The sequence below is a fragment of the Lactuca sativa genome, chromosome 8, assembly GCF_002870075.4.
Source record: "Lactuca sativa cultivar Salinas chromosome 8, Lsat_Salinas_v11, whole genome shotgun sequence".
NCBI classification, from domain to species: domain Eukaryota; kingdom Viridiplantae; phylum Streptophyta; class Magnoliopsida; order Asterales; family Asteraceae; genus Lactuca; species Lactuca sativa.
The window spans coordinates 121,040,537-121,112,625 of NC_056630.2; the positions used below are offsets into that span (position 1 = coordinate 121,040,537).

The 72,089-nt window shown below is 38.1% G+C and overlaps 1 non-coding gene across 1 annotated transcript; it reads right to left on the bottom strand.

The window, feature by feature from the left end:
- Positions 1 to 31,472: 31,472 nt before the first annotated feature.
- LOC128128248 (small nucleolar RNA R71) lies at positions 31,473 to 31,579 on the bottom strand. The gene has a single exon (XR_008226108.1). It is a non-coding gene; the product is annotated as a small nucleolar RNA R71 (small nucleolar RNA).
- Positions 31,580 to 72,089: the final 40,510 nt, after the last annotated feature.

Here is a 72,089-nt window from a genome sequence, read left to right on the forward strand (position 1 = left end):
GAGTTATAGCCTCGAGTGGCTTATATGTGTTATGTGTGGTATTTTGGGGAACTCACTAAGCTTTGTGCTTACAGTGTTGGTGTTATTTGTTTCAGGTACTAATGATGACCGTGGGAAGGCGCTGGCTTGATCAGTACACACACACGGGATTTTATGTTATCAGATCTTGGGAATTTTATGTAGCATGGATCGAGTAAAAAACATTAATGTTTTTATGAATGATAAATGATTTGTGTTTTTAGAAAATGCGAAAAATTGTTTTAAAATTTACGTTGTTACAATTGGTATCAGAGCCTTGGTTTGAGGGATTCGAGTACACCTTCGGGCGTATTTGAACTCAAACTGAGGATTTGAGAGGTATTTTCAAAAAGAGTAAAAGATTTTTGGAAAAACGCAGAGCAGAGTTGTGTGTACGATCGGTCCACGCCCGAACAGTGATTTCCCAAAATACCCTCATGTTATGTGATATTGATATTGATATGATGTATTCTCATGCTAGAGTAGGCTAGGTACTCCTATTAGGACTAGAGTGGCCTGATTTGTGATGCCTTAGCCTAGGATGAGGTGAGCTGCTATGAGATGCGTGAGAGTGAGTAGGTAGCAGCGAGGGGCTTATGAGAGATCTATTAGAGAGTGGATTATGCATGATAGAGTACTTGGAATTGGGATCCGAAGAGGAGGGCTTGGGGTGTATTCTGATACGGTGCAGATAGTAGTATTGGGCCCGTACTACTGAAAGCACCGGGGCGGAGTACAACCCAAGTACGAATCATTGGAATACCAGGGATCAAGGAGGAATGAGTTGTCGAGTGTGAGTATGCTCGAATGGATTCTAATTTATCGTATGTTGTATTTCAGAGGTAGATCATGGTGAGGACGCGTCTTATGCCTGAGAGCAGTGGGACCAGTGATGAGGAGATCCGCCGGATCATCCACGAGGAGGTGGCTGCAGCCATCAGGGCAGAGATACCAGAGATGTTCGGGTCTATTAATATCACACTGATTGAGAACTTCGATGAGTGTTATGCCGCTCTTTCCGAGGCTGCTGTTGCAGCGGCCACCGCAGCTATTGCTGCCGTGAGGCCGCAAGGTGGTGATGTGTTGCTGTTCCAGGAGTTCAGCAACACAAAACCGCCGGATTTTGATGGGACCCAGGACCCGGTGGCAGCTATGAGATGGATTTATGATATAGAGGGGTGTTTCTTCACTTGCTCATCTCCTGAGCATTTGAGAGTACGGTTCGCGCTGAACCAGCTTCGCTTGGGAGCGAAGGACTGGTGGAAGTTTGTGACGACGCACTTTGCACCTGCTGAGCTTGCGGCGGTGACATGGGAGAGGTTCACTGCCATGTTCTGAGATGAGTACGTTCCCCAGGTGGAGAGGGAGCGTTTGGCCCAGGAGTATCTGACCCTCAAGCAGGGTACTGAGTCTGTTACGGTGATTAGACACACCAATGAGCTAACTAAGGGAAGGTGTATGATTTTGATAAAGTTTTATCAAAACAATCTAGTATAAGAAATTTGAAATTTGGTAAGAAAGTCAGCTGATTTCTGAGTACATGTCAAAGCTAGTGGGAACATAAGTGTCATGCTAATAATCATCATGTTATTGGGAGCATGATAATTATGATAAGTATTGCAAGTTAGCAATGTTAATTATAGAAAACAAAAGTTTCAATAGGGAAAGAGTTGTTTTGCTATAATTAAGGGAGAGGAAATTATACTTCATCTCAAATCTAAAAGATTAGATGGAGGTTTTAATCGTATTTAGTCAAGGATATACATATATATATATATATATATATATATATATATATATATATATATGTATATATATATATATATATATATGAATTTCATGTTGGAATGGCTCAACATAAGAAAATTCTGTATATGGGTCCATTATTTGCGTTCTAAAATTCAATTATGATTACGACATCCCTTTTCATAATCTGAATTATGAGAACTTGACAAATAGAAATGGAAATGTTATAACAAAAGACTGGTTTAGTCTTTATGTGAGACATCATGAATCGTGTCCCATATGCTTCGGATATAGGATCGATTACATGTGCTATATTTATCCTTTCTAAATTTTTCCAAATGCCTGGGGCATTAAGAAGGGAAAAGGTCTAGAATTGGGTATGACTAAAAGGATTAATCAATTGTCAAGGACAATCTAAGGTTTACCAAAGATTGGGTGCTCAAGGACAGTTGGAAGTATAGTGATAATTCTGGAAGGACCATATTGACATAATCTGTAAGGAGGCAACTCTTGTTCAGAAGTGATAGTCAAAATGAATCTGGAAATGTTTCAAAGTTAGAATTTTCAATCTATGTAAGATTAAGGAAACTTAATGCAAGAAGGATGTTTCTAAGGAGTTGATCTCCTTTGGAATACTTTGTAATATCTGTTGTCAATTCCTTGTGACTTTGTGCATAGTCATTACAAGAGGATCAATGCATATAAGTTTAGAATCTAACAGTTTTCAGTAAATCGCATGAATTTGGAATTTTTTGCATTTGCACTAAGGATTTGGGACTGTGAAAAGAGGATCATTGGAGTTATGTTCAATTGATCTATTTCACAAAGTAAAGATCATAGACAAACATAGTATGCATACTTGGTGTATGACATGACTAGTGTTTAGAAAACATAGTGTACATGCCTAAGTTATTCAAACCATCCACAGTCGTTCATATGTTGGAAGTAGATATGAATCAAGACTGTCATGGGTTGGCTTGTAGAGGTCTAAGATGTTGGACAAAGGGCTAAAACACTTATGAGTGCTCATAAGTTCTGAGTATTGCATTCACCCCGCACTCATTGGAATCACTTCATGGATTTTATCACGAGTGATCATGAGACGATAATATCTTATATTCTTCAAACCTAGAGATATGAGTTGTTACTATGAGTTGATAGTACATTGATTGCACGAAAACGCATTGGTAACTCGATGTTATAAAACGTGCCTTTGTGTATGATTCAACAAGTTGTAGAACAAGCCATATGAGTTGAAGTTTATCCATTCCTTTTACCTTCGGGATAAAAGCGATATCTGTGGGCCCCTCGATGATTTGATGATGACAAATGGAAGTGCTCGGCCGGGCCAGGACTGATTTGATTTGTTCAATTAGTCAGTCGTCATAAATCGAAAATCGGGAAACAACAAATGGATAGAGAGAATGATTATAATCCATGTCTTAGTCCATATGATATCTAGAATGGAGGAATATATGATCCCTTATCTAATGGACAAGTCATTGACAAAGGTCAGAGTTCATCTACAAGGTCAGAGATCGACAGAAGCTTTTGAGAGCTACGATTGCCAGTTAGTTCTTGAAGTCATACGCAATAATAGTTTTAGACTTATCCAAGTGGGAGACTGTTGGATTAGTTGTTGGATTAGTGTCTAAGTACATAACTATTTTGGTATGTACTTGACCCGATGGTGCATGGTCCTTTTGGGTTGCCTTCACCAAAGCAACTTGATAGGATGAATTATGGAGAGAAAGGATTAAATATGATTTAGTAATATATTATGGGAATAATATATTAAAGGAGAAATCATATTGTTTAATTAATATTAGTCAAGAATTAATAAGAATTAAGTTGGTGACTAAAAGAGATTAATTAAACTTAAGGGACTGGAATTGTAATTATTAGATAATTACAATTGGGCTATGGATTGCCTTATATTATAAGGTTGGACGAATTCTATGGGGAAACCCATTGGAAATCGTCCAAGGCCTTTAAGGAAAGGAGTCCATGGGTTGATTAGGGCTTAAGCATCCAAATTAGGGTTTCCTTGTTAGATAACCCTAATAGCCTCACTATATACAGAACCCTTATGCTCCAAAAACGTGGAAAACTAATGGTCTAGGGTTTCCACACGTTTTTGTGAGCCTCCTTCTCTTCTATTCTTCATCCTCTTGCTCTTGGTGTTTGTGAACCATTAGAGGAGTGACATTTGTGACTCTAAGCTTTCTAAAGTCATTACATTAGAGGATTTGAGATTGTTATTGCTATATAACAATCAAGGTATGATCTAAACCCTAATTATATGTTGTATTGATTATAATATGCTAGATCTAGGGTTTATAGTCTTGGATAAATTGCATGTACAAAAGAGAAACCTAGATCCAAGCATTTAGGGTTTGTATGAGCACATAGGATGTTCTTATGACCAAAAACCATCAGTGGTATCAGAGCCTAGATTGGTTTCTATTGTATTGATGCATTATGTAGCTGAAAATCGTATTCTGGCTTACTGTTCGACCTGCCTCGGCGAGTCACTACTTGGACTCGGCGAGTCATTACTTGGACTCGACGAGTCAGCCCTACTCGGCGATTTCCAGAGTGTGACTCGGTGAGTCGGAGCGTCAGACAGAGGAAACTTCGGATTTTGTTGCTGTTTTGCTTAAGGATAATTACCATATTCATTTTAAACCTATAAAATACGAATTTTATTGTTTCTTAAAGAACATCCTTGCCAAAACACAAGATAATTACCAATTGATTAGATAATAACTTCCTTATATGATAAAGATTGGTTTATTTGTATTAATTGGGTAACTTATTTTGCAAGAAATTGAAATTAGGTAAAATATAAATAATGATGAAATTAATTGTTTAATTTATATTATTTGTTATTTGATCATTGTGTTATGAAAAGTTTCAAATTTTCCCCTTTAGGTTTTATAGTTTAAATTTATACTCAAAAGTTTAGTTTTGAAATTTAAATAGTTGAAACCCTAATGTTTTGAAAATGTTTCAAAACTTGCCCTCAAGTTTTGGAATTTAAATTTTGATTAAAAGTTTAATTTTGATGTATATTTAAATTCTAAACCTAAATGTTTTTGAAATGTTTCAAAACTTGCCCTCAAGTTTTGGAATTTAAAAGTTGATTAAAAGTTTAATCTAGGAATGTTAAATTCTAAAACCCTAGTATTGTTTTGAAAAGTTCAAATCACACCCTTATGGTTTTATTAATTAATTAAGGTGTATAATTAAAGGTGGTTTAATAAATCCATAAAAGTTTTGGTTTACATTTAATTGAATTAAAAGTATAATTGTTAAATTTGACCACCTAGTATTTTAAAAGTGTAAAATACACCCTATACTATATATAACATTAAAAGTCTAACATTATATATATGTATGAGTATAATGAAGTACAAAAGTAACTACATGTTTTACAAATTCCCAATCTTAGTTACTTAGGCAAAAGTGAATTGATGCAATTCCATGAAACTACACTTTGTGCCCTTGCGAAGACGTTAGTGGAGCGTGTGTGGTTAACCGGCACACTAAATGGTTCTAAGCAAAGGTAGCAAAGGGTGACTCAATGTTTATCATAGTTCGTGGAGCGTGTGTGGTTTACCGAACATCGAATAGGTGACTGTAACATGTGAGGGCACCATGTAAGTTTTCATGGTTATTCACACCCGCTTTGTGATCCTCGGTATCCCAGTCACAAACTAGAGGGGCATATCGAGATTTAAACATGTCATTGAAATGTTCAATGAATCTCAAAGGATCTAGGAGTTTTCATAGATTTAAAACTTAAATTTCTTTTTTGTTTTTCATGGTGGAAATTAGTGAATCGTCATTCACTTACCTTCAAATATTCTGCAACTAGATTACGACATCCCTTTTGTAGGTTGTAGCGTATTGTGTTGGGTCCTAGCCTTAGTATCTCATTTGGGTGATTTACTAAGGACTCAATCAGTCAACTAACTTGAATTTGTTTTCTCCCGTTTTGTAGATGTCAAAGTACGACAACTATGGTCTTCCTAAATCCCCTGGAACAAGCTTTCTATATGAAGATGATATTCCACGATTCGATCGAGGAACAAGAAATCATGCTTCACTTCCTCCACCTCCTCCAATTATTCTCCCTAACCCACAAGTTCGAAGGCCTGAAAAGTTCAAGCTAACTTAAGCCCTTTTGGCAAGTAAACATGAAGAGGGAAAGTCGGTGTGTACACACGTCCTAGGGATGAAGTCACACATTGATAGGTTAAGAATGTTGGGATCCGTTGTCTGTGAGGAGATGGCTGTTGATTGGGTTCTTTAGTCACTTCCTAACTCATATAGTGAGTTCGTAAGAGAGTACTATATGATGAATTGCGACGTGACCCTTATAGATCTTACCTATATGCTTATTGCTGCTGAATCAGCAATGGTTTGGCGCAATAGAAAAGCAAAGTTGATTGGTGAATCTGCCTTCAAGACCTCTATGGATATAGATAATGGCAACGAAAGACATGCTCTGATCGAAAAGTTTGATCATAAGAGAAAGGCAATGTCTGAAGTAGTTCCATGTCCTGTTCCTAAAGAGTCAATTTGCTTTTATTGCCAAGAGAAGGGGCATTGGAGACGAAGCTGCCCTATTTACCTAAGAGATCTAAGAGATGGGAGAGTCAAAACGTATGGCTCTGCTTTAGGTAAAATCCATTGACTAACTCTTTTAAGCTCCATTCTAGATTCTTAATACATAATGTGATAAGATTACAATTGATGTTTTGTAGGATCAAAGAAAAGAGAGGAAGCTTAAGGGAAGAAGTGAGCAGAATCTAACCATGAAGAAATGGATTTCGATCGCATTACTTGAAGATTAGATTTTTGAGCTACTACTTAGAGTTAAAATTAGATTGCTAAGAAATATGTATTAACATAATTTTTCAATGAATTACATTGTAAGGACAAATTTTCTCCGCAATAAAATAAATTTTGATTTTATATTATTTATTTATCCTTGTAATGGCGTATATGAAAAATTGATGTTTGAATGTTTCTATTATTAGCAATAATGGATTTGATTCTTAATTATGGAAATGTCAAAAATTTACCAAATAAGGAGAGTTTCTCATCGCCCAAGTTTCAATTGGACAGAAACTTGGAATCATGCAACTTGGTTGCACGATGAATGAGAAATTTCATATTTGGAAATTAGATTAATTCATTGACAAAGTGTCAAGTGAAGGACTAGGAGGTCGAGTACAAAAAGTTGTGTGTTGATCAAATTCCACCATAAGAGTAACAAAGATATTCGTCATGATTTACTAAAGGTTTAGTAAATATGATTATACTTATAAGGTTAAGTGTAATTCTGAATTGATTGAAAAGGTTTAAATCAATAGCAGAACGAATAAGAAGAATAAAGTAGGCAGAAAGATAAGAGTTTCTCCATTCTAAGAAGAAGGAAGAGTACCTTTTATGCTTTATCATAAGTCTTAATCATTAAGAACCATATCTCAATTGATCCTCTAAGTGAGTCTTAGTACAATTGTATGTCTAATAAGAGGAATCAAGAATTGAAGAAATGGTTAAATCAAGAAGTCAATCATACTTAGCTCCAAAAGAAGTCTTAGAGTTAAGATTGTGACATTGAGTGATAAGTATTAAGAAGGTTTATAACATTCATCAAATGAGGAAAGTTGTGATGTCTTGGATAAGACAATGACCAACTTGGACCTATTTATGAAGTGTTTTGATAAAAACTGCACTACCTCTTGAATATTTGTTTGTCAAGAAATGTTTATTGACAAGAGAATCTGTCGAGGAGTCAGTGGGAGTCTTAATAGTCCTGAATGGTTTCAAGAACAAATCAAAATAGACCTCATTGATCATCACAAGCTCACGAGTTGAGGTTTACAACCTATCGTGTTGACACTATATTGTTTCTGTGCTGTTCCAATTGAGTTAATTATGCATGTGAGCCCTATGAGTGTTGGATTAATGTCTAAGTCCATAACTATAATTGGTAAGACTTGACCCGACCCGACATGGTCCATTTGGGTTGCATACCATCATGCACTTGGATAGACTATAATGAGAGAAATAAGACACTTATGGTTATTAGTATATTATAAGTTCTAGTATATTAATAATAAGAATAATAAGATTATTTAATTAGTATTGATCAAGAATTAATCTAGGATTAATTAAGTGATCAAAAGAAGACTAATTAAATATATGGGTTGATTGTGTAAATCATCCATACTTGTATAGTGGGCTAATGCTCCATGGATAATCAAGTTGGGCTAAAACCCATAGGATGGTCCATGGATGCTCCATGGTGTATTTGTACCCATGGATCATGGAAATGAAAGGCCATGTCAATTAGGGTTTACATGGTGTAACCCTAACTATATAAGCATCTTATTCTTGACCAAAATCGGCCACTAGAGTGTGAAGTAAAAGGGCTAGCCGATTTCATGAGTTGTAGAATTCTCTCAAGTTATTCTAAGTGTTTTGGTGATTGTGATTCCATTTGAGGCTTCCACACTATTGGGGCTAGGCACTCAAGCTTCATGAAGACTTTCTACATCAAAGAGGTATGTATTCTATCTTGTTACATTCATTGTTTTTGTATGCTAGATTAGGATAATACCTTGGAAGTTCTTATTTGCATGTATAATAGAGAAAACATAGATCCAAGGTATTTAGGGTTGCATGTACACTTAGGAGTGTTAGAATGCTCAAAACCCAACAGTGGTATCAGAGCCAAGGCTTGTTTTCTATTATACTTGATGCAAATTGCTGAAAAATGCTGAAAAACTCGATTTTCTGGCTTTCTGGGCACTGGACTCGCCGAGTCCACTGATGAACTCGCCGAATCCATGAGTAAAATCATCCTACTCGCCGAGTAGGTTCATGCACTCGCCGAGTAGGAGCCCCAGACAACATATTTTCGAGTTTTTTGGCTAGAAATGGACTAAGAACATTACCCTAAGTTGTTTTTGAACTTATAAACTTGTTTTTTGATGTGATAATGTTCATGCTAATCCATTTTCAAAGATAATTGTCAATAGATTCATGTTTTGTATTAGTTTAAGGTTTAGACTAATTACATGAAAAGTTTGATTTGAATTATCTTGTTCTTATGAGCTGTTTAGATTAATAGAAAAGTTAATTGAAATAGTTGTTTTCAATCCATTTTAATCTAAGAGTTGAGTATAAAATGTGTTTGTGTAACTTGTCCTCAAGTTACATGAAGAGTCACATTAAAGACTCATAAAACTCATAAAAGTTGGCAATGGTTACAAAATAAAGAGTCTTGTGTCATTGAATAATTTTTTATGACTCCATAACTTGTCCTCAAGTTATGGAAGTTCAAGAGTCACTTCATTAAAGAATAAATATGTAACCATAATTAAATCCATAAGTTATAAAATAAAGAAAAGTTAGTTCTTTTATTAGTTTAAAGTCTTCCATAACTTGTCCTCAAGTTATGGAACTTGAAGAGTTTTTGGATTAAAACTACTTTAAACACATAAGTTATGGAATTAATTAGTTTTGAATAGTTTCAAAACTTGCCCTCAAGTTTTGGAATTTGAAAATTTTTCACTTATGAATACTTTAGTTCCAAGTTAGCCCTTAGAATTTTAAAGAATTAAAATTCAACCCTTATACTTTATAATATTATAAGTTAATAATATATATATATATATATATATATATATAAATATATATATATATATATATATATATATATATATATATAATATATATATATATATATATATATATATATATATATATATATATATATATATGTATAAGAGTAAAGTCAGTCTTACCGCTAGTAGGCCTCATTCACGAAGCCGGTCTATAAGGTGGGTATAAGGTTGTTGCCTATAAAATGGCAACTTAATGGGTGTCCACTCTCACCCACCGCTTGCTTGACTGGTGGAGGGTCGTTAGCCGAACGGGTTTGACAGGACTATAATTCTCCCTTCATTAAAAGTATTAATGATAAATACTAAGTAACTAAACTCTTAAAATTCCCAATCTTAGTTACTTAGGAAAAAGTGAATAAGGTGCTAATCCATGAAATTACACTTTGCACCTTGTTTAAGTCAGTTAGTGGAGCGTGTGTGGTTAACCAGCACACTAACTCGTATTTAACAAGGTAGGCAAAGGGTAACTTAATGTTTATCATAGTATCGATGGAGCGTGTGTGGTTAACCGGCACATCGATTAAGGGGTAAACCATTAATGGGTACCAAGTAATTTGCATGGTTACTTCACACCTTGTTTTGTGATCCTCGGCATCCCAGTCACAAAACCTGAAGGGCACACTCGAGATTGAAACATGCCTTTGAACAGTTCAATGAATCTCAAAGATCTAGGAGTTTCAAAACCAATTAAAACCTAATAATACATTTCGTTTATCTTGGTGGAAATTGGTGAATCGTCATTTACCTACCTTCAAATATTTTATAGCTTGGATTACGGCATACCTCTTCTAAGTTATAAAATAGTTTGTTGGGTCCTAGCCTTAATATTTCATATTGGGTGTCATATTAAGGACTTTAAATCAACTATCTTGAATATCTCCCAAAAGATGTCTGGTTTAGACACCTATGATCTTCCCAAATCTCTTGAAACAAGGTTTCCTAATGAAGATGATGTCCCATAGATATCATACTTCTTTCTCCTCCTCCAACTATTCTCCCTAACCCACATGTTCTTAAAAAGGTTTAAGGTCACTCAAGCCCTATTGGCAAGGCAAGGTCTAGGTGTGGTCACATCTTGGTGATGTAATCACATATTGACAAGCCGGGAGAGTTGGGTGTCGAAGTCTTGAGAAAGTTGGTGGTTCAACAACTTTCTAAGTCACATAGTGAGTTCTTTTGGAACACTTATGAAACAGACTATGACAAGACCCTTAATGATCTTATCTGTTTGCTAAGATCAACTTCCTAAAACTTTATGGACATTGACAATAGTGACACAGGAAATCCAGAAAAGCATTCTCTTCCCAATGGAAAGGGATCGGCCATAGTCAACTCGGTTGACCAAATGGTAAAGAGAAAAGCTAAGTCTATGATAGTCTTGTGTACCATTATCAAAGGGTCCATATGTTTATATTGCCAAAGGAAGGGGCATTGGTTGCAAAGCTGCCAAATTTACCTAAGGATGTTAAAGTCAATAAGTTTGACTCTACTTCAGGTAAAGTCCACTATCTAACTATGTTAAGTTTTTATTCTGAGATTCTTGATACATGATGTGACTGGGTCACATGGTGATGTTTTAAGAATCAAAGAAAAGTGAAGAAACTTAAAGAAAGAATATGCTGAATCTGATCGCATAGATGGATTTCTATCACATAGTTTGAAGATCGGATTCTTGAGCTACTTCTTAGGAGTTATGAGATATTGCCTAGGAATAGATAACAACAAGTTTTCATATGGATTGTAAGGATAAGTTTTTCTGCAAAGTTTTTAAAATAAAAGGAAGTTTTTGATTTTATTTATTTTAAAATATCCTTACAATGACATTTGAGAAAAAATTGTTGCTTATATGATTCCAATAATAGCAAGAGTGGAAATATGAAATTGATTCTTTTATTTGTGGTAATGTCTAAATTTACCAAATAAGGAAAGATTCTCATGACCCAAGTTTCAATTGGACCGAAACTTGGAGTTATGCAAGTTGTATAGCATGATGAATGAGAACTTTCAAGTATTGGAAAATTAAGACTAATTACTTGTTCACATGGATGTGTGAGTCAAGTAAAGGACTAAGGGATCAAGTACACATTCTTGTGCACTAATTAAGTCCACCACAAAAGATTGATAAGACTATTCGTCATGATTTACTTAAGTTCAGTAAATATGGTTATACTTACAAGCTTAAGTGTAACTCTGAGACATTGGAAAAGGTTCCGAGTTATAACGAAGAAGTTATGACCATTCTAAGTTTTCCAACAGAAAAACGGAAATACGAAGTTACGTAAAAACTCGAATCGGAGATCGAGCGACTTTTGGCCGGAATGACCTAAACGGGAATTGAAGGTCTCGTCAATGGTATTTCAGCGGTAAAAAGTCTGGCAAAAACCGACGTCAGATAAAGATGTTATGAATTTTTTAAAGAAATTCCTTAATCACGTCATTTTAATAAATAAATAATAAAAATTATTTCATAATTTGCCAACGGAATCTAAACGAAAGTTGTAGATCATAGTCTCACCTTCGCGTGGATATAAAGAACGTCGAAAACGGAGTTCGTATGAAGGAGATATGAATTTTTGAAGTTTATTTAATATAATTATAAATTTAAATGAAAACTCCCGGTATTATCCGAAGGGGAGTCATCGGATAGGGCCGGAGTACGCCCTGCGTACCCTCGTACGCCCCGCGTACTCAGATCGAAGGCCTCGGATCATCCACGTCGCCCTATGCGAAGCTACCAACCCGCCATCCGACCCGCTCCATCCGAAATACGTAAGCAGTGACGTTTCGTACGCGCCGCGTACCCTCATACGCCCAGCATACCGAGGCGGTTCAGCACCCCTATAAAAGGGATGCGAGGGCTTCCGAGAAATTTGCTAAATTCTTCTCTTTTCTCTTGCGTCTTGCCTCGTTTTCCGTGCCCGTTCAAACCCGAAGCTCTGGCCTTTTTACTCAAGTCCCGAGGGTCGATTTTACTCCCGAGAATCCCGAGAAAAATCCATTTCCCGAGACGAAACTCTGCCCGGTTTTCCATCTCGCTATCTTCAAACTTTCAGGTGAGTTCATACCCCTATAATCCACACTTTTAAATGTTTTATAAATATTTTTATATGCTTTTAAGGGGGGGAATACAAGTAAAACACACGATGATTATCGTATGTTATATAAAGTTTCGTTTTATACTTTTTATCAACGGAATCTTATGTGATTTATAATTATTATAAAGAAACTTTCGTATGCAAAATGTATCACGATAACATCATATCTTTTGAAATGAAAAGTGTTGTTATTTATATATAAATCAAACACACTGCATATACTGTATGTATATGTGTCCACCTATCATACTATAAACATACGATTATTTTGGCACGAAAAACATCAATATTTTGGGATACTTCCTGTTAATAAATCAATCTTATGTGATTTATAACTAGTATACAAATGGATTTACTACAAGTTTAACAGTTTCACTAAACATATTACTTCAAATGACTTTCTTAAACGTTTTTACATGATTAAAGCTCGTTATCAAACTGTCTTACATACTGTAAGCTTCCTTTCAAAATTGGTTACAAAGGTGTTTTCAAACAATGGTTTTCCGTGTACTTAAACTCTCTTATCAAACAAAATACTTTCAATCATTTTATAAACTGACATCAAGTCACAAATTCTTTATTAGACTTTTCAACGGTTTTACAAAACTTCTTTATGCTTTTATATTATAAATTGCATGCCTCTATATGTATAGTTATATAAGAAATGCTTAAAAGACTTAGGAAGGCTATCCACCCTATTTCCTTTTCGCGCCTTGAGATGTGGTCTGGTGGGATATTGGGCATTCGTCCGAAAGTCGTTTAAATATTAGTTATATATCATGTATACATATATGGTCATAAATGTTCCATCAGTTAATGTAGTTCCGATACTCGTAGATAGCAAGGGTGTATAAACCTACTTGGTCACTCATCAATTACATTCTAGTAAACTATTATAGGAATAGTTTAGAGTAAACAAAACATTTTCACTACTACAAGAAATTACACCAGAGTCAGTTCATTCATGAGTCCAGACTACATGTTATATGAAGGGATACTTTTACATGAATACTTATACATGAATACTTTTACATAGACACTATATGGCAGATTACTACTACATGTTATATAAAAGAATACTTATACATGAATACTTTTACATAGACACTATATGGCAGATTACTACTACATGTTATATGAAGGAATACTCTTACATGAATACTTATACATGAATACTTTTACATAGACATTATATGGCAATTTAATATTACATGTTATATGTCCAGATACGGTTATATTGTTCGCCTTTCTATCTTTACCTTGTGATTTAATCACATCATCGACGAGGTAGACTGGGACTTTATCTCCTAGTACCACATCATACTTTGAGGGACTAACCATTCCGACAACCCCTGCTAGCTACAGAGGTGAATGAACAATCTACGGATGTTCTAGGTTGATACCATCGTGGGTATACATAAGGGACTAACTATTCCTAAACTCGGCTGTTAGCAACAGAGGTAAATGAACAGTCTACGAATGTTCTAGGTTGATACCATTTCAGGTATACTTAAGAGACTACTAATAAGAGTTAAACAAGGAAAAACCATCACATTTTCAAGAGATGCGTACTTTCAAAACAGTCAGGTCTAGGTAAAAGACTACTTTCAAAACATTCGAGTCTTGGTAGAAGACTACTTTTATACTAGTAGGAAATATGGGATTTTCTAGAGCTTTTCATACTTATACTAAATGTTTCATCATTCATTTACCAGTCTTTCATATCAACTAATCAAAACAATGACATTAAATACTTATGAACTCACCAACTTAAATGCTGATCTACTCTTTCAAAATAACTTGTATTCTCAGGTTACAAATAGACAGGTGTCGATACAAGGTTTAGAGAAGATGGAGCACTCAAGACTCGTCTTTTATTTTGATAAGTTATCATCATGTCTTGTTCAATGAAAGAAAACACTTGTAACTAAAATTATACTATTAATGCAATGGATGATGTTGTTGCTTGTTTACTACTTTACATTTGTTGTGATGCATACATGACGTCCTCCGCCCCAGAACGTTTCCGCCGTTCTCGGTTTTGGGGTGTGACATTCACTAGCACACGACTTGAGGTTTATAACCTATCGTGTTGACATATTCTGTGCCCATTCCAGTTAAAGTTGGCTTTGCAAATGAGTTCTTAGAGTTCTCAATTTGTTGCACAACAACTTGGAAGCAATGGCAGGCCCTTAAGCTGCCAGGTGGCAAGAAATTAAGATTGAGTCCAATCCATATGAGTTTGGATTTGTCATTATCCTTGTCTTGTGATTATGGTTTTGACAAATTCATATGGGTAGGAATTCATACACCATAAAAATCTAATTGTCATAAGGTTTCTCTCCGATTCATGAAAATGATGGTGAGGAAACACTTTCACTAAGTAGATTTTATCTAGATAGCAATTGTGATATTTGCATTCTCAAAGTCGTTAGTGGAGCGTGTCTGGTTTACCGGCACACTAACCTAGACTTGTGAGAAGTGGCAAAAAGGTCTAACCATTATGATTACGGCATACCTCTTCATAATTGTTTAGACACAAAAGTGTGATATCTAAGGGAAGGTGTATGATTTTGATAAAGTTTTATCAAAACAATCTAGTATCAGAAATCTGAACTTTGGTAAGAAAGTCAATGAAGTATCGATTTCTAGAAGTCCGGGTGACTTCTGAGAACATGTCAAAGCTAGTGGGAGCATAAGTGTTATGCTAATAATCATCATGTTAGTGGGAGCATGATAATTATGATAAGTATTGCAAGCTAGCAATGTTAATTATAGAAAACAAAAGGTTTCAATTGGGAAAAGGTTGTTTTGCTATAATTAAGGGAGAGGAAATTATACTTCATCTCAAATCTATAAGCTTAGATCGTGAGGTTTTAATCATTTAGTTAAGGATATATATGAATTTCATGTTGGAATGGCTCAACATAAGGAAATTCTATATATGGGTCCATTATTTGCGTTCTAAAATTCGGTTATGATTACGGCATCCCTTTTCATAATCTGAATTATGAGAACTTGGCAAATTGAAATGGACATATTATAGCAAAAGACTGGTTTAGTCTTTATGTGAGACATCATGAATCGTGTCCCATATGCTTCGGATATAGGATCGATTACATGTGCTATATTCATCCGTTCTAAAATTTTCCAAATGCCTGGGGCATTAAGAAGGGAAAAGGTTTAGAACTGGATATGACTAAAAGGATTAAACAATTGTCGAGGACAATCTAAGGTTTACCAAAGATTGGTTACTCAAGGACAATTGGAAGTATAGTGATAATTCTGGAAGGACCATATTGACATAGTCTGTAAGGAGGCAACTCTTGTTCAGAAGTGATAATCAAAATGGAGTTTGGAAATTTTTCAAAGATAGAATTTTCAATCTGTTTAAGATTAGGAAACTTAATGCAAGAAGGATGTTTCCAAGGAGTTGATCTCCTTGGAATGCTCTGTAATGTTTGTTGTCAAGTCTTTATGATTTTGTGCATAATCATTACAAGAGGTTCAATGCATATAAGTTTAGAATCTAACAGATTTCAGTAAATGGCATGAGTTTGGAATTCTTGCATTTGCAGTAAGGATTTGGGACTGTGAAAAGAGAATCATTGATGTTTTGTTGAATTGATCTAGTTCACAAAGTAAAGATCATAGACAAACATAGTATGCATACTTGGTGTATGGCATGACTAGTGTTTAAGAAAACATAGTGTACATGCTTGGAGCATGGGACAACTATTGTTTTAAATTCAAGAATAAAGTTGATAGCTGAAACAGTATACAATGAATAATGTGTAATCATATGGTGATAAATAAAAGGTGTTTTTATTTATGTTTATAGGTTTTGATACCATATTGGATTCAATTATTATTTTGTTTCACTTTGCATGTTTTGACTTCCCGAATAAACTAGGTTATTCTTCCGGAATGACTAAGTGATTCAAACCATCCACATTCGGTCATATGTTGGAAGTAGATATGAATCAAGACTGTCATGGGTTGGCTTGTAGAGGTCTAAGGTGTTGGACAAAGGGCTACAACACTCATGAGTGCTCATAAGTTCTGAGTATTAGATTCAACCCGCGCTCATTGGAATCACTTCATGGATTTTATCACGAGTGATCATGAGACGATAATATCTTATATTCTTCAAACCTAGAGATATGAGTTGTTACTATAAGTTGATAGTACATTGATTGCACGAAAACGCATTTGGTAACTCGGTGCTATAAAACGTGCCTTTGTGTATGATTCAACAAGTAGTAGAACAAGCCATATGAGTCGAAGTTTATCCATTCCTTTTACCTTCGGGATAAAAGCAATATCTGTGGGCCCCTCGATGATTTGATGATGACAAATGGAAGTGCTCGGCCGGGCCAGGACTGATTTGATTTTTTCAATTAGTCAGTTGTCATAAATCGGAAATAGGGAAACAACAAATGGACAGAGAGAATGATTATAATCCATGTCTCAGTCCATATGATATCTAGAATGGAGGAATATATGATCCCTTATCTAATGGACAAATCATTGACAAAGGTCAGAGTTCATCTACAAGGTCAGAGTTCGACAGAAGCTTTTGAGAGCTACGATTGCCAGTTGGTTCCTGAAGTCATACGCAATAATAGTTTTAGACTTATCCAAGTGGGAGACTGTTGGATTAATGTCTAAGTGCATAACTATAATTGGTAAGACTTGACCCAAACCGGCATGGTCCATTTGGGTTGCATACCATCATGCACTTGGATAGACTATAATGAGAGAAATAAGACACTTATGGTTATTAATATATTATAAGTTCTAGTATATTAATAATAAGAATAATAAGATTATTTAATTAGTATTGATCAAGAATTAATCTAGGATTAATTAAGTGATCAAAAGAAGACTAATTAAATATATGGGTTGATTGTGTAAATCATCCATACTTGTATAGTGGGCTAATGCTCCATGGATAATCAAGTTGGGCTAAAACCCATAGGATGGTCCATGGATGCTCCATGGTGTATTTTTACCCATGGATCATGGAAATGAAAGGCCATGTCAATTAGGGATTACATGGTGTAACCCTAACTATATAAGCATCTTATTCTTGACCAAAATCGGCCACTAGAGTGTGAAGTAAAAGGGCTAGCCGATTTCATGAGTTGTAGAATTCTCTCAAGTTATTCTAAGTGTTTTGGTGATTGTGATTCCATATGAGGCTTCCACACTATTGGGGCTAGGCACTCAAGCTTCATGAAGACTTTCTACATCAAAGAGGTATGTATTCTATCTTGTTACATTCATTGTTTTTGTATGCTAGATTAGGATAATACCTTGGAAGTTCTTATTTGCATGTATAATAGAGAAAACATAGATCCAAGGTATTTAGGGTTGCATGTACACTTATGAGTGTTAGAATGCTCAAAACCCAACAATGAGTTCTAATTTGAATGCATAAAAGGCAAGGACCTTGATCAATGAAAAGTACATTGATAGGAAAAGGTGAGCTGCTTAACTACTTGGAAGACATGGTGGGCAGCTGTGCTACCATAAGGCAAGAAATCAAGATTAAGAAAGTTCGGTCCATATGAGTTTGAATTTGTCTTAAACTTTGGTTTTGACGTATTCACGTGGATAGGAACACATACACCATTAAAATCTAAGTGTCATAAGATTCCCTCCTTCATGAAAGTGACTGTGAGGAAATGCTATCACTAAGAAAGATTTTAAGAAAATAGTGATTGTGGAATTGAATTCTCGAATTCGATTATGGTTACGGTATCTCTTTCCATGATTCGAATTGTGAGATTTGGGCAATTAGTATGAATTGTTTAGACACACATATGAGCTATCTAAAGGAAAGGTGTATAAGCTTAGATAAAGGATTATCAAAGCATTAGCTATTAGAAACATAAACCTAAGAAATTCAACAAGTATTGTTTTTCTGGAAGTTAAGCTGGTTTCTGAATACATGTCAAAGCTAGTGGGAGCATAAGTGTTATGTTTATAATAATCATCATGATAGTGGGAGCATAAATGTTATGATAGAGTATGATTATTATGGAAAGTATTGCAAGTTAGCAATATTAATTATAGAAAACAAGGGTTATACTTTGCAGAGTCGTAATTGTTGGATAAGGTGTCTAAGTCCATAACTTATTTGGTATATACTTGACCCGACCCGGCATGGTCCATTTGGGTTGGATCTCATCCAAACTATTTATGGATAATTTTATGAGAGTTATACACATATGTTTATTAATATATTATAAGTTATAATATATTAATATCAAGTTATGTTATTTGATTAGTCTTAGTCTTAAATTAATTATGAATTAATTTAGAGATTAAAAAGAAGACTAATTAGATTATGGGCTATTGATTTTATATGGTGTGGGCGAATACTCATTTGTTAATGGGCTAGGCTTATATGGAAGTCCATGGATGATCCATGGAGCTTTTAACCCATGGATCCTTGGAAAAGGAAAGGTCATGGGTTATTAGGGTTTCACCCTAACCATGCACACTATATAAGCATGCTTATGGAGCATGAAATGGTGGCTAGTGTAACTAGTGAACTAATGTGTGTGTGCTTGTGTGTGGCCGAAAATACAAGTGTGTATTCTCTCTCAAAGTTTTCCAAGAGTTTGTGGTGATTTGTGATTCCATTTGAGGCATTCACACTATTGGTGCTTGGCCCTCAAACTCCTCAAGAACCAAACTCATCAACAAAGGTATGTAATCTCTTCTAACTCTTTTATCTTGAAATGTTCCCCATGCCATGTTAGCTAGGTTATGAACCTTGGAAAATTATTATTTTGCATGTATTTAGACAAACATAGATCCAAGGTTTATTAGGGTTGCATGCACACTTAGGAAGTGTTAGATTGCTCAAAACCCAACAGTGGTATCAGAGCCTAGGCTTGCTTGTTTGATACTTGATGCAAAATAGTTGAAAAAGTCGAAAAACTTGCTGTCTGCCTGATGAACTCGCTGAGTCCATGTGTATCTTCAACCTACTCGCCGAGTAGGTTCATGCACTCAACGAGTAGGATCGACAGAGTGCAGATTTTCGACTTTAGCTGCTGGAAATGGACTAGAAACATTACCCTAAACTGTTTTGGTGTTTTAAAACTTGTTTTAGTTGGTGTAATGGTTGTTCTAATCCATTTACAATAGCATATATCAAAATTCCATGATTTTTATGTGTTCATATAATTCTTGAAATTTTGATGATCATGTTCATGTTCTTATGAATTTAGAAGATGATAGGAATTATTTGTTGAATTTTTTAGAATTAATTCTTGATCATTTATGTGTTTTAATGGAGTCCATAATTTGTCCTCAAGTTATGGATATCCAAAGGTCACTTTCTTTAACACACACATTTAAACACATAAGTTACATGAAAATGAAGAGTCTTCATTTTTATGAACCTTTAATTCATAAGTTATGAATATCCAAAAGTTTATGAATTGTTCAAAACTTGCCCTCAAGTTTTGGAATTTGGAAAAGTTTCACACACTTTAATAAACTTTAATTCCAACACTTAGAATTTTAAAAGTTAAAATTCAACACTTATACTATTTATAACATTAATGTTTAATTATTATATATATGTATAAGAACAAGTCGTTTTACCATTAGTAGGCCTCATTCACGAAGCCGGTCTATAAGGTGGGTATAAGGTTGTTGCCTATAAAATGGCGACTTAATGGGTGTCCACTCTCACCCACCGCTTGCTTGATTGGTGGAGGGTCGTTAGCCGAACGGGTAGGACAATGACTTTAAATTCTCATTAAAAGTATAATGAATATTATAAAGTAACTAAATATTTTTTTTATTTAATTCCCAATCTTAGTTACTTTAGGAAAAATGTGAATTTGGTGCTAGCCCATGGAATTCACACTTTGTACCTTACCAAGTCGTTGGTGGAGCGTGTGTGGTTAACCGGTACACTAACTTGGACTAGTAAGGATCACGAAGGGTGACTTAATGTTTGTCATAGATCAATGGAGCGTGTGTGGTTAACCGGCACATTGATTGGGTGATAATATTAAGGGTACCAAGTGAATTGGTATGGTTATTCACACCTTGTTTTGTGATCCTCGGCATCCCAGTCACAAAATTTGAGAGGGCACACTCGAGATTGAAACATGCCATTAAAAAGTTCAATGAATATCAAAAGATCTAGGAATTTCAAATCCAATTAAAACCTAATAAATTATTTCGTTTTTCATGGTGGAAATTGGTGAATCGTCATTCGCCTACCTTCAAATATTTTATAGCTTGGATTACGGCATCCCTCTTCCAAATTATAAAATATTGTGTTGGGTCCTAGCCTTAATATTTCATATTGGGTGTTATATTAAGGATTTTGAATCAACTAACTTGATTTTCTCCCATTATAGATGTCTGGTTCAGACAACTATGATCTTCCCAAATCTCTTGAAGATGGTGTCCCTCAACATCATGCTTCACTTCCTCTACCTCCTCGAATTATTCTCCCTCACCCACAAGTTCTTGAAAAGTTTAAAGTCACTCAATCCCTATTGGCAAGCATAGTCTATGTGTGCTCACATCTTGGAGATAAAGTCACATATTGACAAGCCGGGAGAGTTGGGTGTCAAAGTCTTGTGAAAGTTGGATGTTCAATCACTTTCTTAGTAACATAGTGAGTCTCTTTGGGACTACTATGAGACACACTATGACATGACCCTTAATGATCTTATCTATTTGCTTGGTGTTGTGGAATCAGCAATGATTTGGAACACCAGTAAAGCAAATTTGATTAAAAGAACAACTTCCCAAGTCTTAAATGGACATTGACAATGGTGGCATTGGATATCTAGAAAAGCATTTCTCTTCCCAATGGAAAGGGATCGGCCATAGTCAACTCGGTTGACCAAATGGTAAAGAGAAAGGCTAAGTCTGAGATAGTCTCATGTGCCATTACCAAAGGGTCCATGTGTTTTGTTGCCAAAGGAAGGGGCATTGGTTGCGAAGCTGCCCTATTCACCTGAAAGGTCATAAGGTTGATCAAGTCAAGAGGTTTGACTCTACTTCAGGTAAAGTCCACTGACTAACTCTATTAAGTTCCTATTTGGATATTCTTATTGTGAATGGGTCACATGCTGATGTTTTTAAGAATCAAAAAAAGATAGGATGCTTAATGTAAGTATATGTTGATTCTGATTGCGAAGGTGGGTTTCGATCGCATGGTTCGGTAATCAGAATTTTGAGCTGTTGCTTAAACATATTGCTTATGAATAGATAACAACAAGGTTTGTGGATTGTAAGGATAAGTTTTTCCACAAAGTTGTAAAATAAAAGAAAAAAAGGGTTTTAATTTTATTTATTTTAAAAATATCCTTACAATGGCATCTGTGGAAAATTGTTGCTTATATGTTTCCAGTAATAGCAATATTGGAAAGTGGATTTGATTCCTTCATTTGTGGTAGTGTCTGAATTTACCGAATGAAGAAAGTTTTCATCACCCAAGTTTCAATTGGACAGAAACTTGGAATCATACAAGTTGTATTGTATGATGAATGAGAATTTTCATATTTGAAAATTAAGACTAATTCTTTGATCACATGTATATGTGAGTCAATTGAAGGACTAAGGAATTAGGTACACTGGGTGTGCGCTGGTCAAGGTCCACCACAAAGATTGATTTGCCATAATTTACTAAAGATTAGTAAATATGATTATACTTATGAGGTTAAGTATAATTCTGTAACATTGGAAAGGATACAATGTATGACAAAACAATTGAGAAGAATCAAACTAGGCAGAAAGATAAAAGTTTCTCAAATCTGAAAGGATGGGAGAGTACTTTAGTATCGTATTTCATGATCATCTTAATGATTATGAAACCATATCACAAATTCATACTCTAAGGACGTCTTAGTGCATTGTTATGGCTAAGAAGAGAGGTCATGAATTGTTGGATTGGTTAAAATCGAGAAAATGAGTCATACTTCGTTCCAAAACAATTCTTAGAGTCATACTCCAAGATTGTAACATTGAGTGACATAAAGGAAGATTTGTTAACACTAGTCAAATGTAAGAATAAAATGTTTTCTACTCTTGTACATTTGAGATTGGTAAGTTGTGATGTCTTGGATGAGACAAAGACCAACTAAGACCAAATGTGTGAAGTGTTAGTCTTGATAAGAATCCACACTATCCCTTGAATATTTGTTTTGTCAAGGAATGGTTCTTGACTGGGGAAACTTATATGTCAAGGGGACAGTGGGAGCCTTAAAGATCCTGAAAGAGTATTAAGATTTAATCAAGAGTAAAACCTGTAATTTATCACTAGCACACGACTTAAGGTTTGCAACCTATCGTGTTGACATAATTCTTATTTCTGTACCTACTTCAAATAAGTTGAATTTGGATGTGAGTTATCAGAGTTCAACTTGGAAGCATTGGTGGGCCTTGTGCTACCAAGGTGACAAGAAACTAAGATTGAACAATTTTAATCCATGTAACGCTGAATTTGTCACTAACCTTATCGTGTGATTATGGTTTTGACAAATTCACATGGATAGGAACTCATACACTATAAAATCGAAGTGTCATAAGGTTTCTCTCCGATTCATGAAAATGATGGTGAGGAAACGGTTTCATTAAGTAGATTTTACGTAGATATCAATTGTGTTGTTTGCATTTTCAAAAGTCGTTAGTGGAGCGTGTGTGGTTAACTGACACACTAACATGGACTTGTGAGAAATGGCAAAGGTCTAAGAAATTGAGACTATGATTACGGTATCCCTTTTCATAGTTCTGAAAATTGTTTAGACACACATGTGAGCTATCTAAGAAAGGGTGTATGAATCTAAATTTCAGAAGTCCAGCAGATTTCTAGAAATATGTCAGAGCTAGTGGGAGCATAAGTGTTTTTTGATAATCATCATGTTAGTGGGAGCATGATTATTACGTTTAGTGTTGCAAGTTAGCAATGTTAATTATAGAAAACAAAGTTTCAATTCGTGAAGTTGCAGGGGTTGAAAAGTTGTTTTGCTATAATTAAGGGAGAGGAAATTATACTTCATTTCAATTCTAAAGCTTAGATTGAGATTTTAATCATCTTTAGTCAAGAATATATATGTGAATTTTATGTTGGAATGGTTCAAACTTGAAGAAATTCTATATATATTGCGTTTTCAAAATTCGATGATGATTACGGCATCCCTCTTCATAGTTAAATTTTGAAAACATGGCAAATAAAAATATTGTAGCAAAAGACTTGTCTAGTATCAGGTCTTTATGTCAAACATCATGAATCGTGTCCCATATGCTTCGGATATAGGATCGATTGCATGTGCTATAATATTCATCTTTTCTAAATTTTCCAAATGCTTAAGGCATTGAGAAGGGAAAAGTCTAGAGCTGGATATGACTAAAGTGATTAAGCAATTGTCGAGGACAATCTGAGGTTCTCCAAAGATTGGTTGCTCAGGGAAAGTTGGAAGTATGATGTAAGTTGTCGGAAAGGACCATATTGACACATTCTGAAAAGAAGTAACTCTTGTTCGGAAGCGATAGTCAAAATGGGACTATGGAAATGTCTCCATAGGTGGAAGTTATTCAATCTATGTAAGATTAGAAAACCTTAATGCAAGAAGGATGTTTAAAGCAATGTACTTTGAATATGAGACATCCGTTCCATAGAAGTTGACCTTCTTTGGAATACTCTGTAATGACTGGTGACAAGGTTTTGGTGACTTTGTGCATAATCATTACAAGAGGAACATTGCATAAATGTTTAAAATCTAACAGATTTTTTGGTAAATGATAGGAATCGGGGATTCTCACATTTACAATAAGGATTTGGGATTGTGAAATGAGTCTCAATGGCATCATGTTCAATTGATCTACATCACAATGTAAGGATCATAGACAAACATAGTGTGCATACTTGGAGTATGGCATAACTATTGTTTAGAAAACAAAGTGTACATGCTAGGAGCATGGGACAACTGTTGTTTTTATTCAAGTCTTAAGTTGATTGTTTGAAACATTATACAATGAATAATGTGTGATCAATATGGTGATAAATAAAAGGTGGTTCTATTTATATTCAAAAGGGTTCTGAGACCATATTGGATTCGATTATTACTGTGTTTCACTTTGCATGTTTTGACTTCCAAAATAGCTAGGTTATTCTTTCCGAATGACTAAGTTATTTAAACACTCCACAGTCGTTCATATGTTGGAAGTAGGTATGAATCAAGACTGTCATGAATCGAGTTTGTAGATGGATAAATGGGTTTAGTCATAGCAATGGTTGCTACAACATTCATGAGTGCTCATAAGTTATGAGTATTGGAATAAACCCACGCTCACTTGTATCACTTCATGGAATTTATCTCGAGTGATCGTGAGACGGTAATATCATATAAATCTTCAAACCTTGAGATATGAGTTGTTACCTATGAGTTGGTTGTGCATTGATTGCATGTAAACGCATCAGTAACTTGATGTTATAAAACGTGCCTTTGTGTACAATTCAATAAGTAGTAGAACAAGCATATGAGTCGAAGTTTATCTGTTCCTTCTAGAAATAGAAGCGATATCTGGGCCCCTCGATGATTTTGTTGTGACCTATGTACTGGCCGGTCAGAACTAAATTGATGTGTTCGATTAAGTTCTTTGTCAAAAAAATCGAAAATCGGGAAACAAACTGCTGGACAATAAGTACGACGTTGTTCCATGTATTTGTCCGGCTGATATCATGAGAACAGAGGATTATATGATCAGTTATCTAAAATGACGCTTCATAGTTCAACAGAGTCTTCATAGTTCAACGGAGTTTTCGAGAGCTACGATTGCTGGTTGGTTCCTGAAGTAACATACGCAAATATAGTTATTAGACTTATCGAAGTGGGAGTCTGTTGGATAAGGTGTCTAGGTCCATAACTTATTTGGTATATACTTGACCCGACCCGGCATGGTCCATTTGGTTTGCATCTCATCCAAACTATTTATGGATAATTTTATGAGAGTTATACACATATGTTTATTAATATATTATAAGTTATAATATATTAATATCAAGTTATGTTATTTGATTAGTCTTAGTCTTAAATTAATTATGAATTAATTTAGAGATTAAAAAGAAGACTAATTAGATTATGGGCTATTGATTTTATATGGTGTGGGCGAATACTCATTTGTTAATGGGCTAGGCTTATATGGAAGTCCATGGATGATCCATGGAGCTTTTAACCCATGGATCCTTGGAAAAGGAAAGGTCATGGGTTATTAGGGTTTCACCCTAACCATGCACACTATATAAGCATGCTTATGGAGCATGAAATGGTGGCTAGTGTAACTAGTGAACTAATGTGTGTGTGCTTGTGTGTGGCCGAAAATACAAGTGTGTATTCTCTCTCAAAGTTTTCCAAGAGTTTGTGGTGATTTGTGATTCCATTTGAGGCATTCACACTATTGGTGCTTGGCCCTCAAACTCCTCAAGAACCAAACTCATCAACAAAGGTATGTAATCTCTTCTAACTCTTTTATGTTGAAATGTTCCCCATGCCATGTTAGATAGGTTATGAACCTTGGAAAATTATTATTTTTCATGTATTTAGACAAACATAGATCCAAGGTTTATTAGGGTTGCATGCACACTTATGAAGTGTTAGATTGCTCAAAACCCAACAGTAATAAGTTGAAAAGTTGTTTTGCTATAATTAAGGGAGAGAATATTATGCTTCATTTCAAATCTAAAGGCTTAGGTTGTGGAATGTTAATAATTTAGTCAAGGATACATAGTGTGTTCACAAATTTCGATTATGATTATGACATTCCTCTTCATAGTTTGAATGTTGAGAACGTAGCACATAGAATATTATGGCAATTAAATCTTCATATAAGACATTATGCATCGTGTCCAATACGCTTCGGGTATGGGATCGATTGCAAAAGCTATATTATTTGAACATTCTAAAATTTTCCAAATGTCTAGCGCATTTAGAGGGAAGAAGGACAAGAATCGGTTTTGACTAAGATAATTAAACAACTATCAAAGGACAATCCAAAGTTCGCCGAGGATTGGTCACTTGTGAGTAGTTGGAAGTATAATATTGAATGGACCATATCAACATTATTATGAATAGATAAGATTCTATTAAGAATGAGTTGTCATATGGAAAATATGGAAACGTGTCCATATTGGGAATTGAATACTGAAAATCTATGTCTAGATTAGAAACTTTTATGCAAAAGGATGTTCAAAGGAATGTACTTTGAGTGAGAGACATCATATCTAAGGAATTGTATTGTAACAATCTCGAATAGAGGACTTTGTAATATCGTTGGCAATAGTCTTTGTGACTTTTTGTGCTATGACATTACGAAAAGGATCATTGCATAAAATGTTAGAATCTAACATATTCTATAAGTGGCAAGAATTTGATATTCTTTCACTTATGAAAAAGGATTTGGAGTTGTGAAATGAGTATGATTGGAAATGTGTTCATTTGATCTATTTCACAAAGTAAGAACCATAGGTAAACATTGTGTGCATGATAAGAGCATGGGTCAAGTGTAATAATTCAAGTAAGAAGTTGATTACCTGAAACAACAAATAATGAGTAATCGATATGGTGATAAATAAAAGGTGTTTTATTTGTGCTTAAAGGTTTGAGGCCATATGTGATTAGTATTATTCTTGTGTTTCACTTTGCATGTTTTGACTTCCTGAATAATTTAATTGGTTTAGAACAGTCAAATTATTCGAACGGGCCACAGTCGTTCATATGTTAGAAGTAGGTATGAATAAAGACTGTCGTGAATTGGTGTGTGGATGGTCTAAAGAGTATTAGACATAAGAAAATGTTTGCTGCAACGTTCATGAGTGCTTATGAATATGATTTGAGCATTGGATTAAACCCACGCTCACTTGGATCACTCCATGAATTGTATCACGAATGATTGGTGAGACGATAACATCTTATATTCTTGAAACCGAGATGTGTGAGTTGTATCTTGCAAATCGGTCGCACATTGATAATAAACGCACCAGTAACTTGGTGTCATAAAACATATTGTTGTGTATGATTCGGTGAGTAAGTGCAAGCGAGCATTGAATCAAAGTTTATCCGTTCCTTTTATCCACAGTAGGATAAAAGCGACATCTTTGGGCCCCTCGATGATTTAGTGATGACAAACGTAAATGCTCGGCCGGGCTAGGGCTAATTTGATTTGTTCAATTAGTCAGTCGTCATAAATCGGAAGTCGAGAAATGGTACAGAAAGAATGATTAGAAATCATGTCTTATACGATATCTAGAATGGAGGAATACATGATCCATTATCTAAAGGACACGCGTATCTGATAGGATCAGAGTTGACAACGGCTTTAGAAAGCTACGATTGCAGATCAGGATCTGAAGTCATACGCATAATAGTTATTAGACTTATCCAAGTGGGAGACTGTTGGATTAATTGTTGGATTAGTGTCTAAGTCCATAACTATTTTGGTATGTACTTGACCCGATGGTGCATGGTCCTTTTGGGTTGCCTTCACCAAAGCAACTTGATAGGATGAATTATGGAGAGAAAGGATTAAATATGATTTATTAATATATTATGGGAATAATATATTAAAGGAGAAATCATATTGTTTAATTAATATTAGTCAAGAATTAAGTTTGTGACTAAAAGAGATTAATTAAACTTAAGGGACTGGAATTGTAATTATTAGATAATTACAATTGGGCTATGGATTGCCTTATATTATAAGGTTGGACGAATTCTATGGGGAAACCCATTGGAAATCGTCCAAGGCCTTTAAGGAAAGGAGTCCATGGGTTGCTTAGGGATTAAGCATCCAAATTAGGGTTTCCTTGTTAGATAACCCTAATAGCCTCACTATATATAGAACCCTTATGCTCCAAAAACGTGGAAAGATAATGGTCTAGGGTTTCCACACGTTTTTGTGAGCCTCCTTCTCTTCTATTCTTCATCCTCTTGCTCTTGGTGTTTGTGAACCATTAGAGGAGTGACATTTGTGACTCTAAGCTTTCTAAAGTCATTACATTAGAGGATTTGAGATTGTTATTGCTATATAACAATCAAGGTATGATCTAAACCCTAATTATATGCTGTATTGATTATAAGATGCTAGATCTAGGGTTTATAGTCTTGGATAAATTGCATGTACAACAGAGAAACCTAGATCCAAGCATTTAGGGTTTGTATGAGCACATAGGATGTTCTTATGACAAAAAACCATCATTAATGTCTAAGTCCATAACTATAATTGGTAAGACTTGACCCGACCCGACATGGTCCATTTGGGTTGCATGGCATCATGCATTTGGATAGACTAAAATGAGAGAAATAACACTTAAGGTTTGTTAATATATTATAAGTTCTAATATATTAATAAGGTTATTTAATTACTATTGATCAAGAATTAATTTGGAATTAATTAAGTGATCAAATGGAGACTAACTAAATATATGGGTTGATTGTGTAAATCATTGATATGTGCATATTTAGTTCATATTAAGTATAGATTTTGATTCATTTATTAGCTAAATTATTGCATTTTGTGGACAAAAGGTACTTAAAAGTGTTTGAATTATATTTTCAGTCCAAAAATGAAGCTCGGAAGCAGAAGGAAGCAGGAGAAGCGGTTGAGAGCTCGAGAATGGAACAAAGAAGAAAAACACTAAAAATAACACCTACTCGGCGAGTAGGGTCGACTACTCGGCGAGTCCAAGCGAAGATTCGAGAAGATAAAGACTTGGAAACCCAGAGACTTATCACAATACGGGGATTGAGAGATGGAGTCGACGAGTCGGCACCTGACTTGACGAATCGATTCATATATATATATATATATATATATATATATATATATATATATATATATATATATATATATATATATATATATATATAAAGATAACTCCTCAGAACGATTGGGGAGGATTCTGGAACGATTCAGAAGAATTTAGCTACGATTAAGAAGTCAGTAAAACCCTAGAAGACGAAGTTATAAGCTAGAATTCAATTCCGAAGGAGATTTGAGGCAAATTTCATCATTCTACTTAATCTTTTGTTTTGTCATTATGGTTAAACAATTAGAGTCTGTTGTTTGCTGTTATTTACTTCAATTATGAGCTAAACCCTTTTGACTTCTGTTTGGGGATACAAAATTGATACTATGGTTTGATTGTTGGTAGGATTAATTCTAAGTTGGCGATTTTTGTTATTTTAGCTTGCTAAAGAACCTTGTGTGTGAATAATAATTAATTTTCTGTTAATAGGAAGATAATTGATTAGCATGAACATCTATTGATTATCAACCTCATATGCTATGTGACCACTTGGTCATATGTCTAGGATTAATGAACATGAGACTAGAGTTAATAAGAAAATTGAGTAAATTCATGTGCAAGCTTGTGTGATGACCATCAACAAGAGGTTAATTAAAAGACCAAATTAGTTAACTATTGCAAGTCTAAATTAACCGAATAATTAATCTAGTAAATTTTATTAAATTAGACAACTGGCAACTGTTTAAGTTAGTTTATTTGCTAAGGATTAGTGTAGTGAATGCGAATCTAGTCACTTGAATCGGTAACCAACAAAAGAATTAATCCATTGCACCATTACCTTGAAATCAACTATAGGATCAATTGAGTTGAACTAAACAGAAGTTCCTTCCCATTATTGAATCTAGTTAATTCGTTGTTTTCTAGTTTTTAAATTAAGTAATAGTTAGCAAGTTTCTAGTCTTGTAAAACTAGAGAAAACCCCTACTTATTAATTAATTTAGATAAAATTAGTTTTTAGTTTTAATTTACCGTTCCCTGTGTTCGATACCCTACTTATTTAACTATACCACAATTGATAGGTCCACTGCCTTTGTGTGTTTATTTTATAATTAAAAGTAGGTTTAAAACTAAGTGAGTTTGCACACATCAAGTTTTTGGCGCCGTTGCCGGGGAACGGTTCTAAAATTAACTATTAAATTCTATTTAATCTATCCTTTGTGTGTGATTTATCTTACACAAAGTTATTTAAAAGGTAATTCAGTAAGTAGAATAAGTTTTAATAAAAATCCGTTTTTAAAGTAACTAGAATTTTTTTTCTGTGTTTGCGTTGAACTCGCCGAGTGCACTCGTGCAGACTCGGCGAGTACATCGCTGTTACAGTTTTAATTTTTTATTTTATTTTTGTTCTTTTTACGCGTTTTTTGTTTTGTTTACAGTTGTTTCATGACCCGAGGATCTGATACACCTCTGGTCCCTCCTCTTGAAGACCCGGAATCCACATTAAGGAGGAGCAAAGGCAAAACCGTTGGAGAATCCGCTTCTTCAAAGAACTCAGCACTCAAAACCCTCAAGTCTGTTTTCAGCAAGAAGAGGAGCAGCAAATAAGGAGCATCCAGTGCCTCTTTGCCAATCGGAGACCCAATTCAAGAAGATATCGAGTACGAGACCGAGGAAGAAGAAGAGCCCACATGCGAGCACGAATCCGAGTTTGAAGACGATTTAGCTATCACCATGGCTAATATCGATGAAGTCCCCATGGGGGAATGGAAGAAGAGGATGCGCGATGACACCGGCCCAGGACTTGTGCAGCCTGCAATTCCCGCAACCGCTACTTTCAAACTAAAAGGCCATATTCTCGCTCAACTCAAGGAGATTCCTTTTTATGGGAAGGATCACGAAGACGCCTACAAGAACTTAGACGAAGTGAATGATGTGGTTGACTACTTCAATGTACCGAATGTTCCACGCGAGACCCAGCTTCTTCGCATGCTTCCAGTCACGTTCAAAGGAGCTGGAAAGGATTGGCTAAAGTCACTTCCTCCCGGATCGGTCACCACATGGGCCAAGATGAAAGAAGGGTTCATAGACCACTTTTGCCCGCCCTCCAAAATAGCCAAGCTAAAGAAAGCCATTGCCAACTTCGAGCAACAACCCGTAGAATCTCTTTATGAAGCTTGGGAAAGATACAAAGGTTTGCTTAGAAATTGCCCACACCATGACCTCAATAGCCAACAAGAGGTCTCCATTTTCTATGATGGAGTCAATGTCACCACAAAGCAATTGCTCGATTCTCAAGGCCCGATCACGAAGAAGGCGCCCCCAGTAATCAAGGAGTTAATTGAAGAATTCTCTAAGCACTCTAGAGAATACCACAATCCAAGAAACGAAGTAAGTCGGGGGGTAGTTGTCACACCCCCGAACCAGACGACGGAAACGTCCGGGGGCTGTCGTGACTCAATTGAATACCATAATATTGAATATATATGAAACATAACAACATTCGTCACCATGCATTAATATAGTACAACCGGTAGCGTTTACATGTCATACATTGTTTAAACATTACATTCCCAAAAAAAATAAATTGTTCGATTCGTTCATAATCAAACTGCAAGCCATCACCGAATAGGTTTTCCTTTGGTTCACTGGTTCCCTGAGAATACAAGTATTTTGAAAAACGTCAACATATGAAATGTTGGTGAGTTCATAAGTAGTGTTTGAAATCCAATGTTTGTATTGTTTGAAAACTACCAGAAAATCCGATATTTTCTGAAAAGAAAAGCTTTTGAAAATGTTGTGAAGATCCATAGGTATGCTTGTTTGTTTCTATGCTTGTAAAAATTGTTCATTTAAAAATTGTATGCATTTCAAATCTGTATGTATTGAAAACCCTAGGAAAACCCGATGTTTTCCTAATTCCTTGAATTCCATGAAGTCACATTGAAAACATTGCATAGCGTGTAGTGTCAGTCCCAGGCGACGTTGGATTATTTTTGAGCATGATTATTTGCTACAAACACGCGTTACACAAACGACTAGTCTATAGCTATACTAACTAACCCGTAGGCGTCGTCCGTACTAATCACGTTATCCAATCGCCCTGACTATGTGTAGTCCCACATCCGAAGAGAAAGAGGTCACGAAGACCCCGATGACTCCATTAACCGGTTGGGGATAAAAATGTACGAGGGGTCCCCGACCCGCCTCGCATAAAATGTAGACTTTACTAGCTATACCAAAGGACCCTTGGGGACCAGTAGTATACAAGCCATTGAAAGTCCATTTACGTTGTATCGGATCGGTAAAACCCAACACTCCGTAAAAAAAAATGTCTTCGGGTCTTAAGATCAGGTCATTGGGCTAGCTCGGCTCAACGAACAAGATTTTACACATTTGGGGCCCAAAGATGGTGCGTAGACGTCTGTTCACACTCGCATGTATAATGTATTACCAAACGTTACTTGTATGAATCGTAGTATCGTAGTGTCGTAGTGTTAGTAGTTGTAGATTTCTATTGGTTCGAGACCGAACCAATTCGTTTAACAACGACTTTTGGTATTGGAATGTATTGTATTTCGTCGATAGCCGCGGTGCCATTATTTGATCAAATTGTGTATATTGAATTAGCCTTGAAATTTTTCTGTTTTCAGCCCCTCATTGTTTGTAAAATTTACATTTTCAACCCTTTTATTAAATACTTCCCGGTTTGGTCCTTAAATTAATTTTCTTGACATTTTAACACCAAAAATTATTGAAATTAATATTTTTCAGCATATTTTTCATAGAAAACAGTTTAAGTCCCTGAAAATACAGTTTTCTCGGTTTTAACCCTTCTTTTTCGCAACTTTGACAATTTTGGCCCAAATTGGAAAATTTTTGCAACTTTGGTCCTTTTTAAATTTAAAAAAAGCATTTTAAACCTTTGAAAAGGACTTGGATCACTTATGGTCCACTGTTTTACAGAAAATCACAGTTTTGGCCCTCCAAAACAGAAAAATTTGCATAATGGGCCTCATTGGGCCAAAAATGTCATTTTTAGCCCATTAAGCTTGAAATTTATGTTTTTAATCCCCTAAATGAGTATATTTCCAGAAATTGATTTATGGAAACTGTTTTGGCACACTTCATCCATCAGAATTCGTGATATGCCCATTTGGACCCTTAATTTTGTATTTTTCACATTTTAGGCTCAAAATTTGTGTTTTTAACCCAAAGAAAATTGTTACTAAACCACTTAGCCATTTTTCTTGAAACACTTTGTATGTAGAAATATATTTGAAGCTAAAATCATTTAACACAAGATATATCTCGGTTTTGAGGGGTTTTATGGCTAGATCCAACATTATAACACACAAATGCATACATATAAGCATGGAAATCATACAAGGCATATAAAACACATATAGATCTACACTTTCACTTGTATTCCCCCCCACAAAACTCATAAAAACAAAAAATAGGGGGTATGAAGCTCACCTTGGGTGTGGGGGCTCGGTTTTGCAAAGAAAATGGAAGGAAAATGAAGTGATTTGTGGCCTTAGCTCCCTTTGATGAAGATCTCGAGTTTGAGATGGTTCTAGGATGCAAGATCACGATTTTTGCATAGATTAGGAAAGGATTTTGATAAAACAAAGAATTAAATTCATAGATCCAAGCATTTCTTACCTTAGATGAAGAATTTTGTGGAAATTTCCTCTTGAATGCTTCCTAAAACTCGAGATTTTTGAGTGGAGAGGAAAGGGATGTTCTTGAGAGAGTTGAGAGATATTTGTGAGTGTGTGTGTGTGAGTATGGCCGAGAGTGAGAGAGGGAGAAGAAAGAAGTGATCTTGATATGATGCTTGCTTGGAAACATGAGTTATGTGCATGGAAACCCAACATATAAAAGTGAGGTGGCAACCCAAGGTCAACTCTCCCTTTTTCCTTGGGCTTGGGCCAAGAATAGGGAGAGAAGAAAGGATTTTTGGGCTTTTTGCCCCTAAGCCCAACATTAGAGGTAGTTTGGGTGCTTATTGGCCTTATTAAATAAAATTGTGATTTTTATGCTTTAATAAGCTAGATTAGGTTAATCATGGATCAAGGCTTTCATTTCATTTCATTCTAGGCCCAACACGGCCCAAAATGTTGAAATAAATTAGTGTGGGTCCAATTAGAGCCCAATTAGGGTTCTAAGCCCATGATAGTCTAATTGGAAGCTTATTGGTCCATTTGGATCCAATAGGGGAGTCCTAATCCAAAATGGACTTAACGAGGACTTTTAGGGTCTCCAATTGTTTGATGACTATTTGTAGTACTAGTATGATGTATTTGATTGAAGTTTTTGATTCACATTAGCTTGAATGTATAGATTACATGACACAAAATTTCCAGTTGTGACAGTAGTGAACTCGGCAAATGATAGCATGGCGGCGGTGATAGCTAAGCTCGATAGTCTAGATAGAAGGATGACAAAAATGGATCAAACAATCCATGCTATTCGGGTTGGATGTGAGAATTATAGAGGGCCCTATCTCACAAAGGATTGTGATTTGGATGAAAATGGAAACGAGAAGGCTCAAGTATTCTATTCAAGTGGCGATTGATACGACGAGAATTGGCGGAAACCGAAGAAGGAATGGCTCCCATACGAAGAGTACAAGAAGGCTAAGGAGGAGAAATACAAGCAGAAGGAGAGGGGATATTATCAAAAGGAAGAACCGGTAGTGGAAAAGAAGGCCGATTTAGAAGAATTGTTCACTAGATTCATAGCCGCGTCCGAAAAGAGACACAATGATCACGATGCTGCAATACACGAGACCAGAAATATGCTAAGGAATCAGCAGGCATCCTTTCTCAACATTGAGAAACAGCTAGGACAGCTTGCGCACCAAGTGAACAAAAGAAGACCGGGTCAACTTCCAAGTAATACCGAAACCAATCCGAGAATGGAGAATGTGAGTGCAGTGACCTCCAGTAATGAAGAATTTTTCACACATGCACAGAGGATCTCCAAGAGGAAGACAGAAAAGGCAGAAGAGTCGGCTCCAGCTAAACCCGACCAGACTCGCCGAGTCCCTCTAATGGACTCGACGAGTCCATGCGTAAATGACAAAACTGTCATTCCCTTAAAGCCATATAATCCCCCTCTGCCATTCCCAATCAAAGCCATGCCTATTGAAAAAGTTGAATCTTATAGAGCCTTTATGAAGCATGTTAAAGCCCTACAAGTAATTGTGCCATTTGTAGAAACGATGCTCAAAACACCCAAGTACTTCAACTTACTAAAAGGTCTCTCTGCTGCTCGAAAAGACTTGGCTGAAGTCGCGGAGATAATATTGAGTGAGCTACCCAAAAAGAAGGGCGATTCGGGGAGTATCATAAATCCGTGCCAGTTTGGAAATGCAATTGTCACTTAAGCGTTTATCGACTCGGGTGCAAGCATCAATCTGATGCCTTTCTCTTTCTTTAAGAAGCTGAATTTACCGGAGCCAAGACCGGTATACATGCAGATCCATTTGGCAAACAAGAAAACAATTCATCCACGAGGAGTTTGTGAGAATCTTCTTATTAAAGTCGACAAGTTCATATTTCCAGTAGACTTTGTGGTGCTTGATATGGAAGAAGACCCCGAAATTCCGATTATTTTGGGGAGGTCATTTTTAAACACCGCATGTGCGTTAATTGATGTATGTGAGTCTACACTAACGTTAAGATTAGGAGACGAGTCAGAAATATTTAGAGCTGTACCAGAAGCCAAGCAAGAAGAGGAAAGAAAAGAAGAGATCTCATTTATCCATTTGGATGACGAGATACTACAAAAATAACTTGCACTTTTGCAAGAAGAAGATCCAAGCAAGTTTTTGCTACCTTCTGGAGAGGATGGAGATGTTAACAAGGACTTGGAGGAGATAGAAAAGCTACTAGAAGGAGACAACTCGGAAAACACAGTGGAAATGGTGAAATACGATCTGACTCGCCGAGTCACTTTCCTGGACTCGACGAGTCCAGTCGAAATTGTCAGCAACTTGGACGACTTATATCTGCTTGTTGCTAGTTCTCTGCATAAGCTGGACTTGGATATTTTTCATCATTCTCTAGAAAAACAAACAACAGAAGGAGAAATGGACACGGAAGATCAACATGTCCATATAGCATGTCTTGATGCAATTCCGCTTGAAGATGGGTTAAGCACAGAAAAAGAGGAGAAGGCAAATGATAGGAGAGTGGAGGCTGATCAAGCTTTCATTACTAAACCTAGAGCATGAATTTTCACAAAATAAGAAGTAATTAAGTTTGAGGAAAAGGAGGTGCAAGAGAAGGTGAAAAAGAATGGGGTGACGAAGAAAAAGAGGAGAAGGGAAGCCCAAGCAGTTGAGGATGATGCTGTAAAAAAGAAGAGAGAGGAATTAAAACGGGCTTACAAAAAGAAGATTCATGTTTACAAGACAAAGTACAAACCACAAAAGATTAGGCGTGAATTCCCGGTGCTGGAAGATGACGAGACATAGATGGGAAGGAGTCCAGCTAACGACTCCTTAAAAAGAAGCGCTTGGCGGGAGGCAACCCGTTATTTAGAGTTTGCTTTCTTTTACCTTTTTAGTTTTGTTTGATTTTTTTTTTTAGAATTTTAATCTTCCAATTCGTCAGACATGTCTGCTTGAGAGTGCGTATGGACTAAGTGTGGGGTGGAATAAATTTTCTTTTCTAAATAAATAGCAAAATTTTATAATTTTTGAATTGTTTGCAAAAGACTCACTGAGTCTGACCATGACTCGACGAGTTGATTCATATTCCAGATAGTTTTAAAAATCGCGAACTGACTCGCTGAGTCTGACCCTGACTCGACGAGTCGGTTTTATTTACAGAAAACAATAATAATGAAATTACTTTTACAACCGGTAACTAGAGTTTTAACCCTAATGAAATCAGTTTTTTTTCACAACTCAATCGCCGTGTGCCTCCCTCCCAACTCTTTCTCTCAGGCATTCATCATCTCCTTCAATTGTTCTTCAAGTTTTTCAATTTCCATCACAAAAGGTACTGAATTTCTTCCTAATTTCTGTTAAAAGCATGTTTTTTAGATGATCTAGGGTAATAATTTCATATAATACTCGATTTTGAAGAATAGTGAATTTCTAGGGTTTTGATTTCTCATAAATTATGTTGTTTTGGATGATTATTCTTGCCCTAATACCTTATAGACACATCCCTGGACAAAACCCTTGAGTTAATTTTGAGATTTCATGGTTGAATTTTGACCGACTCGCCGACTGACTCGCGCAGTTCTTGCGACTCGCCGAGTCGTTCATGGACTCGACGAGTCGAGTCGGGGACCCAAGCGTGATCTGTTTTGATGATTTTTTGTGTTTTCTGGGTTTTATATTCTTTGTTTTGTAGGGACAATGTTTCACAGGGGACAAGGTTCCAGTGGACGCCAAGGAGATTTTCCTTGGTTAAATTTCCCTCAAATTGAATCCGCTTCAACCATGACGAGATGGAAGAAGAAATTAGCTGAAGTTAGGAAGAAAGAAATTTATGTGCCCAACAGAATTGATTGGGGTTGGTTGAAAAGTGTGTGTTATGAAGAGGAGTTGGCTCCTTATCTTTTAAATGAGTTTGCTTATGAGGGGGAGACGATGGTTTGCGATGGGTGGAGCCGGGTCTTTCGTATTCAAGAGTTGGTGTACCGGGAGCTGTGCCTGGAATTTTTCTCCACGGTATCTTTTCATGGGGGGAGATGACTGCTATCACCCGATGAGTGTCAGTTTCTGTCTTGGGGGCGAGTTTCATCAGTGCTCTGTGGTTGATCTTGCTTGTCGGATGGGTATTTATGACCGGTTATTGGTCTCGACCGCTATTTTCCGCGCATTTATGGAACGCTCTCACAAGGTGTTCCCCGATGGAGTGACGAGCACGGGTTGGTGGAATACGATTACCAACAAAGTGTACATTCCGAAGTCAGCCTAGGAGGGAAGCATTCGGTCGCCTACACACCGCCTTATTCATTGCCTTATTTCCACCACCATTAACCAAAGAAAGGATGATGACAAGTTTCTAACCTTGATGTCTTTTACTTATGGAGCATTATCACACCCGACACTTTCTGCAATATTCCTTGGTGTTTGGCTTCATATTTAGCGGTATGTTTGTCACACGACTCGCCAATTCGTTTGGGTTGATGACCCGTGGCGCGTGGAATTTGATGACTATGATTCCTACCCCTCCATTCAATCCCATTCTTTTTTGGAGGGCTAGGATCATTGAGGAATATGGTGGAGGTCATTATGCTATCCCGCATGATGATCCTGTTGTTGGTCCCGAGGCGCCAGGAAGGAGGGTCCAATCGAGGCGAGAGTGTGATGTAGAGGAGGAACCGCCGGTGATTTCGGTAGACAATGATGAAGTACCAATGGATTGGTACAATGTTGAGATGAGGCGGTTACAAGATCAAATGGTGTGGGGTATCAACTTTAGCAATCAATCCCACATTCGACTTTTTGACCACTTCAACATTCCGCATATCGATGGTGGTAACTTCGCATATATTACGTCTTGGGAAGAGGTGATCAATGCGAGAAGGAGTGGCGCGAGTGGAAGTGGAGCGGCGCATGATCATGATGATGAGGAGGAGTATTAGTCCTTTGTGTTTTTATTAAACAATTTTTATTTTTGTTTTTGTTCTTATTTGGTGTGTTTTGGAATTTGTTAAGACTATTACTGTTATGCTTGATATTTGATTGCCTTGATGATTTTCAGAATTGGATTAGGAGTGCTTGCATAGAAGGGTTTAGAGTCGTAGAGTCAAGAGAGTTATAAAAAGTGAAAGAGAGAGTCAAGAAAGGGAAGCGTTAGAGTCAAAGTGTCGAGTCCAGTCCCTAGGGACATGAGCAAGTGAGTCTAGAAGTGAGGATAAATTTTGAAGATTTATTAGAGGCTGGAACAAATTTAGAATATCATTTTTTTTCGTCCAGCGGTCTACTCGTCGAGTGCACTAAACTGACTCGATGAGTCGTCTTGTATTCTCACATATTCGAAGATGTCCGCGCTTATACTCGACGAGTCGCATATATGACTCGACGAGTCGTTCATTTATATACCAAAAGGACTGCTGATTTCATGCTGCTGAGTGTACCACTTGACCACTTATTCTTCGATATCGATTCTTGAAGATCTTACACTGTTTTCCCTGCATATTTGGAGCTGCCACATGAGATTTTGACACCCAAGTCATGGATGAGCTGTTCCCATGGCTAAAGTCAATTGAAGATGGAGCTGAAGAAAAGAGTATCAACCTATCGGTTGCTACCCCAGGGGAGTTTGTTCCAATTCCCTGTATATTTGCATTTTTGTTTTGTTTGCATAATATGCAATGAGGGCATTGCATAAAATAAGTGTGGGGTAGGGGGTTGGTCACATATTAGAAAATTTAGAATCTTAATTTAGGCTAATTTTAAAAAATTGTTGCATACCAAAAATATTATTTTGGTAAAAGCAAATTAGGATTCCATGTTAGAATTGTGTTGATAATTGCATGAAAACCCAAATGTTTAGTTGAGCCTATACACGTTCTAGTGCATTTGTGGCTTCCTTATTCCAGTGAAATCATGGGACAAAAACACGACCCCGCTCAGCCTGAGGGATGCAATTAGAGTCTGTTTGTTTGCTGTTATTTACTTCAATTATGAGCTAAAACCTTTTGACTTCTGTTTGGGGATACAAAATTGATACTATGGTTTGATTGTTGGTAGGATTAATTCTAAGTTGGTGATTTTTGTTATTTTAGCTTGCTAAAGAACCTTGTGTGTGAATACTAATTAATTTTCTGTTAATAGGAAGATAATTGATTAGCATGAACATCTATTGATTATCAACCTCATATGCTATGTGACCACTTTGTCATATGTCTAGGATTAATGAACATGAAACTAGAGTTAATACGAAAATTGAGTAAATTCATGTGCAAGCTTGTGTGATGACCATCAACAAGAGGTTAATTAAAAGACCAAATTAGTTAACTATTGCAAGTCTAAATTAACCGAATAATTAATCTAGTAAATTTAATTAAATTAGACAATTGGCCACTGTTTAAGTTAGTTTATTTGCTAAGGATTAGTGTAGTGAATGCGAATCTAGTCACTTGAATCGGTAACCAACAAAAGAATTAATCCATTGCACCATTACCTTGAAATCAACCATAGGATCAATTGAGTTGAACTAAACAGAAGTTCCTTCCCATTATTGAATCTAGTTAATTCGTTGTTTTCTAGTTTTTAAATTAAGTAATAGTTAGCAAGTTTCTAGTCTTGTAAAACTAGAGAAAACCCCTACTTATTAATTAATTTAGATAAAATTAGTTTTTAGTTTTAATTTACCATTCCCTGTGTTCGATACCCTACTTATTTAACTATACCACAATTGATAGGTCCACTGCCTTTGTGTGTTTATTTTATAATTAAAAGTAGGTCTAAAACTTTGTGTGTTTTAATTTACCGTTCCCTGTGTGCGCTTGTGATCCAAGATTCCTTATGCTGGACTAAGTCCATGGGGTGACCCATGGATGCTCCATGGAGGTTAAAATCCATGGAGCATAAGGAATGGGTAAAGTCATGAGTTACATGGTGTAACCCTAATAGCCACCATATAAAAGAATCCCATGGCTCAAGAAATCGTGCACTATGTGTGTGTGTGAGGGCTAAACGGTTTCATGGAGTGTTCAACTTTCTCTCAAGTTATTGCAAGTGTATTTGGTGTTGTGTGAACCATTTGAGGTGTCACACTTGAGGCACTAGGCACTCAAGCTTCATGAAGACTTTCTACATGAAAGAGGTATGTATTCTATCTTGTTATATTCATTGTTTTGTATGCTAGATTAGGATAATACCTTGGATGTTCATATTTGTATGTATAATAGAGAAAACATAGATCCAAGGTATTTAGGGTTGCATGTACACTTAGGAGTGTTAGAATGCTCAAAACCCAACAAATACTTGGAACGAGTATGAGTAGGTGTGAATGGTAGTAGAGGCCTATACTACTGGAAGCACAAGACTAACACTTGGATCAGGGAAAGTCACAAGGTTACCAAGGAGCTAGTAATTGATTTCATTTTATTCAAGTATGTCGTTACCATTGTTTTGGTAATGACTAAGAAGAATGTTGTTATCCCGACCCTAGTGGTCATATCACATTGAGTCCGACAACGATGAGTAGGTTACGTGGTTCAGAGAACCAAGTTTGATGTAGCGTCCGACTTAAACCAAACGATTGAAATCAAAGCGATCAATAGAAGTATCGCGCTCGTTGTTAAAGAAGTTGGTAACTACAAATGCTACATGTCAAAATGTGATTATATCACATTAGACCATGAAGGAAGGCATATTCCATTTCGGAATTGGACTCTAAGAGACTTGAGTCTAAGCGTTGCTACATACGATGATAGGTCATTAGAATATGACACATCGGTCAGTTGTAGTAATCAAATTAACTTATCCTAAGTTTGTTAAGAAGAAGAAGAAGGAGTCTCTGATAAAGAATGAGGTTGTGACACAAAGGTCGTGATTGGAAGTCTAACATGAGATAAAGAGCGGGTCCCTAGATCGGGCACCGCCTATGGTCGGGAAGTCTTAGAGTTAGATACTCATTCGAAGAAACATCAAAGTTACGATTATTACTTAGGATGAAGAGATAACGTATGGGGTCATCATGTGAGCCCTGTTTCGTTGAAGATTCCGGGACGTAATCATCCTAAGGGGGAGATAATTGTAATGCCCGTAGATCCGGGTTAGTCAATTTAGAGCCAATAAGTGTCGAAAACGACTTTTCGACAAGAGATTATTTATAATAAGTAGTGTTAAACAAGTTGTAGAATATGTCTCAAGGTTTCCGTACATATAAAGAACGCCGAAATCCAAGTTATAACGAAGGAGTTATGGCCCGTCGAAGTTTTACGGCAAAACCGGCACGGCACCGGGAAGCGTAAATAGTGAATTTATGATAGAGCAAGATTTAGCCTTAGTGATCTAAATGAAAGTCATAGAATAGGTTAAACTGAGAAAATCCATAAAAAGAACGCCCAAATCTGACTTCGTATGAAGAAGTTATGATTTTTCTAAGATTCGGCTTAGCAGTGCACGACCTGAAACTCGAATTTTAGTTCGAGCAGTTTTTGGCTTATGCGACCTAAATGAGAGTTGAAGATCTCATTAGTAGGAACTCAACGGTAAAAATACATATGAAAACAGAGTCCGTATGAAGGAGTTACGAATTCTTAGCGGTTATTTAGCAGTCTAATCCCCTCCTACTGTTAAATTTAAGATCGGTCGAAAATTAGCCGACGGAGTCTAAACAAAAGTTGTAGATCTTGATGTTACCTATGAGTGGATATAAAGAACGTCAAAAACGGAGCTCGTATGCGAAATTTACGAGGTTTAGAAGTCGGCAGGGTGCTGCTACAAACGGGGTGACGTGGCTGAATATGGGTCAAGGCTTTCTCCCTAAGGAAAGCCATCAGATGATGACACGTGGCACCAACTCGGCGAGTAGGTCCTCCTACTCGGCGAGTTCGTTAGGATTTCACCCTATAAATAGAGGTTCCGGGTTTCTCTCATTTCTCACACCTTTCACCACTTCTTTCTCTCTCTACACTCTCTCTCTCTAGCCTACCTTAAGCCCCCTAACGCCTAGGTAAACCCCCTAGCACCCAAAGGAAGCTCCAAGGCTCCTAGAGTCTCGAGAAAAGAGCCTTTCAGCTAGGAAGCGTTGCTCCAGCGAAGCCCGGTTTTCGAGAAAACCCGCTGTAAGTGAGCCACGCCTAACCTATCTTTAGTATAGCTTATGTTTTAATATAGTAATGTTATTAGGACCTTATAATAAGTATTTGGGCTATTATTATGAGTTATATTGAGTGTTATTTAATGCTTATATAATAATAATAATAGTTGGACTATTAATTGTTGGATTAATGTCTAAGTCCATAACTATATTTGGTATGTACTTGACCCGACCCAACATGGTCTATTTGGGTTGCACTTCACCGACACAATTTATATGGATAATCTTTTGAGAATAGTATATTTATGATTAATATTAATATATTATAAGTTCTAATATATTAATATGGAATCATATTATTTAGTTAGTATTGATCAAGAATTAATTTAGAATTAATTAAGTGATCAAAATGAACTAATTAAATATGGACTCTTATATATATGGAATGGGCCAAGTTCATTTAGGATGGGCTAAGCTTTCATGGATAGTCCATGGAGTGTTTAACCCATGGATCATATGAAATGAAAGGTCATGGGTTTAACCCTAGTCTCCATACTATATAAAGATGTCATTGGTTGGTGAAATTGGCACTAGTGTGGGTACACTATGAAGGGCTAGCCGATTTCGCTAGAGAGAACCAAGTATCCATATTCTCTAAAGTCTTCCAAGGTGTTTTGGTGATTTGTGATTCCACTTGAGGCTTCCACACTATTGGGGCTAAGCTCTTAAAGCTTGAAGACATTAAGCTACATCAAAAGGTATGTCATCTAACTAGAACTTTGTAGTATAAGAACTTCATAATATGCTAGTTAGGATTAAAGCCTTGAAAAGTTCTTATTTGCATGTATAATAGAGAAAACATAGATCCAAGGTTTATAGGGTTACATGTACACCATATGAGTGTTAGAATGCTCAAAACCCAACAGTGGTATCAGAGCCATGAGTTGTTTTCTGTTATATCAATGCAAATGTTTTATTTTCAAAGTTGAAAAAAAGGAAAAAAAAACGTGACGTTTGTCAAATTTTAAGATAAATACTTGTTTTTGTTAAAAACTAATTATTTGTAAAATTTGAATCATTTGCTTTATGAGTTGATTTAGGTCAAATTTAGTAAAGATAAAATTATATGATTATTTTATTAGTTTTAAAAGTTTGATCTAAAGAGTTTTTTGAAACCCCCATAAGTTATAGATATGAAAAAGTTTTAAAAAAAATTGATTAAAAGTTTTTTATGGAGTTACAAAACATGGTCTTAATGTTTTAAAGAATTCCATAACTCGTTATTAAGTTATGGAACATGAAAAGTTTCATCATAAAAGAAACATTAAACTCCATAAGTTATGGAATCCAAAAGTTTTTTTTTGTGTTACCTTGTTTTATGAGTTATTTTTTAGATTAATGAATAATATGTGTTAGTAGTTTTCAATCCAAATCAATCTAAAAGTTGTTCATAAAATGTGTTTTTGTAACTTGTCCTCAAGTTATATGAAAAGTCACATTTATGAATCTTAAAAACTCATAAAAATGCCTTAGGTTACAAAAAAAAAAAATAAATAAAGAGTCTTTCCATATAAATAGTTTTTATGGCTCCATAACTTGTCCTCAAGTTACGGATTCCTAAGAGTCTCTTCATTAAAAGTTTTAAAGCTTTAATTAAAACTCATAAGTTATGAAAATCCAAGAGTTTTGAATAGTTTCAAAACTTGCCCTCAAGTTTTGGAATTTGAAAAGTTTTCTCTTATGAATACTTTAATTCCAAATTAGCCCTTAGAATTTTAAAAGTTAAAATTCAGCCCTTATACTTTATAATATTATAAGTTAATAATATATATGTGTGTGTATATATATATATATATATATATATATATATATATATATATATATATATATATATATATAAGAGTAAAGTCAGTCTTACCGTTAGTAGACCTCATTCACGAAGCCGGTCTATAAGGGGGTATAAGGTTACTGCCTATAAAATGACAGTTTAATGGGTGTCCACTCTCACCCACCGCTTCCTTGACTGGTGGAGGGTCGTTAGCTGAACGGGTTTGACAGGACTATAATTCTCCCTTCATGAAAAGTATAATGATAAATACTAAGTAACTAAACTCTTAATAATACCCAATCTTAGTTACTTAGGAAAATGTAAATAAGGTGCTAATCCATGAAATTACACTTTGCACTTTGTTTAAGTCGGTTAGTGGAGCGTGTGTGGTTAACCGACACACTAACTTGTATTTAACAAGGTAGGCAAAGGGTAACTTAGTGTTTATCATAGTATCGATGGAGCGTGTGTGGTTAACCGGCACATCGATTGAGGGGTAAACACTTAAGGGTACCAAGTAATTTGCATGGTTACTTCACACCTTGTTTTGTGATCCTTGGCATCCCAATCACAAAACCTGAAGGGCACACTCGAGATTGAAACATGCCATTGAAAGTTCAATGAATCTCAAAGATCTAGGAATTTCAAATCCAATTAAAACCTAATTAATCATTTCGTTTATCTTGGTGGGAATTGGTGAATCGTCATTCACCTACCTTCAAATATTTTATAGCTTGGATTACGACATCCCTCTTCTAAGTTATAAAATAGTTTGTTGGGTCCTAACCTTAATATTTCATATTTGGTGTTATATTAAGGACCTTAAATCAACTATCTTGAATATCTCCCGAGAGATGTCAAGTTCAGACATCTATGATCTTCCCAAATATCTTGGAACTTCACTTCCTCCACCTCCTCCAATTATTCTGCCTAACCCACAAGTTCAAGGTCACTCAAGCCCTATTGGCAAGGCAAGGTCTAGGTGTGATCATATCTTGGAGATGAAGTCACATGCTGACTGTTGGGTTTTCAACAATCTAACACTTCCTAAGTGTGCATGCAACCCTAATAAACCTTGGATCTATGTTTGTCTAAATACATGCAAAATAATAATTTTTCCAAGGTTCATAACCTATCTAACATGGCATGGGGAACATTTAAACATAAAAGAGTTAGATGAGATTACATACCTTTTGATGAGATTGATTCTTTGGAGTTTGAGAGCCAAGCACCAATCATGTGAATGCCTCAAATGGAATCACAAATCACCACAAACACTTGGAAAACTTTGATAGAGTACACACACTTGTAATTTTCGGCCACACACAAGCACACACACTGGTGACTATTTCATGCAACATAAGCATGCTTATATAGTGTACATGATTAGGGTGAAACCCTAATAACCCAAGACCTTTCCTTTTCCAAGGATCCATGGGTTAAAATCTCCATGGATCATCCATGGACTTCCATACAAGCCTAACCCATTAACAAATGAGTGTTAGCCCACACTATATAAAACCAATAGCCCACAATCTAATTAGTCTTCCTTTTAATCTCTAAATTAATTCATAATTAATTTAAGACTAAGACTAATTAAATAACATGACTTCATATTAATATATTATAGCTTATAATATATTAATAAACATATGTGTATAACTCTCATAAAATTATCCATAAATTGTTCGGGTGAAGTGCAACCCAAATGGACCATGCCGGGTCGGGTCAAGTATATACCAAATAAATTATGGACTTAGACACCTTATCCAACAGACTCCCACTTGGATAAGTCTAATAACTGTATTTGCCTATATAACTTCAGGAACCAACCAGCAATCGTAGCTCTCGAAAACTCCGTTGAACTATGAAGCACCATTTTAAGACAAGTGATCATACAATCCTCTGTTCTAATGATATCAGCCGGACAAACACATGGAACTATGTCTTGCTTATTGTCTGGCAGTTGTTTCTCAATTTCCGATTTGTTTGACAAAGAATTTACTGAACACATCAGTTTAGTTCTGACCGGGCCCGGTACATGGGTCAACACAAAATCATCGAGGGGCCCATATATCGCTTCTATTTCTAGAAGGAACAGATAAACTTCGACTCATATGCTTGTTCTACTACTTGTTGAATTGTACACAAAGGCACGTTTTATAACATCAAGTTACTGATGCGTTTACGTGCAATCAATGCACAACCAACTCATAGGTAACAACTCATATCTCTAGGTTTGAAGATTTATATGATATTATCGTCTCACGATCACTCGAGATAAATTCCATGAAGTGGTACAAGTAAGCGTGGGTTTATACCAATACTCATAACTTATGAGTACTCATGAACGTTGCAGCAACCATTGCCATGTCTAAACACCTTTAGACATCTACAAACCCATTCATGACAATCTTGATTCATACCTACTTCCGACGTATGACCGATTGTGGAGGTTTGAATAAATTAATCATTCTGGAAGTCAAAACATGCAAAACTGAAACAATAGTAAATAATTGACAATGACAGTAACACTTTACTCATAAATAAATCACAAATTTTATTCATCATCAAACGTCGATTACATTTTACAAGTTTCAGGAAAACTATCCAATCTGAAAAACTAATATCGTCCCTCAGCCCGATGCGCCTCGCATGATGAAAATGCTTAACCCTTGTCAGTCCCTTCGTAAGGGGATCTGCAGGATTCTCATCTGACGATACCCTCTTTGCCACGAGGAGTCCTTCTTCAATCTTGTGTCTTATGAAGTGATATTTTCTGTCAATGTGTCGGGATCTGCCATGATCTCTTGGTTCCTTGGCTAAGGCAACCGCACTATTGCTGTCACAGAAAATCTTCGTAGGTTCCTTAATAGCTGGTACAACTCCAAGGTCTCCGATGAAGTTCTTCAGCCATATCGCCTCCTTCGCTGCTTCACTCGCTGCTATATACTCTGATTCACAAGTCAAATCAGCCACCGTCTCCTGCTTGGAACTCTTCCAAGAGATTGCCCCTCCATTTAAGGTAAAGACCTAGCCCGACTGAGAGCGGAAGTTATCCCTATCAGTCTGAAAACTAGCATCACTATACCCTAATACTCTCAAGTCATCACTCCCACCAAGGGTAAGGATCCAATCCTTAGTCCTCCACAGGTACTTGAGAATGTTCTTTACTGCGGTCCAATGAGCCTTGGCAGGGTTCCCCTGATACCTGCTGACCATGCTCAAAGCAAAGGCCACATCAGGGCGGGTACAAGTCATAGCATACATGATCGAGCCCACAGCGGAAGCATACGGTAATTGGCTCATCTCAGCTATCTCTGCCTCTGTACTCGGAGTTTGAGTCTTACTTAGTTTGGCATTGCTTTGGATCGGTAAATCTCCTTTCTTGGAATTCTGCATGTTGAACCTTTTCAACACCTTATCCAAGTAGGTACTCTGACTAAGTCCAATTAGTCTTTTACTCCTTTCTCTTAATATCCTTATCCCTAGGATATAGGTAGCCTCCCCTAGGTCTTTCATAGCAAAGCACTTCCCAAGCCAGGACTTAACCTCCTGCAAGGTTGGGATGTCATTTCCTATAAGTAGTATATCATCCACATACAATACCAAGAAGCTAACTATACTCCCACTAACTCTGACATACACGCAAGACTCATCTTCACTTCTCGAGAAGCCAAACTCTTTGACCTTCTCTTCGAAACAAAGATTCCAGCTACAAGATGCTTGTTTTAATCCATAAATGGATTTCTCAAGCTTGCATACTCTATTAGGGTACTCTGCACTGATAAAACCCTCTGGCTGATTCATGTACACATCTTCAGCCAACTTTCCATTAAGAAAAGCGGTTTTGACATCCATTTGCCATATTCCATAATCATGAAATGCAGCAATGGCTAGCATAACCCTAATAGACTTAATCTTTGCTACCGGCGAGAAGGTTTCTGAAGGGTTTTTAGCATTCTAACACTTCCTAAGTGTACATGCAACCCTAATAAACCTTGGATCTATGTTTGTCTAAGATACATGCAAATAATTATTTTTCCAAGGCTTATATCCTAACTAGCATGGCATGGGGAACTTGAATAAAATAAAGCTAGTAGAAACACTTACCTTGTAGTTGTAGTTGATTGCTTGGAGTTTTAGAGCCTAGCACCAATAGTGTGGATGCCTCAAATGAAAGTCACAAATCACCACAAACTTGGAACTTTGAGAGAATAGTCACCACTTCTCTTGAAATCGGCCCTCACCTCAACATGTGTCAACTAGTGTGATTTCAAGAACCAAGACCTCCTTTATATAGTGTGGTGGATTAGGGTTACATCCATGTAAACCCTAATACCCATGTCTCTTCATTTCCATGAGATCCATGGGTTAAAGCTCCATGGAGTATCCATGGACTTCTCCATCCAAGCCTAGCCCATTCCAAATAAGCATAAGCCCACACTATATAAATATAGAAGCCCATATTTAATTAGTAATATCTTTGATCACTATATTAATCCTAGATTAATTATAGATCACTACTAATTAAATAATATGATCTTATATTAATATATTAGAACTTATAATATATTAATAAATCATAACTTGTACTATTCTCAAGTATTATCCATAAATTGTTCGGGTGAAGTGCAACCCAAATGGACCATGCCGGGTCGGGTCAAGTACATACCAAATATAGTTATGGACTTAGACACTATATCCAACAGTCTCCCACTTGGATAAGTCTAGTAACTATATTTGCAAGTATAACTTCAGGAACCGATCAGCAATCATAGCTCTTTAAACTCTGTTGAACTAGAACGCGCCATTTAGATAAGTGATCATATAATCCTCTGTTCTAGATATCAGCCGGACAAATACATGGAACATTGTCTTGCTTATTGTCCAGCATTTGTTTCCCGATTTCCGATTTGTTTGACATAGAACTCAACTAAACACATCAATTTAGTTCTGACCGGGCCCAGTACATAGGTCAAAAAAAAATCATCGAGGGGCCCAGATATCAACTTCTAATCCAAGAAGGAACAGATAAACTTCGACTCATATGTTTGTTCTACCACTCATTGAATTACACACAAAAGCACGTTTTATAACATTGAGTTACCAATGCGTTTTCGTACAATCAATGCATAACCAACTTGTAAGTAACAAATAATATCTCTAGGTTTGAAGACTTATATGATATTACCGTCTCACGATCACTCGATATAAAATTCCATGAAGTGATTCCAGTGAGCGTGGGTTGAGTCCAATGCTCAGAACTTATGAGCACTCATGATTGTTGTAGCCATGTCCAACACCTTAGACCTCTGCAACCAATCATGATAGTCTTGATTCATACCTACTTCCGACATATGACCGACTGTGGAGGTTTGAATAATATGATATACCAAACATAATTATTCTGGAAGTCAAAACATGCAAAAGAAATATAGTAAAAGATCGACAAGAGATAGCAACACTTTACTCATAAATAAAACACCTTTTATTCATCATCAAATGTCAATTACACTTTACAAATTTCATAATTTATCTAACTACTAAAACTTATATCATCCTTTAGTCCTATGCTCCGAGCATGCTGGAGATGCTTAACCCTACTCAGTCCCTTCGTGAGGGGATCTGCTGGGTTCTCATCCGATGATACCCTCTTCGCCATGAGGAGTCCTTCGATTCGATGTCTGATAAAATGGTATTTTCTGTCGATGTGTCTGGATCTCCCGTGATCCCTTGGTTCCTTGGCTAAGGCAACCGCACTATTGCTGTCACAGAAAATCTCCATTGGCTCATTTATAGCTGGTACAACTCCAAGGTCTCCGATGAAGTTCTTTAGCCATATCGCCTCCTTTGCTGCCTCGCTTGCTGCTATATACTCTGATTCACAAGTGGAATCAGCCACTGTCTCCTACTTGGAACTCTTCCAAGAAATTGCTCCTCCGTTTAGGGTAAAGACCCAGCCTGACTGAGAGCGGAAATTATCCCTATCAGTCTGGAAGCTAGCATCACTATACCCTACAACTCTCAAGTCATCACTCCCACCGAAGGTAAGGACCCAGTCCTTAGTCCTTCGCAGGTACTTGAGGATATTCTTTACCATAGTCCAGTGTTCCTTGCCAGGGTTCGCCTGATACCTGCTAACCATGCTCAAAGCAAAGGCTACATCAGGTCGAGTACACGTCATGGCATACATGATCGATCCTACAGCTGAAGCATAAGGAAGTCGACTCATTTATGCTATCTCAGCCTCAGTACTAGGGCTTTGTGTCTTACTTAATCTGGCGTTACACTGAATGGGTAACTCACCTTTCTTGGAGTTATGCATGTTGAATCTTTTCAACACTTTGTCCAAGTAGGTGCTTTGACTAAGTCCAATTAGCCTTTTACTCATGTTTCTCAAAATCTTTATCCCTAGGATATAGGCAGCTTCACCAAGGTCCTTCATAGCAAAACACTTCCCAACCCAAGACTTTACTTCCTGCAGGGTTGGGATGTCATTTCCTATGAGTAGTATGTCATCCACATACAGTACCAAAAAACTGACTATGCTCCCACTAGCCTTGATATAGACGCAAGATTCATCTTCACTCCTCGAAAAGCCAAATTCCTTGACTTTCTCATCAAAGCAAAGATTCCACCTGCGAGGTGCCTGTTTCAATCCATAAATGGATTTCTTGAGTTTACACACTCTGTTGGGGTACTCTGTACTGACAAAACCCTCTGGCTGAACCATGTAAACATCCTCAACCAACTTTCCATTAAGGAAAGCGGTTTTGACATCCATTTGCCATATTTCATAGTCATGAAATGCAGCTATGGCTAACAGAACCCTAATAGACTTTATCTTGGCCACTGGTGAAAAGGTTTCATCATAATCAATTCCCGGAGTTTGAGAACAACCTTTTGCAACCAGTCGTGCCTTATAAGTGTGTACATTACCATCCATGTCGGTCTTCTTCTTGAAGATCCATTTTGACGCTACAGTCTTACGACCAGGTACATTCTCAAACAAGTTCCAAACTTGATTGTCATACATGGATTGTATCTCGCTATCCATGGCCTCTTTCCATTTAGCAGCCTCAGGGCCTACCATGGCTTCCGTGTAGCTGTTAGGTTCATTCAGACCTACTAGTTTCTCATCACTAATAAGTGTCTCACCTTCCGCAGTAATATGGAAGCCATAATAATGCTCAGGTGCATTCCTAACTCTCGTGGAACGCCTCAGAGGTACAAGCATATCAACTGGCTCAACAGGAGTTTCCTCCTCAAGTTGAGGGCTAGGGTTCGAAGTTCCTTCACCGCTTGACTCTTGAATTTCTTCAAGATCAATTTGCCTCCCACTGTCTCTTTGGCTTATAAATTCTCTCTCTCGAAAAACTCCTCTTCTTGCTACAAAGACCACATTATCACTAGGTCTGTAGAAGAGGTAACCAAAGGATTGCTGTGGATAGCCGATGAAAATACACCTCTCGCTTCGAGGTTCGAGCTTATCATGAGTCTCGCGTCTCACGAAATCCTCACAACCCCAAATCTTGATGTGGTCTAGCTTAGGTACTTTGCCAGTCCACATCTCGTGAGGAGTTTTGGCAACTTTCTTTGTAGGGACAAGATTAAGAATATGGGCGGCAGTCTCTAAGGCATACCCCCAGAATGAGATTGGTAGCGTAGCTCGACTCATCACGGAACGAACCATATCCAACAAGGTTCGATTACGCCTCTCAGCCACACCATTCAACTGTGGTGTCCTGGGAGGTGTCAATTGTGAGACAATCCCACATTCCCTAAGATAGTCGAGGAACTCTGAACTAAGATACTCACCTCCTCGATCGGATCGAAGCATCTTAATGTTCCTGCCCAATTGATTCTCGACTTCCTATTTAAATTCCTTAAACCTCTCGAAAGTCTCTGACTTATGCTTGATTAAGTAGACATATCCATATCTACTGTAATCATCAGTAAAAGTTAAATAATAACGATTAGCATCCCTTGTGGCATGTTTGAATGGTCCACACACATCCGTGTGTACAAGGTCCAACAAACCTTCACCCCTCTCACATGAGCCTGTGAAGGGTGACTTTGTCATTTTTCCAAGTAAGCGTGATTCGCAACTATCATCTGACTTTAGGTCAAACGACTCCAAGACTCCATCCTTTTGGAGTTGGGCTATGCGTTTCTTGCTTATATGTCCAAGACGACAATGCCATAATGATGCTTTATCCAAGTTATTATTATTAGTAGAATCAATACACAAAACATTATTTCCTAAGTTATCTACAACAGATACAGCTTCATACACACCATCACAAGGTAATGCTTTAAAATAAAAAACATTATTATAGAAAACATCAATAGAACCAACTTCATTATTAAATGAAAAGGTAAACCCTTGTTTGTACAAAGCATGAAAGGAAATAATATTTCTTGCCATTCCTGGCGAATAACAACATTTATTCAAATCTAAATTAAACCCACTACTTAGCAATAAAGTATAAACTCCAATCTTGGTGTGTAACAGCCCGGAATTCCAGGTATCTTTATTGCTTAATTATTTTGTGTTTTGAGAGGGGACTCGGCGAGTTGGTGCATGGCATGGACTCGCCGAGTCTGATGAACAGACTCGACGAGTCGCTTGAAGATTGTCCTTAAGGACACCCAGTGTGTAGTCTTGGCCGAGTTATGGTTGACTCAGTGAGTCAGGACGAGTTAGAGAGGGTCGACAGGTGGTCGGAGTCGAGTTGGGACTCGCCGAGTTGTTCTTGAGACTCGGCGAGTTGAGTCGGGGTGGCCCCGCGACTCTCCCAGGTGGAACTCGTCGAGTCAGGGGAAGTACTTGACGAGTAAGAAGGGAATCCTATGGGGTTGGCGGATACGTCTAGACTCGCCGAGTTGCCCTTGTGCACTCGCCGAGTCCGGTCAAGTTGACCGTTGACCGTTGACCAGAGTTGACCTACGTTTGACTTCTTAGGGATAGTCAAACTTAGAAGATAAAAGTGTTAATAAGAGATGTATGATGTTATAGGGAGATTGTAGCCCGGCGGATCGAGCACGAGTGACTTCGGGATTTGCTAGCTTTCGATATTTACGAGGTGAGTCTTCTCACTATACTGTACCCGGAAGGGTTTGTCTGTGTGACCGGAAGGTCGGATATGATATGTGATATATGTGCTATATGTGATAAGTTAATTGTTATACGTGCTATGTATGTTATGTGGGCCGGAAGGCATTATGTTATGGGCCGGAAGGCGTGTAATGTGGACCGTAAGGTTGGCGTGGGTAGGACTGGAAGGTTTACCCAGCAGGGACGGAAGTCCCCTGAGACACATGGACCGGAAGGTCAGGGCCTGGAAAGGCGTATGTGCGTAAGTTGTATTTTGGGGAACTCACTAAGCAATTATGCTTACAGTTGCTGTGTATGTGTTTCAGGTACTAGCGAGGACCGTGGGAAGGCGCCGGCGTGATCTGTACACACTGATAGATGTTTTGTGATCTTGGGATTCATATGATTTGTAATCTGTTATGACACATGGAATGTTTACGCCTTGTTTTGAATGAAAATACTTTATTTTGAAATGAAAAATTTGTTTGAAAAATTACGTTGTTACAAATTGGTATCAGAGCCTTGGTTTGAGGGATTCGGGAGCGCCTTCGGGCGTAACTGAACTCAAACCGAGGATTTGAGGAAAACTTTTAAAATAAAGGCATAAATTTTTATAAATAATTTTGTGGTAAACAAGAAAGAAGCAGTGTGTACGATCAGTCAGCGCCCGAACGGTAAAGATCCCCAAAATACCTTACAGTGTTATGTTAAAAGCTAAGATATGATATGAATTGTTATGTATGCTAGAAGACTAGGTATTCATGATAGGACTAGAGTGGCCTGATTTGTGATGCCTTAGTCTAGGAAAGTTTGCCGATATGAGATGCTTTGATAGCGTGCGGGTAGATAGTGCATAACAAAAGTAGAGTACTCACTATCCGGGGTTTGGGGAGGAAGACTTGGGATGAATGCTGATGCGGTGTGGTCGGTAGTATTGGGCCCGTACTACCGAAGACACCGGGTCAGGGGGAAACCCAAGTAAGAATCCCTAGATATCGGAGACTGAGTAGGGTTGCGTTATCGAGTGCGATTATACTCGATGGAGTCTCTGATAGTTTTATGTTGTATTTAAGAGACATCATGGTTGGACCACCCCACAGACCGAGTACGAGCGGTGTGAGTGACGAGGAGATTCGTCAGATGATTCATGAGGAGGTGGATGCAGCGATCCGGGCTGAGATTCCGGAGATGTTTGGGTCTATTAAGACCACCTTGATGGAGACTTTTGATGAGCGGTACGCCGCATTGACTGAGGCTGCAGCCGCTGCAGCTGTGGCCGCTGCCAGGCCGCAGGGGGGTGACTCGTTGCTGTTTCGGGAGTTCAGCAACACGAAGCCACTTGAGTTTGATGGGACGCAGGATCCGATTGCTGCGATGAGGTGGATCGCTGATATTGAGGGGTGCTTCTACACTTGTTCATGTCCGGAGCATCTGAGGGTACGGTTCGCTTTGAACCAGCTCCGTCTGGGAGCGAAGGATTGGTGGAAGTTCGTGACGGCGAACTTCACTTTGGCAGAGATTTCAGCAGTGACATGGGAGAGGTTTACCTCTATGTTCAGAGATAAGTACGTTCCCCCGGTGGAGAGGGAACGATTGGTTCAGGATTTCTTGACCCTCAAGCAGGGTACTGATTCGGTTACGGTGATTACGCGAAAGTTTCATGAGAGGGCGATGTTCTGCCCCGAGCTGGTGTCCACAGAGCAGGCTCGGATGAGGCGGTACTTGGGTGTTTTGAGGAGGGATATCCGGGAGTTTGTGTCAAACTCCACCTATCATACCTTTGCTGAGCTTCAGGCGAATGCCAGGAAGCGCGAGATCGAGTTGGAGACCCAGGCCAGGGAGGAGGCCGAGTCTCAGCGGGTGGACCGGCGGCCGGCTCAGTCTCAGCCGGCAGCCAAGCGGACTAAGTCCGCCGATTCGAGGACGGGAGGTCCGAAGGGCCGCACATGAGGGGACATGTCGATCTGGTGCTTGCTACAAGTGTGGCAAGGAGGGGCACATCGCTAGGGATTGCCCCAAGGGGTTTATGGTTTGCTTTCATTGCAACCAGACCGTCCATCGGAAGGCCGAGTGCCCTCAGCTTCTTCAGGGATCTGCACCTGCTGCCAGGGTTTCTGAGACTCGACCGGTGAAGGTCGAGGCCCCGAGGGCTCGTGGGAGAGCCTTTCAGCTGACTGCGGAGGAGGTCCGCGCTGCGCCCGATGTTGTGGTAGGTATGCTTTATTTCATGTATTTATTTTGATGTTGAGATGTTATGCTTATGTTATGTTATGCGTAGGTACTTTCCTTGTGAACTCTGTGCCTGCTTTAGTGCTATTTGACTCGGGTGCGAGTCGGTCTTTTGTATCTTAGGCCTTTAGTCAACATATCAGCGTTGGTCGTGAGCCGTTGAGTCGGCCTCTGAGAGTTTCTATAGCTGACGAGAGGGTGATTTGTTCCACGGAGGTTCTCCGGAGATGTGTGTTAGATATTTTCGGGGTCGAGTTTCCGATTGATCTGATTCCTATTGCAATGGGTGATGTCTGTGTCATTGTGGGCATGGACTGGTTGAGCCGATTCGGCGCCGTCATCGACTGTGAGCGTCAGCTGGTGACTATACGAGACCCTAGTGGGGGAGTTCTTTCGGTGTACGGCGAGGGTACCCGTTCAGGATCAGCTTTTTGTTCGGCCGCTAGGGCGAGGCAGTGTTTACAGCAGGGCTGTAAGGGTTTTGTGGCGTATGTGATGGATACGCGGGAGGCTTCCGAGAGACCGAGATCAGTTGAGGAGGTTCCAGTGGTGCGTGAATTTCCAGATGTTTTTCCCGAGGAGCTGTCGGGAGTACCTCCTGTGAGGCAAGTGGAGTTTGGCATTGATATGGTTCCGGGGGCCGCGCCTATCGCTAAGGTGCCTTATCGTCTTGCACCTCCAGAGATGCAGGAGTTGTCCTCGCAGCTTCAAGAGTTGCTGGGGAAGGGATTCATTCGGCTGAGCAGCTCGCCGTGGGGAGCACCTATTCTGTTCGTCAAGAAGAAGGATGGTTCACACCGGATGTGCATTGATTACCGGGAGTTGAACAAGTTGACGGTCAAGAACCGTTACCCGTTACCGAGGATCGACGATTTATTCGATCAGTTGTAGGGAGCATCTTGGTTTTCCAAGATCGATCTGAGGTCGGTGTATCATCAGGTGAGGGTACGGGATGAGGACGTCCAGAAGACAACGTTTAGTACGCGATATGGGCATTATGAGTTTGTGGTGATGCCTTTTGGGCTCACCAATGCCCCGGCTGTGTTCATGGATCTCATGAATAGGGTATGCAGGCCGATGCTGGATCGGTCGGTGATTGTATTCATCGATGATATTCTGGTGTATTCGAGATCTAGAGAGCAGCATGAGGAGCATTTGAGGGAGGTCCTTGGGGTGTTGAGATCGGAGAAGCTTTATGCAAAGTTCTCCAAGTGTGATTTCTGGTTGCGAGAGGTCCAGTTCCTAGGACACCTCGTTAACCAGGAAGGGATTCTGGTCGATCCGGCCAAGGTTGGGGCGGTGATGAGTTGGGAAGTGCCGAAGTCACCATCTGAGATCAGGAGTTTCCTTGGGGTGGCAGGGTATTATCGGAGATTTATCAAGGATTTCTCCAAGATCGCAGTGCCGCTCACCAGATTGACCCGGAAGGGTGTTGCATTCTCATGGGGTCCCGAGCAGCAGACCTCCTTTGAGACACTTCGCCAAAGGTTGTGCGAAGCCCCGGTATTAGCTCTCCCGGAAGGGATGGAGGATTTTGTAGTATATTGTGATGCATCGATTTTGGGGCTGGGTGCGGTGTTGATGCAGAGAGGTCATGTGATAGCATATGCATCGAGGCAGCTGAAGCCTCATGAGACGAGATATCCCACGCATGATTTAAAGTTGGGGGCAGTAGTGTTCGCTCTAAAGATTTGGCGTCACTACTTGTATGGGGTTCGATGTACGATATACACGGACCATAAGAGTTTGAAGTACTTGATGGATCAGCCCAACCTAAATATGCGTCAGAGGAGGTGGTTGGATGTGGTCAAGGATTATGATTGTGAGATCCTGTACCACCCAGGCAAGGCTAATGTGGTAGCCGATGCGTTGAGCCGCAGGGCGGAGAGTACTCCACTGCGAGATGTATGTTTGAGATTGACCGTGATAGCTCCAGTGTTGGATGCCATTCGTGGGGCACATGCCGAGGCTGTGCGACCGGAGATGCAGAAGAGAGAGCGGGTCGTCGGTTTGGTTTCAGAGTTCGTTACGGATGGACGAGGGCTTATGACGTTTCAGGGTCGGATTTGGGTACCGTTCGTGGGTGGTACGCGTATTACTTTGATGGAAGAGGCTCATCGGTCGAAGTTTTCGATCCATCCGGGGGCTACGAAACTGTATTTGGATTTGAGGAAAGAGTATTGGTGGCCCTGTATGAAGAGGGACGTCGCATGGTTCGTTGAGAGGTGCTTGACCTGCCGCAGAGTTAAGGCCGAGCACCAGAGACCGCATGGCAAGTTGCAGCCATTGGAGGTTCCCGAATGGAAGTGGGAACAGATCACTATGGATTTCATCACCAAATTGCCGAGGACTGCCAGAGGAGTTGATGCAATTTGGGTGATTGTGGATAGGTTGACGAAGAGCGCTCACTTCCTTGCCATCAGTGAGAGTTCTTCAGCGGAGAAGTTGGCGGAGATATATATGAGGGAAGTGGTATCTCGGCATGGGGTGCCGATCTCGATTGTTTCAGACCGTGATGTGCGCTTCACTTCCAGATTCTGGAAGAGATTTCATGAGGAGTTGGGTACTAGATTGCATTTTAGTACCGCATATCATCCCCAGACAGACGGTCAAAGTGAGCGGACGATTCAGACGCTTGAGGACATGCTTAGAGCATGTGTGTTGGATTTCGGGGGTAGCTGGGATGCGTATTTACCCTTGCCAGAGTTTTCCTACAACAACAGCCATCATTCGAGCATTGGTATGCCACCCTTTGAGCTGTTATATGGTAGGAGGTGTCGGACCCCCATTTGCTGGGGAGAGGTTGGGCAGAGAGTGATGGGCAGTACAGAGATCGTGCTTCAGACGACAAAGCAGATTCAGCAGGTCAGACAGAGGTTGTTGACCGCCCAGAGCCGACAGAAGAATTATGCGGACAGACGCCGGTCCGAGCTTGAGTTTCAGGTCGGCGACTTCGTTCTCCTGAAGGTCTCTCCTTGGAAAGGAGTGATTCGATTCAGGAAGAGGGGCAAGTTGGGGCCCCGGTATATTGGGCCATTTCGTGTGATTGGAAGGGTAGGCCGGGTAGCCTATCGTTTGGAGTTGCCAGCATAGTTGGGGCAGATCCACGACACTTTTCACGTGTCGCAATTGAGGAAGTGTTTAGTCGATGAGTCGGCAGTGGTTCCATTAGAGGATATTCAGGTGGATGCGAGTTTGAATTATGCCGAGAGGCTTGTGGCCATCAGGGATCGGAAGATCAAGGTTCTGAGGAGCAAGGAGGTACCTCTGGTGTTGGTTCAGTGGCAACACCGGAAGGGATCGGAGATGACCTGGGAGCCGGAGCGCGAGATGCGGGAGCAGCATCCGGAGCTATTTTCAGAGCGAGACTTCGAGGGCGAAGTCTAGTTCTAGTGGGGGAGAATTGTAACAGCCCGGAATTCCAGGTATCTTTATTGCTTAATTATTTTGTGTTTTGAGAGGGGACTCGGCGAGTTGGAGCTCAGACTCGCCGAGTAGGGTCGCGATTCTGGAACATGGGATTCGTCTGGACTCGGCGAGTCCAGGATATGGACTCGGCGAGTCTGCGCTGTTTAATGAAACCATAATTTCCCGGTCCTAAGCCCTATTTAAAGGACCTTATGGCCCTCATTTGCGGCCACCTTGAACCCTAAGAGCCCACATACGACTGTGAGCCCTTGTGAGTGTATTTGGAGGCCATTTGTTCATCATTTTGTGTGATATTGCAAGAAAGGAGGGAGAGGATCAAACTTGAGGAGTTGGGGAGCTTGGATCTGTTGCTAATTCATCAAGGGAGTCTTCTTGAGGTAACTTTCAGAGCCAAACTTCGTGTTTTGTGTTGATGTGTCAAATCTAGGGTTTCTTCTTGCATTTCTTGGCTTAAATTGGAAGTATGAAAGGTTCCATGGAGATATGGAACCTAGATCTGGGCCTTAGCAGGTCCAGGAGACCCCATATGACTAGCTTTATGCCCATCCTTTCGAGTTAGAAGCTAAGGTGGTCATATTAGAGGTTGTTTCCCCAAAATAAGCCTTGTACGCATTGCATGGCAACCAAGACTGAGACTTTACGTGACAAATAAGCTTGGGAAGGCCAGATCTATGAATGGATGGAACGGATCTGACCGCAAAAGCTAGTTTTAGCTGGTGCATGGCATGGACTCGCCGAGTCTGATGAACAGACTCGACGAGTTGCTTGAAGATTGTCCTTGAGGACACCCAGTGTGTAGTCCTGGCCGAGTTATTGTTGACTCAGTGAGTCAGGACGAGTTAGAGAGGGTCGACAGGTGGTCGGAGTCGAGTTGGGACTCGCCGAGTTGTTCTTGAGACTCGGCGAGTTGAGTCGGGGTGGCCCCACGACTCTCCCAGGTGGAACTCGTCGAGTCAGGGGAAGTACTAGACGAGTAAGAAGGGAATCCTATGGGGTTGGCGGATACGTCTAGACTCGCCGAGTTGCCCTTGTGCACTCGCCGAGTCCGGTCAAGTTGACCGTTGACCGTTGACCTACGTTTGACTTCTTAGGGATAGTCAAACTTAGAAGATAAAAGTGTTAATAAGAGATGTATGATGTTATAGGGAGATTGTAGCCCGACGGATCGAGCACGAGTGACTTCGGGATTTGCTAGCTTTCGATATTTACGAGGTGAGTCTTCTCACTATACTGTACCCGGAAGGGTTTGTTTGTGTGACCGGAAGGTCGGATATGATATGTGATATATGTGCTATATGTGATAAGTTAATTGTTATATGTGCTATGTATGTTATGTGGGCCGGAAGGCATTATGTTATGGGCCGAAAGGCGTGTAATGTGGACCGTAAGGTTGGCGTGGGTAGGACCGGAAGGTTTACCCAGCAGGGACGGAAGTCCCCTGAGACACATGGACCGGAAGGTCAGGGCCTGGAAAGGCGTATGTGCATAAGTTGTATTTTGGGGAACTCACTAAACAATTATGCTTACAGTTGCTGTGTATGTGTTTCAGGTACTAGCGAGGACCGTGGGAAGGCGCCGACGTGATCTGTACACACTGATAGATGTTTTGTGATCTTGGGGTTCATATGATTTGTAATATGTTATGACACATGGAATGTTTATGCCTTGTTTTGAATGAAAATACTTTATTTTGAAATGAAAAATTTGTTTGAAAAATTACGTTGTTACTTGGTGACAGGTGAAGCTTTCCTATTCCCCATGATCAAGTTTATTCTTCCTTGCTCCACATCCTCACTTCTTCTTAGTCCCTGCAAGTCACAACAAATATGAATACCACAACCGGTATCAAGGACCCAAGATTTAGAATGGGGTGAGTTATTAGAAATGATAGTGTAAATACCTGCATGGTTGGGTTTGACTTTCCCATCCTTCACATCCTGCTGGTACTTTGGGCAGTTCCGCTTCCAATGAGACTTTTCATGGCAATAGAAGCATTCACCCTCTTTTGGGTCAGAAGAAGGAGTGATGAAACCTTTCTTGGTTCCACTTGAAGAAGAGCCATCAAGGGTCCGAGCCTTGGTACCCTTCGAGGATCTCTTTCTCTTCCTCCATCGACTTTTCCCAATTGCCAAAACCGGAGTTGAGTTTGGAGTAGGAGTGATAGCATCCGACTTCCCCTTAAGACCTGATTCTGCGGTCTTGAGAAGTCCCTGAAGTTTGCTGAGTGTGAGCTCTTCCTTATTCATGTGATATGTCATGCGGAATTGATCATAGCACGATGGTAAGGAGTGCAAAATGATATCTATTGCAAGATCCTCAGGGAAGTTCACATTAAGCTTCAGCAAACGATCCACATACCTTTGCATTTTCTGCATGTGGCTCGTGACGGATTCCCCGTCCTTCATCATGGTTGTTATCATGGAGCAGATGATTTCATACCTCTCTTGTCGTGCACTTTGATGGTATCTTTCCATCAAATCTTGGTGCATTTCATAAGGGTAGAAATCCTCATAAGACTTTTGGAGTTCCGCTATCATCGTGGCCATCATGATGCAAGCCACTTTCGTAGCATCCCTTTCATGTGCCCGAAAGTCAGCGATCTCCTGAGGAGTTGCAGTGGTCTCATCAATCTCCTTAAGCTCCTTGTCAAGGACATATTCTTTGTCCTCGTAGCGGGTAATCATCCTGATGTTTCTGATCCACTCATTGAAGTTGGATCCATCAAAGGTGACTTTCCCACACAAGTTCATAAGGGTAAAGGAGCCATGGGGATTCGAGCCAGAAGCAGCATTGCTTGAAGACATCTGAAAAGAAGAGAACAAGATTAGTTTAGATATAAGAGTGTCCTTAATAAAACACCCAAATGTAATATTAAGGCTAGGATCCAATCACAATATAATATAACTTAGAAGAGGTATGCAGTCATCTAAGCTATACCATATTTGAAAGGTAGGTGAATGACGATTCACCAATTTCCACCACGAAAACCGAAACATTTAAGTATTAGGTTTTTGATTGGTTCTTAGAAATTCCTAGATTCTTTGAGATTCAATGAACTATTCAAAGGCATGTTTCAATCTCGAGTGTGCCCTCCAAGTTTTGTGACTGGGATGTCGAGGATCACAAAACGAGGTGTGAAGTAACCATGCAAATCACTTGGTACCCTTAAGGTTTATCACTCAATCGATGTGCCGGTAAACCACACACGCTCCATCGATACTATAATAAACCCTAAGTCACCCTTTACCTACCTTGTTAAGTCCAAGTTAGTGTGTCGGTTAACCACACACGCTCCACCAACGACTTAATCAAAGTGTAAAGTGTGATTTCATGGATTAGCACCTTATTCACATTTTTCCTAAAGTAACTAAGATTGGGAATTTAATAAAACATTTAGTTACTTTATAATATTCATCGTACTTTAAATGAGAATTTATAAGTCCTTGTCTTACCCGTTCGGCTAACGACCCACCACCAGTCAAGCAAGCGGTGGGTGAGAGTGGACACCCATTAAGTCACCATTTTATAGGCAACAACCTTATACCCACCTTATAGACCGGCTTCGTGAATGAGGCGTACTAGCGGTAAGACGACTTTGTTCTTATACATATACATATATATATATATATATATATATATATATATATATATATATATATAATTATTAAATCATAATAATATAAGTATGAGGGTTGAATTTTAACTTTTAAAATTCTAAGGGTTGGAACTAAAGTTTTAACTTGACTTTACTTGTTCCAAAACTTGAGGGCAAGTTTTGTAAACTTTCAAAACTTTTGATATCTTGTAACTTATGAGTTTAATAGAGTAATAAAATGAAGACTCTTCACTTTTCTAACTCTTGTGTTCTTTTAATGGTTTTCAATCCAAGAGACTTTTGGTTTTCCATAACTTGAGGACAAGTTATGGACTCCATTAAATCACATTATGATCAAGAATTAATCTACCACATAGGTTACAAATAATTCCTATGATCATCTAAACATCATAAGAACAAGATCATGAACATTAACACTTTCATATATCAAAATCACACTTAATCTTTGTAATTTTGGTAACTAGTTGTTGTAAATGAGTTAGAAAAGAAATTACACCTTCTAAAACAAGTTTTCAAGTACCATAACAGTTTAGGGTAATGTTTCTAATCCATTTCCAGCAACTAAAGTCGAAAATCTACACTCTGTCGACCCTACTTGCCGAGTGCATGAACCTACTCGGCGAGTAGGTTGAAGATACAAGTGAACTCGGTGAGTCCCCCCATGGACTCGGTGAGTCCAGCAGTCAGACAACAAGATTTCGACTTTTTCAAGCATATTGAAACAAGTATCAAACAAACAAGCCTAGGCTCTGAGACCACTGAAGGGTTTTGAGCATTCTAACACTTCCTAAGTGTACATGCAACCCTAATAAACCTTGGATCTATGTTTGTCTAAGGTACATGCAAATAATTATTTTTCCAAGGCTTATATCCTAACTAGCATGGCATGGGGAACTTGAATCAAATAAAGCTAGTAGAAACACTTACCTTGTAGTTGTAGTTGATTGCTTGGAGTTTTAGAGCCTAGCACCAATAGTGTGGATGCGTCAAATGAAAGTCACAAATCACCACAAACTTGGAACTTTGAGAGAATAGTCACCACTTCTCTTGAAATCGGCCCTCACCTCAACATGTGTCAACTAGTGTGATTTAAAGAACCAAGACCTCCTTTATATAGTGTGGTGGATTAGGGTTACATCCATGTAAACCCTAATACCCATGTCTCTTCATTTCCATGAGATCCATGGGTTAAAGCTCCATGGAGTATCCATGGACTTCTCCATCCAAGCCTAGCCCATTCCAAATAAGCATAAGCCCACACTATATAAATATAGAAGCCCATATTTAATTAGTAATATCTTTGATCACTAAATTAATCCTAGATAAATTATAGATCACTACTAATTAAATAATATGATCTTATATTAATATATTAGAACTTATAATATATTAATAAATCATAACTTGTACTATTCTCAAATATTATCCATAAATTGTTCGGGTGAAGTGCAACCCAAATGGACCATGCCGGGTCGGGTCAAGTACATACCAAATATAGTTATGGACTTAGACACTATATCCAACAGTTTCATCATAATCAATACCCTGAGTCTGAGTAAAACCCTTCGCAACCAGTCGAGCCTTATAAGTATGCACTTTTCCTTCCATGTCGGTCTTCTTCTTGAAGATCATTGTCAACCAAGTTCCAAACTTGATTGTCATACATGGACTGTATCTCGTTGTCCATAGCCTCCTTCCATTTAGCAGACTCCGGGCCTGCCATGGCTTCCTTAACACTGCTAGGTTCATCCAAATTTACCAGTGTACTATCACTGATAAACGTATCACCTTCCGTAGTAATATGAAAGCCATAATAAAACGAAGGTGTGTTCCTAACCCGTGTGGAACGCCTCGGAGGTACAAACATGTCAGCTTGCTCAACAGGAGTTTCCTCCTCAGGTTGATTGCTAGTGTCTGAGGTTCCTTCACCAATTGCTTCTTGAATTTCTTCAAGATCAATTTGCCTCCCACTATCTCCTTGGCTTATAAACTCTCTCTCACGAAAGACCCCTCTTCTTGCTACAAAGAACACATTCTCACTGGGTCTATAAAAGAGGTAACCGAAGGATTTCTGTAGGTAGCCGATGAAAATACACCTTTCACTTTGGGGTTCGAGCTTATCATGATTTTCACGCCTCACGAAAGCCTCGCAACTCCAAATCTTGATGTGGTCTAAATTGGGAACCTTCCCAGTCCACATCTCATGAGGTGTTTTGGCAACCTTCTTTGTAGGGACTAGATTAAGGATATGGGCGGCAGTCTCTAAGGCATACCCCCAAAAAGAGATTGGTAGCGAAGCTCGACTCATCATAGAGCGAACCATGTCTAACAAGGTTCGATTACGCCTCTCAGCTATACCATTTAGCTGTGGTGTCCTGGGAGGAGTCAATTGTGAGACAATCCCATACTCCTTAAGATAGTCAAGGAACTCGGTACTAAGATACTCACCACCTCGATTGGATCGAAGCATCTTAATGTTCCTGCCCAATTGATTTTCTACTTCCTGTTTGAATTCCTTAAACCTTTCAAAGGTTTCTGACTTATGTTTGATTAAGTAGACATACCCATATCTACTAAAATCATCAATAAAAGTCACATAATACCGATTAGCATCCCTTGTGGCGGTTTTGAATGGCCCACATACATCAGTATGTATTAGGTCCAACAAACCCTCACCCCTTTCACATGTTCCAGTGAAGGGTGATTTTGTCATCTTTCCAAGTAGACAAGATTCACAACTATCATCCGATTTAAGGTCGAATGACTCCAAGACTCCACTCTTTTGGAGTTGGCCTATGCGTTTCTTGTTTACATGTCCAAGACGACAATGCCACAATGATGCTTTATCTAGGCTAGTAGAAGAATCAATATACGACACATTATTTCCTAAGTTGTCTACAATCGACACAGTTTCATACACACCATCACAAGGTAATGCTCTAAAATAAAACACATTTTTAAAGAAAGCATTAATACCACCACATTCATTATCAAACGAAAAGGTAAAACCTTGTATGTACAAAGCATGAAAAGAAATAATATTCCTTGCCATTTCAGACGAGTACACACATTTATTCAAATCTAACTTTAACCCATTATTAAGCAACAAAGTATAAACTCCAATCTTGGAAACAGGTGAAGCCTTCCTATTCCCCATGATCAAGTTTATCTTCCCGTGCTCCACATCCTCACTTCTTCTTAGGCCCTGCAAATCAGAGCATATGTGAATACCACATCCTGTATCAAGCACCCAAGAGTTAGAATATGATGAGTAATTAGACAATATTGTGTAAATACCTGCATGGGTAGGTTTCACTTTCCCATCCTTTAGATCCTGCAAGTACTTAGGGCAGTTTCACTTCCAGTGCCCCTTGTCCAGGCAATAATAGCAATCAGCATCCTTGGGAATGGCAGAAGGAGTGACAGAACCACTCTTGGTATTCGATAAGGAGCCTTCAAGAGACTTTCCCTTGGTACCCTTCGAAGGGTGCTTCCTCTTTTTCCCTTTGCCTTGCCCGATAGCCAAAACTGGGGTAGATGTTGGAATAGGAGTAGTAGAGGTAACAACCGCCTTGCCCTTAAGACCAGTTTCAGCGGTCTTCAAGAGTCCTTGAAGCTTGCTGAGGGTAACTTCCTCCTTGTTCATATGATATGTCATACGAAAGTGGTCATAACAAGAAGGTAAGGAGTGCAAAATGATGTCAATTGCCAACTCCTCAGGGAAGTTTACATTCAGCTTCAGCAAACGGTCCACATACCTTTGCATCTTTTGCATGTGGGCCGTGACGGATTCACCGTCCTTCATGCGGGTTGTTATTATGGAGGAGATGATTTCATACCGCTCCTAACGAGCACTCTGATGGTACCTCTCCATCAGGTCTTGGTGCATCTCAAAAGGGTAGAAATCTTCATATGACTTTTGGAGCTCGGCTGTCATCGTGACCATCATGATGCATGCCACCTTAGTAGCATCTCTCTCATGTGTCCTGAATTCAGCGATCTCCTCAGGAGTAGCAGTAGACACATCAAGCTCTTTTAACTCCTTATCGAGGACATATTCCTTGTCCTCATAACGAGTAACCATCCTGATGTTCCTAATCCAATCCATGAAGTTGGAACCATCAAAGATGACTCTCCCACAAATATTCATGAGAGAAAGAACCAGTTGGGTTAGAGCCTGAAGCATTAGTGTTGGAAGACATCTGAAAGAAGAAAGCAAGTTTAGATTAGATATATAGAATCCTTAATAAGACACCCAAATGTAATATTAAGGCTAGGACCCAATCACAATATATTATACTTAGAAGAGGGATGCCGTAATCTAAGTAATAATATATTTGAAAGGTAGGTGAATGACGATTCACCAATTTCCACCATGAAAAACAAAATGAATTATTAGGTTTTAATTGGATTTGAAATTCCTAGATTCTTTTGAGATTCATTGAAATTTTTAATGGCATGTTTCAATCTTGATTGTGCCCTTCAAGTTTTGTGATTGGGATGCCGAGGATCACAAAACAAGGTGTGAATAACCATGCTAATTCACTTGGTACCCTTAATATTATCACCTAATCAATGTGACGGTTAACCACACACGCTCCATTGATCTATGACAAACATTAAGTCACCCTTCGTGATCCTTACTAGTCCAAGTTAGTGTGCCGGTTAACCACACACGCTCCACCAACGACTTGGTAAGGTACAAAGTGTGAATTCCATGGACTAGCACCATGTTCACATTTTTCCTAAAATAAATAAGATTGGGAATTAAAGAGGTTTAGTTACTTTATAATAATCATTATACTTTTAATGAGGATTTAAAGTCATTGTTCTACCCGTTCGGCTAACGACCCTCCACCAGTCAAGCAAGCGGTGGGTGAGAGTGGACACCCATTAAGTTGCCATTTTATAGGCAACAACCTTATACCCACCTTATAGACCGGCTTCGTGAATGAGGCCTACTAACGATAGAACGACTTATTCTTACACATATATATAATAATTAACCATTAATGTTATAAATAGTATAAGGGTTGAATTTTAACTATTAAAACTCTAAGGGTTGGAATTAAAGTTTATTAAAGTGTGTGAAACTTTACAAATTCCAAAACTTGAGGGCAAGTTTTGTAATTAACCAAAACTTTTCATTTCATAACTTATGAATTAAAGGTTCTTAAAAATGAAGACTCTTCATTTTCATGTAACTTATGTGTTTAAATGTGCGTGTTAAAGAAAAGTGACCTTTGGATATCCATAACTTGAGGACAAATTATGGACTCCATTAAAACACATAAATGATCAAGAATTAATTGTAAACAATTCAGCAAATAATTCCTATCATCTTCTAAATTCATAAGAACATGAACATGATCATCAAAATTTCAAGAATTATATGAACACATAAAACATGGAATTTTGATATATGCTATTGTAAATGGATTAGAACAACCATTACACCAACTAAAACAAGTTTTAAAACACCAAAACAGTTTAGGGTAATGTTTCTAGTCCATTTCCAGCAGCAAAAGTCGAAATTCTGCACTCTGAACATTCTACTCGCCGAGTGCACAAACCTACTCGGTGAGTAGGATGAATTTTGCCTTGGAATCGGCGAGTACTTCAGCCAGACAACAACAATTTCAACTTTTTTCTCTATTTTGCATCAAGTATCAAACAAGCAAGCCTAGGCTCTGATACCACTGTTGGGTTTTGAGCAATCTAACACTTCCTAAGTGTGCATGCAACCCTAATAAACCTTGGATCTATGTTTGTCTAAATACATGCAAAATAATAATTTTTCCAAGGTTCATAACCTATCTAACATGGCATGGGGAACATTTAAACATAAAAGAGTTAGATGAGATTACATACCTTTTGATGGGATTGATTCTTTGGAGTTTGAGAGCCAAGCACCAATAATGTGAATGCCTCAAATGGAATCACAAATCACCACAAACACTTGGAAAACTTTGATAGAGTACACACACTTGTAATTTTCGGCCACACACAAGCACACACACTAGTGGCTATTTCATGCAACATAAGCATGCTTATATAGTGTACATGATTAGGGTGAAACCCTAATAACCCATGACCTTTCCTTTTCCAAGGATCCATGGGTTAAAAGCTCCATGGATCATCCATGGATTTCCATACAAGCCTAGCCCATTAACAAATGAGTGTTAGCCCATACTATATAAAACCAATAGCCTACAATCTAATTAGTCTTCCTTTTAATCTCTAAATTAATTCATAATTAATTTAAGACTAAGACTAATTAAATAACATGACTTCATATTAATATATTATAGCTTATAATATTTTAATAAACATATGTGTATAACTCTCATAAAATTATCCATAAATTGTTCGGTTGAAGTGCAATCCAAATGGACCATGCCGTGTCGGGTCAAGTATATACCAAGTAAGTTATGGACTTAGACACCTTATCCAACACTGACAAGCCGAGAGAGTTGGGTGTCAAAGTCTTGAGAAAGTTAGTGGTTCAATCACTTTCTAAGTCACATAGTGAGTTCCTTTGGGACTCCTACGAAATAGACTATGACAAGACCCTTAATGGCCTTATCTATTTGCTTGGTGCTGCTAAATCAGAAGTGATTTAGTGTACTAGTAAAGCAAATTTGATTAGGATATCAACTTCCCAAAACTTTATGGACAAGGATAATAGTGACACAGGAAATCCAGAAATGCATTCTCTTCCCAATGGAAAGGGATTGGCCATAGTCAACTTGGTTGACCAAATGGTAAGGAGAAAGGCTAAGTCTGAGATAGTCCCATGTACTATTATCTAAGGGTCCATATGTTTCTATTGCCAAAGGAAGGGGCTTTGGTTATGAAGCTGCCAAACTTACCTAAGGATGATAAAGTCAATAAGTTTGACTTAATTTCAGGTAAAGTCCATTGTCTAACTCTATTAAGTTCCTACTTGGAGATTCTTATTATATGATGTGGCTGGGTCACATGTTGATGTTTTAAGAATCAAAGAAAAGTAAAGAAACTTAAAGAAAGTATATGCTGATTCTGATCGCGAAGATGGATTTCAATCGCATGGTTCGGTGATCAGAATTTTGAGCATGTGCTTAAGAGTTGTGATAGATTGCTTAGGAATAGATGACAACAAGTTTTCATATACATCTGCATTGTAAGGATTAGTTTTTCCGCAAAGTTTTCAAATAAAAGAAAAAGTTTTTAATTTTATTTATTTTAAAATATCCTTACAATGGCATTTGGGGAAAAAAGATGTTATTTATATGATTCCATTGATAACAGTATTGGAAATATGAATTTGATTCTTTCATTTGTGGTAGTGTCTAAATTTACCAAATAAGGAAAGATTCTCATCACCCAAGTTTCAGTTGGATAGAAACTTGGAATCATGCAAGTTGTATAGTATGATGAATGAGAAGTTTCGAGCTTTGGAAAATTAAGACTAACTGCTTGTTCACATGGATGTGTGAGTCAAGTGAAGGACTAAGGGATCAAGTACACTTTCTTGTGCACTTATCAAAGTCCACCACAAAAGATGGATAAGAATATTCATCATGATTTACTAAGGTTTAGTAAATGTGATTATACTTAAAAGCTTAAGTATAATTCTGAAGGATTGAAAAATTTTCAATGTATGACAGAACGAATAAGAAGAATCAAATTAGGCAGAAGGATAAAAGTTTCTCAAATCTGAAAAGATGGGAGAGTACTTTAGTATCATGTTTTAAGATCATCTTAATGATTTTGAGACCTTATCATAATTCATCCTCTAAGTACATTCTGATAGTTAAGAAGAGGAGTTATGAGTTGTTGAAGTGGTTAAATCAAGAAGATGATTCATACTTCATTCCAAAAAAAAAAAAAACAATTCTTAGAGTCATACTCCAAGATTGTAACTTGAGTGACATGTCTTAAAGAAGGTTTAAAACACTTGTCAAATGTAAGAGTAAAAGTTTTCTACTCTTGTACATTTGAAATTGGTAAGTTGTGATGTTTTGGATAAAACAAAGACCAACTAAGGCCAATTGTGTGAAGTGTTTTTCTTGATTAGAATCCACACTATCTCTTGAATATCTGACAAGAAAGTCTTATATGTCAAGAGGACAGTGGGAGTCTTAAAGGTCTTGAAAGTCTCAAGAACTAATCAAGAATAAACCTGAAGTTCTTCACTAGCACACGACTTGAGGTTTATAACCTATCGTGTTTACATATTCTGTGCCCATTCCAGTTAAAGTTGGCTTTGCATATGAGTTCTTAGAGTTCTCAATTGGTTGCACAACAACTTGGAAGCAATGGCAGGCCCTTGAGCTGCCAGGTGGCAAGAAATTAAGATTGAGTTCAATCCATATGAGTTTGGATTTGTCATTATTCTTGTCTTGTGATTATGGTTTTGACAAATTCATATGGGTAGGAACTCATACACCATAAAAATCTAAGTGTCATAAGGTTTCTCTCCGATTCATGAAAATGATGGTGAGGAAACACTTTCACTAAGTAGATTTTAGCTAGATAGCAATTGTGATATTTGCATTCTCAAAGTCGTTAGTGGAGCGTGTGTGGTTACGGCATCCCTCTTCATAATTGTTTAGATACACCTATGAGCTATCTAAGGGAAGGTGTATGATTTTGATAAAGTTTTATCAAAACAATCTAGTATCAGAAATCTGAACTTTGGTAAGAAAGTCAGCTGATTTCTGAATACATGTCAAAGCTAGTGGGAGCATAAGTGTTATGCTAATAATCATCATGTTAGTGGGAGCATGATAATTATTGA